The sequence below is a fragment of the Oncorhynchus tshawytscha genome, linkage group LG27 (genome assembly GCF_018296145.1).
Source record: "Oncorhynchus tshawytscha isolate Ot180627B linkage group LG27, Otsh_v2.0, whole genome shotgun sequence".
In the NCBI taxonomy this organism is placed as follows: domain Eukaryota; kingdom Metazoa; phylum Chordata; class Actinopteri; order Salmoniformes; family Salmonidae; genus Oncorhynchus; species Oncorhynchus tshawytscha.
The window spans coordinates 14792695-14864783 of record NC_056455.1 but is presented as its reverse complement, the minus strand read 5'-3'; the positions used below and the strand labels follow the sequence as shown (position 1 = coordinate 14864783).

The window sequence follows — 72089 nt, the reverse complement described above, 5'->3', positions numbered from 1 at the left end:
GGTGGAGACAGAGGCATCCAGGCCCATAGAGAGGCAGTAAACAGTGGTGGAGACAGAGGCCTCCCAGGCCCATAGAGGAGGCAGTAAACAGTGGTGGAGACAGAGGCCTCCAGGCCCAAAGAGGCAGTAAACAGTGGTGGAGACAGAGGCCTCCCAGGCCCATAGAGGCAGTAAACAGTGGTGGAGACAGAGGCCTCCCAGGCCCATAGAGGAGGCAGTAAACAGTGATGGAGACAGAGGCATCCAGGCCCATAGAGGAGGCAGTAAACAGTGGTGGAGACAGAGGCCTCCCAGGCCCATAGAGGGCAGTAAACAGTGTGGTGGAGACAGAGGCCTCCCAGGCCCATAGAGGAGGCAGTAAACAGTGGTGGAGACAGAGGCCTCCAGGCCCATAGAGGAGGCAGTAAACAGTGGTGGAGACAGAGGCCTCCAGGCCCAGGCCCAGGGAGGCAGTAAACAGTGGTGGAGACAGAGGCCTCCCAGGCCCAAAGAGGAGGCAGTAAACAGTGGTGGAGACAGAGGCCTCCCAGGCCCATAGAGGAGGCAGTAAACAGTGGTGGAGACAGAGGCCTCCAGGCCCATAGAGGAGGCAGTAAACAGTGGTGGAGACAGAGGCAGGCCCATAAGGACAGTAAACAGTGGTGGAGACAGAGGCCTCCCAGGCCCATAGAGGAGGCAGTAAACAGTGGTGGAGACAGAGGCCTCCCAGGCCCATAGAGGAGGGAGTAAACAGTGGTGGAGACAGAGGCATCCAGGCCCATAGAGGCAGTAAACAGTGGTGGAGACAGAGGACTCCAGGCCCAAAGAGGAGGCAGTAAACAGTGGTGGAGACAGAGGCCTACAGGCCCATAGAGGCAGTAAACAGTGGTGGAGACAGAGGCCTCCCAGGCCCAAAGAGGAGGCAGTAAACAGTGGGGGAGACAGAGGCCTCCAGGCCCATAGAGGAGGCAGTAAACAGTGGTGGAGACAGAGGCCTCCCAGGCCCATAGAGGCAGTAAACAGTGATGGAGACAGAGGCATCCAGGCCCATAGAGGAGGCAGTAAACAGTGGTGGAGACAGAGGACTCCAGGCCCAAAGAGGAGGGAGTAAACAGTGGTGGAGACAGAGGCCTCCAGGCCCATAGAGACAGTGGTGGAGACAGAGGCCTCCAGGCCCATAGAGGAGGCAGTAAACAGTGGTGGAGACAGAGAGGCCTCCAGGCCCAAAGAGGAGGCAGTAAACAGTGGTGGAGACAGAGGCCTCCCAGGCCCATAGAGGCAGTAAACAGTGGTGGAGACAGAGGCCTCCCAGGCCCATAGAGGAGGCAGTAAACAGTGGTGGAGACAGAGGCATCCAGGCCCATAGAGGAGGCAGTAAACAGTGGTGGAGACAGAGGCAGGCCCAGAGCAGTAAACAGTGGTGGAGACAGAGGCCTCCCAGGCCCATAGAGGCAGTAAACAGTGGTGGAGACAGAGGCCTCCCAGGCCCATAGAGGAGGCAGTAAACAGTGGTGGAGACAGAGGCCTCCCAGGCCCATAGAGGAGGCAGTAAACAGTGGTGGAGACAGAGGCCTCCCAGGCCCATAGAGGCAGTAAACAGTGGTGGAGACAGAGGCCTCCCAGGCCCAAGAGGAGGCAGTAAACAGTGGTGGAGACAGAGGCCTCCCAGGCCCATAGAGGAGGCAGTAAACAGTGGTGGAGACAGAGGCCATCCAGGCCCATAGAGGAGGCAGTAAACAGTGATGGAGACAGAGGCCTCCCAGGCCCATAGAGGAGGCAGTAAACAGTGGTGGAGACAGAGGCCTCCCAGGCCGATAGAGGCAGTAAACAGTGATGGAGACAGAGGCATCCAGGTCCATAGAGGATGCAGTAAACAGTGATGGAGACAGAGGCCTCCCCCAGGCCCAAAGAGGAGACAGTAAACAGTGGTGGAGACAGAGGCCTCCCAGGCCCATAGAGGCAGTAAACAGTGGTGGAGACAGAGGCCTCCCAGGCCCATAGAGGAGGCAGTAAACAGTGGTGGAGACAGAGGCCTCCAGGCCCAAAGAGGAGGCAGTAAACAGTGGTGGAGACAGAGGCCTCCCAGGCCCATAGAGGAGGCAGTAAACAGTGGTGGAGACAGAGGCCTCCCAGGCCCATAGAGGCAGTAAACAGTGGTGGAGACAGAGGCCTCCCAGGCCCAGAGGCCTCCAGAGGAGGCAGTAAACATGGTGGAGACAGAGGCCTCCCAGGCCCATAGAGGAGGCAGTAAACAGTGGTGGAGACAGAGGCCTCCCAGGCCCATAGAGGCAGTAAACAGTGGTGGAGACAGAGGCCTCCAGGCCCATAGAGGAGGCAGTAAACAGTGGTGGAGACAGAGGCCTCCAGGCCCATAGAGGAGGCAGTAAACAGTGGTGGAGACAGAGGCCTCCCAGGCCCATAGAGGAGGTAGTAAACAGTGGTGGAGACAGAGGCATCCAGGCCCATAGAGGCAGTAAACAGTGGTGGAGACAGAGGACTCCAGGCCCAAAGAGGAGGCAGTAAACAGTGGTGGAGACAGAGGCCTCCCAGGCCCATAGAGGAGTAGTAAACAGTGGTGGAGACAGAGGCCTCCCAGGCCCATAGAGGAGGCAGTAAACAGTGGTGGAGACAGAGGCCTACAGGCCCAAAGAGGAGGCAGTAAACAGTGGTGGAGACAGAGGCATCCAGGCCCATAGAGACAGTAAACAGTGGTGGAGACAGAGGCCTCCCAGGCCCATAGAGGAGGCAGTATACAGTGGTGGAGACAGAGGCCTACAGGCCCAAAGAGGAGGCAGTAAACAGTGGTGGAGACAGAGGCCTACAGGCCCATAGAGGCAGTAAACAGTGGTGGAGACAGAGGCCTCCCAGGCCCATAGAGGAGGCAGTAAACAGTGGTGGAGACAGAGGGATCCAGGCCCAAAGAGGAGGCAGTAAACAGTGATGGAGACAGAGGCCTCCCAGGCCGATAGAGGTGTCAGTAAACAGTGGTGGAGACAGAGGCCTCCCAGGCCCATAGAGGCAGTAAACAGTGATGGAGACAGAGGCATCCAGGTCCATAGAGGAGGCAGTAAACAGTGATGGAGACAGAGGCCTCCCAGGCCCAAAGAGGAGGCAGTAAACAGTGGTCAAGACAGAGGCCTCCCAGGCCCATAGAGGAGGTAGTAAACAGTGGTGGAGACAGAGGCATCCAGGCCCATAGAGGAGGCAGTAAACAGTGGTGGAGACAGAGGCATCCAGGCCCATAGAGGCAGTAAACAGTGGTGGAGACAGAGGCCTCCCAGGCCCCAGGCCAGAGGCCTCCCAGGCCCAGGAGGCAGTAGTAAACAGTGGTGGAGACAGAGGCATCCAGGCCCATAGAGGCAGTAAACAGTGGTGGAGACAGAGGCATCCAGGCCCAAAGAGGAGGCAGTAAACAGTGGTGGAGACAGAGGCATCCAGGCCCATAGAGGAGGCAGTAAACAGTGGTGGAGACAGAGGCCTCCCAGGCCCATAGAGGAGGCAGTAAACAGTGGTGGAGACAGAGGCCTCAGGCCCAAAGAGGAGGCAGTAAACAGTGGTGGAGACAGAGGCCTCCAGGCCCATAGAGGCAGTAAACAGTGGTGGAGACAGAGGCCTCCCAGGCCCATAGAGGAGGCAGTAAACAGTGGTGGAGACAGAGGGATCCAGGCCCAAAGAGGAGGCAGTAAACAGTGATGGAGACAGAGGCCTCCCAGGCCCATAGAGGAGGCAGTAAACAGTGGTGGAGACAGAGGCCTCCCAGGCCCATAGAGGCAGTAAACAGTGATGGAGACAGAGGCATCCAGGCCCATAGAGGAGGCAGTAAACGGTGGTGGAGACTGAGGCCTACCAGGCCCATAGAGGAGACAGTAAACAGTGGTGGAGACTGAGGCCTACCAGGCCCATAGAGGAGACAGTAAACAGTGGTGGAGACAGAGGCCTCCCAGGCCCATAGAGGAGGCAGTAAACAGTGGTCAAGACAGAGGCCTCCCAGGCCCATAGAGGAGGTAGTAAACAGTGGTGGAGACAGAGGCCTCCAGGCCCATAGAGGCAGTAAACAGTGGTGGAGACAGAGGCCTCCCAGGCCCAAACAGAGGAGACAGAGGCATCAGTAAACAGTGAGGCAGTAAACAGTGATGGAGACAGAGGCATCCAGGCCCATAGAGGAGGCAGTAAACAGTGGTGGAGACAGAGGCCTCCCAGGCCCATAGAGGCAGTAAACAGTGATGGAGACAGAGGCATCCAGGCCCATAGAGGAGGCAGTAAACAGTGGTGAAGACAGAGGCCTCCAGGCCCATAGAGGAGGCAGTAAACAGTGGTGGAGACAGAGGCCTCCCAGGCCCATAGAGGCAGTAAACAGTGGTGGAGACAGAGGCATCCAGGCCCATAGAGGAGGCAGTAAACAGTGGTGGAGACAGAGGCCTCCAGGCCCATAGAGCAGGCAGTAAACAGTGGTGGAGACAGAGGCCTCCCAGGCCCATAGAGGCAGTAAACAGTGGTGGAGACAGAGGCCTCCCAGGCCCAAAGAGGAGGCAGTAAACAGTGGTGGAGACAGAGGCCTCCAGGCCCAAAGAGGAGGCAGTAAACAGTGGTGGAGACAGAGGCATCCAGGCCATAGAGGAGGCAGTAAACAGTGGTGGAGACAGAGGCCTCCAGGCCCATAGAGGAGGCAGTAAACAGTGGTGGAGACAGAGGCCTCCCAGGCCCATAGAGGAGACAGTAAACAGTGGTGGAGACAGAGGCCTCCCCAGGCCCATAGAGTCAGTAAACAGTAAACAGTGGTGGAGACAGAGGCCTCCAGGCCCATAGAGGAGGCAGTAAACAGTGGTGGAGACAGAGGCCTCCCAGGCCCATAGAGGAGGCAGTAAACAGTGGTGGAGACAGAGGCCTCCAGGCCCATAGAGGAGGCAGTAAACAGTGGTGGAGACAGAGGCCTCCCAGGCCCATAGGTAAACAGTGGTGGAGACAGAGGCCTCCAGGCCCATAGAGGAGGCAGTAAACAGTGGTGGAGACAGAGGCCTCCCAGGCCCATAGAGGAGGCAGTAAACAGTGGTGGAGACAGAGGCCTCCAGGCCCATAGAGGAGGCAGTAAACAGTGGTGGAGACAGAGGCCTCCAGGCCCATAGAGGAGGCAGTAAACAGTGGTGGAGACAGAGGCATCCAGGCCCATAGAGAAACAGTAAACAGTGGTGGAGACAGAGGCCTCCAGGCCCAAAGAGGAGGCAGTAAACAGTGGTGGAGACAGAGCCCAGGCCCATAGAGAGGCAGTAAACAGTGGTGGAGACAGAGGCCTCCCAGGCCCATAGAGGCAGTAAACAGTGATGGAGACAGAGGCATCCAGGCCCATAGAGGAGGCAGTAAACAGTGGTGGAGACAGAGGCCTCCCAGGCCCATAGAGGAGGCAGTAAACAGTGGTGGAGACAGAGGCCTCCCAGGCCCATAGAGGCAGTAAACAGTGGTGGAGACAGAGGCCTCCAGGCCCATAGAGGGAGGCAGTAAACAGTGGTGGAGACAGAGGCCTCCAGGCCCATAGAGGCAGTAAACAGTGGTGGAGACAGAGGCCTCCCAGGCCCAAGAGAGTAAACAGTGGTGGAGACAGAGGCCTCCCAGTAAACAGTGGTGGAGACAGAGGCCTCCAGGCCCATAGAGGCAGTAAACAGTAAACAGTGGTGGAGACAGAGGCCTCCCAGGCCCATAGAGGCAGTAAACAGTGATGGAGACAGAGGCATCCAGGCCCATAGAGGAGGCAGTAAACAGTGGTGGAGACAGAGGACTCCAGGCCCAAAGAGGAGGGAGTAAACAGTGGTGGAGACAGAGGCATCCAGGCCCATAGAGGCAGTAAACAGTGGTGAAGACAGAGGACTCCAGGCCCAAAGAGGAGGCAGTAAACAGTGGTGGAGACAGAGGCCTCCCAGGCCCATAGAGGAGGCAGTAAACAGTGGTGGAGACAGAGGCCTCCCAGGCCCATAGAGGGCAGTAAACAGTGGTGGAGACAGAGGCCTCCCAGGCCCATAGAGGAGGCAGTAAACAGTGGTGGAGACAGAGGCATCCAGGCCCATAGAGGAGGCAGTAAACAGTGGTGGAGACAGAGGCCTCCCAGGCCCAAGAGGAGGCAGTAAACAGTGGTGGAGACAGAGGCCTCCCAGGCCCATAGAGGCCAGTGGTGGAGACAGAGGCCTCCCAGGCCCATAGAGGAGGCAGTAAACAGTGGTGGAGACAGAGGCCTCCAGGCCCATAGAGGAGGCAGTAAACAGTGGTGGAGACAGAGGCCTCCCAGGCCCATAGAGGCAGTAAACAGTGGTGGAGACAGAGGCCTCCAGGCCCAAAGAGGAGGCAGTAAACAGTGGTGGAGACAGAGGCCTCCCAGGCCCATAGAGGAGGCAGTAAACAGTGGTGGAGACAGAGGGATCCAGGCCCAAAGAGGAGGCAGTAAACAGTGATGGAGACAGAGGCCTCCCAGGCCGATAGAGGAGTCAGTAAACAGTGGTGGAGACAGAGGCCTCCCAGGCCCATAGAGGCAGTAAACAGTGATGGAGACAGAGGCATCCAGGTCCATAGAGGAGGCAGTAAACAGTGATGGAGACAGAGGCCTCCCAGGCCCAAAGAGGAGGCAGTAAACAGTGGTCAAGACAGAGGCCTCCCAGGCCCATAGAGGCAGTAAACAGTGGTGGAGACAGTAAAGGCAGTGGTGGTGGAGACAGAGGCCTCCCAGGCCCATAGAGGAGGCAGTAAACAGTGGTGGAGACAGAGGGATCCAGGCCCAAGAGGAGGCAGTAAACAGTGGTGGAGACAGAGGCCTCCCAGGCCCATAGAGGCAGTAAACAGTGGTGGAGACAGAGGCCTCCAGGCCCATAGAGGAGACAGAGGCAGTAAACAGTGATGGAGACAGAGGCCTCCCAGGCCCAAGAGGAGGCAGTAAACAGTGGTGGAGACAGAGGCCTCCCAGGCCCATAGAGGAGGCAGTAAACAGTGGTGGAGACAGAGGCCTCCAGGCCCATAGAGGCAGTAAACAGTGGTGGAGACAGAGGCCTCCAGGCCCAAAGAGGAGGCAGTAAACAGTGGTGGAGACAGAGGCCTCCAGGCCCATAGAGGAGGCAGTAAACAGTGGTGGAGACAGAGGCCTCCAGGCCCATAGAGGAGGCAGTAAACAGTGGTGGAGACAGAGGCATCCAGGCCCATAGAGGCAGTAAACAGTGGTGGAGACAGAGGACTCCAGGCCCAAAGAGGAGGCAGTAAACAGTGGTGGAGACAGAGGCATCCAGGCCCATAGAGACAGTAAACAGTGGTGGAGACAGAGGCCTCCCAGGCCCATAGAGGAGGCAGTATACAGTGGTGGAGACAGAGACCTACAGGCCCAAAGAGGAGTCAGTAAACAGTGGTGGAGACAGAGGCATCCAGGCCCATAGAGACAGTAAACAGTGGTGGAGACAGAGGCCTCCCAGGCCCATAGAGGAGGCAGTATACAGTGGTGGAGACAGAGGCCTACAGGCCCAAAGAGGAGGCAGTAAACAGTGGTGGAGACAGAGGCCTCCAGGCCCATAGAGGCAGTAAACAGTGGTGGAGACAGAGGCCTCCCAGGCCCATAGAGGAGGCAGTAAACAGTGGTGGAGACAGAGGCCTCCCAGGCCCATAGAGGAGGCAGTAAACAGTGGTGGAGACAGAGGCCTCCAGGCCCATAGAGGAGGCAGTAAACAGTGGTGGAGACAGAGGCCTCCCAGGCCCATAGAGGCAGTAAACAGTGGTGGAGACAGAGGCCTCCCAGGCCCATAGAGGCAGTAAACAGTGATGGAGACAGAGGCAGGCCCATAAACAGTAAACAGTGGTGGAGCAGAGGCCTCCCAGGCCCATAGAGGAGGCAGTAAACAGTGGTGGAGACAGAGGCCTCCCAGGCCCATAGAGGAGGCAGTAAACAGTGGTGGAGACAGAGGCCTCCCAGGCCCATAGAGGAGGCAGTAAACAGTGGTGGAGACAGAGGCCTACAGGCCCATAGAGGCAGTAAACAGTGGTGGAGACAGAGGCCTCCCAGGCCCATAGAGGAGGCAGTAAACAGTGGTGGAGACAGAGGCCTCCCAGGCCCATAGAGGCAGTAAACAGTGGTGGAGACAGAGGCCTCCAGGCCCATAGAGGCAGTAAACAGTGGTGGAGACAGAGGCCTCCAGGCCCAAAGAGGAGGCAGTAAACAGTGGTGGAGACAGAGGCCTCCAGGCCCATAGAGAGCAGTAAACAGTGGTGGAGACAGAGGCCTCCCAGGCCCATAGAGGAGGCAGTAAACAGTGGTGGAGACAGAGGCCTCCAGGCCCAAAGAGGAGGCAGTAAACAGTGGTGGAGACAGAGGCCTCCAGGCCCATAGAGGCAGTAAACAGTGGTGGTGAGACAGAGGCCTCCCAGGCCCATAGAGGAGGCAGTAAACAGTGGTGGAGACAGAGGCCTCCAGGCCCAAAGAGGAGGCAGTAAACAGTGGTGGAGACAGAGGCCTCCCAGGCCCATAGAGGAGTAGTAAACAGTGGTGGAGACAGAGGCCTCCCAGGCCCATAGAGGCAGTAAACAGTGATGGAGACAGAGGCATCCAGGCCCATAGAGGAGGCAGTAAACAGTGGTGGAGACAGAGGCCTCCAGGCCCAAGAGGAGGCAGTAAACAGTGGTGGAGACAGAGGCCTCCCAGGCCCATAGAGGAGGCAGTAAACAGTGGTGGAGACAGAGGCCTCCCAGGCCCATAGAGGAGGCAGTAAACAGTGGTGGAGACAGAGGCAGTCCAGGCCCAAGAGGAGGCAGTAAACAGTGGTGGAGACAGAGGCCTCCCAGGCCCATAGAGGCAGTAAACAGTGGTGGAGACAGAGGCATCCAGGCCCAAAGAGGAGGCAGTAAACAGTGATGGAGACAGAGGCATCCAGGCCCATAGAGGAGGCAGTAAACAGTGGTGGAGACAGAGGCCTCCCAGGCCCATAGAGGCAGTAAACAGTGGTGGAGACAGAGGGCCCATCCAGGCCTCCAGGCCCATAGAGGAGGCAGTAAACAGTGGTGGAGACAGAGGCCTCCCAGGCCCATAGAGGAGGCAGTAAACAGTGGTGGAGACAGAGGCCTCCCAGGCCCATAGAGGCAGTAAACAGTGGTGGAGACAGAGGCATCCAGGCCCATAGAGGAGGCAGTAAACAGTGGTGGAGACAGAGGCCTCCAGGCCCATAGAGGAGGCAGTAAACAGTGGTGGAGACAGAGGCCTCCCAGGCCCATAGAGGAGGCAGTAAACAGTGGTGGAGACAGAGGCCTCCAGGCCCAAAGAGGAGGCAGTAAACAGTGGTGGAGACAGAGGCCTCCAGGCCCAAAGAGGAGGCAGTAAACAGTGGTGGAGACAGAGGCCTCCAGGCCCATAGGTGGAGACAGAGGCATCCAGGCCCAGGCAGTAAACAGTGGTGGAGACAGAGGCCTCCAGGCCCATAGAGGAGGCAGTAAACAGTGGTGGAGACAGAGGCCTCCCAGGCCCATAGAGGAGACAGTAAACAGTGGTGGAGACAGAGGCCTCCAGGCCCATAGAGGCAGTAAACAGTGGTGGAGACAGAGGCCTCCAGGCCCATAGAGGAGGCAGTAAACAGTGGTGGAGACAGAGGCCTCCCAGGCCCATAGAGGAGGCAGTAAACAGTGGTGGAGACAGAGGCCTCCCAGGCCCATAGAGGCAGTAAACAGTGGTGGAGACAGAGGCCTCCCAGGCCCATAGAGGAGGCAGTAAACAGTGGGAGACAGAGGCCTCCAGGCCCAGACAGAGGCCTCCAGGCCCAGGCCCAGAGGAGGCAGTAAACAGTGGTGGAGACAGAGGGCCCATCAGAGGCAGGCCCAAAGAGGAGGCAGTAAACAGTGGTGGAGACAGAGGCCTCCCAGGCCCATAGAGGCAGTAAACAGTGGTGGAGACAGAGGCCTCCAGGCCCAAAGAGGAGGCAGTAAACAGTGGTGGAGACAGAGGCATCCAGGCCCATAGAGGAGGCAGTAAACAGTGGTGGAGACAGAGGCCTCCAGGCCCATAGAGGAGACAGTAAACAGTGGTGGAGACACAGGCCTCCAGGCCCATAGAGGAGGCAGTAAACAGTGGTGGAGACAGAGGCCTCCCAGGCCGATAGAGGCAGTAAACAGTGATGGAGACAGAGGCATCCAGGCCCATAGAGGAGGCAGTAAACAGTGGTGGAGACAGAGGCCTCCAGGCCCAAAGAGGAGGCCAGTGGTGGAGACAGAGGCCTCCAGGCCCATAGAGGCAGTAAACAGTGGTGGAGACAGAGGCCTCCCAGGCCCATAGAGGAGGCAGTAAACAGTGGTGGAGACAGAGGCCTCCAGGCCCATAGAGGAGGCAGTAAACAGTGGTGGAGACAGAGGCCTCCCAGGCCCATAGAGGCAGTAAACAGTGGTGGAGACAGAGGCCTCCAGGCCCAAAGTGGTGGAGACAGAGGCCTCCAGGCCCAAAGAGAGGCAGTAAACAGTGGTGGAGACAGAGGCCTCCAGGCCCATAGAGGAGGCAGTAAACAGTGGTGGAGACAGAGGCCTCCAGGCCCATAGTGGTGGTGGAGACAGAGGCCTCCCAGGCCCATAGAGGCAGTAAACAGTGGTGGAGACAGAGGCCTCCAGGCCCATAGAGGAGGCAGTAAACAGTGGTGGAGACAGAGGCCTCCAGGCCCATAGAGCAGGCAGTAAACAGTGGTGGAGACAGAGGCCTCCCAGGCCCATAGAGGCAGTAAACAGTGGTGGAGACAGAGGCCTCCAGGCCCAAGAGGAGGCAGTAAACAGTGGTGGAGACAGAGGCCTCCAGGCCCAAGAGGAGGCAGTAAACAGTGGTGGAGACAGAGGCCTCCAGGCCCATAGAGGAGGCAGTAAACAGTGGTGGAGACAGAGGCCTCCCAGGCCCATAGAGGAGGCAGTAAACAGTGGTGGAGACAGAGGCCTCCAGGCCCATAGAGGAGGCAGTAAACAGTGGTGGAGACAGAGGCCTCCCAGGCCCATAGAGGAGGCAGTAAACAGTGGTGGAGACAGAGGCCTCCCAGGCCCATAGAGGAGGCAGTAAACAGTGGTGGAGACAGAGGCCTCCCAGGCCCATAGAGGCAGTAAACAGTGGTGGAGACAGAGGCCTCCAGGCCCATAGAGCAGGCAGTAAACAGTGGTGGAGACAGAGGCCTCCCAGGCCCATAGAGGAGGCAGTAAACAGTGGTGGAGACAGAGGCCTCCCAGGCCCATAGAGGAGTTAGTAAACAGTGGTGGAGACAGAGGCCTACAGGCCCATAGAGGCAGTAAACAGTGGTGGAGACAGAGGCCTCCCAGGCCCATAGAGGAGGTAGTAAACAGTGGTCAAGACAGAGGCCTCCCAGGCCCATAGAGGAGTCAGTAAACAGTGGTGGAGACAGAGGCCTACAGGCCCATATAGGCAGTAAACAGTGGTGGAGACAGAGGCCTCCCAGGCCCATAGAGGAGGTAGTAAACAGTGGTCAAGACAGAGGCCTCCCAGGCCCATAGAGGCAGTAAACAGTGATGGAGACAGAGGCCTCCAGGATTTTCAGATGTATTCATTGGTTGATTGGCTGATTGATTGATTGGTTGGTTGGTTGGTTGATTGGTTGGTTGATTTCTGAATGACTGTGTGTTTTGATTTCAAGAGCATACCACCTGGTTCTGGCCACCCTAACCCATACCACCTGGTTCTGGCCACCCTAACCCATACCACCTCACTCACTTACTGTTCTTCTCCTTCTATTCCAATTTGGCCTTTGTGGAGAGAGATCTTCTCGTTGGTGTGCATGTGTGCGTGTGCGTGTGTGTGTGTGGGGTGTCCACAGTGTGGCAAGTAGAGTGGTTGGGGTTGGGTTTGATATGTGGACGAGATAGACACCAGTGAGGCAGAGTGAGTCTGGTACCAAAATAATAAAATAATGGTTACCAACTGATATAAATCCAGTGTGTGAGAGAGAGAGTAAATACACACACACACAACCCTCCAGTCCAGTGGAGAGCCCATTGCGTGAGAGCCCGTTTCATTACATTTCAGATTAGGTCAAGCTGCTGTTACCTGCTAAGGCTTCTTGGGAAATGAGGCTGGCTGCATTCTCCCTGCTTCTCGTGACCTTGGAGGTCATTTGGAGGAAGGACGCATTCATCACTGTGACACATGTATGCTGTGGTAGAGAGGAGGGAGAGAGAGGAGGGAGAGAGGAGGAAGCGAGAAGGGGAGGAGAGAGAGGCTGATAGCCACAACACTCATGCTAGACCGTTATCCCCACCACAACACCCATGCTAGACTGTTATCCCCACCACAACACCCATGCTAGACTGTTATCCCCACCACAACACCCATGCTAGACCGTTATCCCCACCACAACACCCATGCTAGACCGTTATCCCCACCACAACACCCATGCTAGACTGTTATCCCCACCACAACACCCATGCTAGACTGTTATCCCCACCACAACACCCATGCTAGACTGTTATCCCCACCACAACACCCACTAGACCGTTATCCCCACCACAACACCCATGCTAGACTGTTATCCCCACCACAACACCCATGCTAGACTGTTATCCCCACCAAACACCCATGCTAGACTGTTATCCCCACCACAACACCCATGCTAGACTGTTATCCCCACCACAACACCCATGCTAGACTGTTATCCCCACCACAACACCCATGCTAGACTGTTATCCCCACCACACCCATGCTAGACTGTTATCCCCACCACAACACCCATGCTAGACTGTTATCCCCACCACAACACCCATGCTAGACTGTTATCCCCACCACAACACCCATGCTAGACTGTTATCCCCACCACAACACCCATGCTAGACTGTTATCCCCACCACAACACCCATGCTAGACTGTTATCCCCACCACAAACCCATGCTAGACCGTTATCCCCACCGCAACACCCATGCTAGACTGTTATCCCCACCACAACACCCATGCTAGACTGTTATCCCCACCACAACACCCATGCTAGACTGTTATCCCCACCACAACACCCATGCTAGACTGTTATCCCCACCACAACACCCATGCTAGACTGTTATCCCCACCACAACACCCATGCTAGACTGTTATCCCCACCACAACACCCATGCTAGACTGTTATCCCCACCACAACACCCATGCTAGACTGTTATCCCCACCACAACACCCATGCTAGACTGTTATCCCCACCACAACACCCATGCTAGACTGTTATCCCCACCACAACACCCATGCTAGACTGTTATCCCCACCACAACACCCATGCTAGACCGTTATCCCCACCACAACACCCATGCTAGACTGTTATCCCCACCACAACACCCATGCTAGACTGTTATCCCCACCACAACACCCATGCTAGACTGTTATCCCCACCACAACACCCATGCTAGACTGTTATCCCCACCACAACACCCATGCTAGACTGTTATCCCCACCACAACACCCATGCTAGACTGTTATCCCCACCACAACACACTCCAGAAACCCTTTGAGAATACAGTGTTATTCCCCCTGATTGCAGATTGAAAACACAGCCTCATTTCCCCTCTATAACACTAAATGAAGAGTTTACTTTACGTTATGGCAATACTTTTGTTTGCCTCATAATAGCTTAGAATATGCATCATAGAATATTCATGCCGTGACCTCTTCTTCTTGCTTTGTCTTTAGTATTTTTAATAGGCATACTAGGTTAAAGGATAACAACTGGCAATGGGAATCAAGTTTAGCTGTTTGTCTTCCTAGTCCAGTTCCTATTCACATTCATTAACTCATCCACATCTCCTTTTGGTCCATGGCTTCAACTGCACTCATGTCCTGCTCATCAATATGACACACACACACACGCACACAGGGAGCGTCTCAGGGGACAAGAGTATTGATCAGAGGGAAGTCAAGATCAGCCTCTATTGTGTCTGACTCCCCAGCCCAGAATGACAGACAGATGATGGGTGGCAACATTCGGCCAGCGGGCCAAAACCGTCCTGCAAGGGATTTTTTGCCCCCCAAAGTTTTTAGCAAAAAATCTAATCACCAGGAATTCAGCTAAAAATAAGTTTAATTCAGGAAGTCTGTTCACCAAGTATTACCACAAATAAAATAGACAATGTTATCAAGGTATGAAATGATAGTATTTGAAAACAACAATCTCTTTTTGGGGCTTAGTTGTGGTCAATTTGCAGTGTACAGAATATTATAATTATGTTCTGGCCCCCCATGCCAACAAGAATTGGCCTGCTGCTGAATCTAGTTGCCTAAAAATGCAATTTCAAAATGTAGGGGGTACATGCCCCCGTCCTCAGCTGGGCCCCTGCACACACATACATGAAGAGATGTTCTCTCTTTCTAATGACAATGCCTGACACATATCGGCAGAGACAGTGATCAAGTGGGTATTTGCCCTATAGAAACAGATCACTATGTTATCCATGACTGATATATCTCCCTGTCCCTCCCATCCCCCCACAATCTTCAATCTCATCTCGAGTCCACAAAGAAATCTGGTGCTGCGCTAGCAGACGTTAGCACTTAGCGCTGCTAGCACACCTCCTCCGAAACAACCGTGAGTGAACATGTCAGGTGCGTGGGGCTGCTGAGGCGCCAGCAGGTTTTGAAGGATAACAGTGTGAAGAGGCTTTGATGTCTGCGCTGCTCTTCACTTCCAGCCCCTCAGAAAGACATGCTCATCACAAGTGTAGATAAACAGAGTGTGTGCGTGTTTGTTAGTGGTGCGTGTGTGCGTGTTTGTTAGTGGTGCGTGCGTGCGTGTTTGTTAGTGGTGCGTGTGTGCGTGTTTGTTAGTGGTGCGTGCGTGCGTGTTTGTTAGTGGTGCGTGTGTGCGTGTTTGTTAGTGGTGTGCAGGTCAGCTGTTTCTTCACGCTACCCGCCAATTAAATATAACCCATCCACAACCGCCCAACTACATGTGATAAAGTACAAATCTGATGCCCCCCATGTCGCTTCTCTCTTGTCATTATATGTTGCCCAAGAAGAATAAATAAATACTTGCTCAACAGAATAATGATCGATAGAATGAATGCTTCAATCTAGTCTCTGTCATCTTTGTTCAGGGAGCAAAGACCTCCCCAGGGACTGGGGAGAAAATGCAATATCACCAAAAAAATGAAAAGATTTTCTGTGTAAAGGGAGGCTGCATGGCCTCCCTGACAAAGGCCATGCAGCCGAAACACTTCAGAGTTATTACACTTTGTTCCCATTGAACATGCCATACAAATAAAGGCCTTTTAATGAATTCTATGAAGAGCCTCTGTCCTCCTTTCTTTTTGATGACATCAGTTAGACCGGTTGTAAGAAAAAAGAAAGCTGTGAAAACGACCCAATGTTTTTCTGATGAGGTTTCAGTTTGGCTTCGATGCATATTTGATGTGGTTGAAATAGCCTACTATCAGCTTTTATGATGAAGACAGCACCTCTACAGGTCTGGAGGGACACAGAAATGGAGCGATAGAGAAAGAGAGCAATCACAAGCCAATGTTTGCCGGTAGTTAATTGTTCATTTGTATCCCATAAAGGTAGCCAATTATGTTTGTGTATAATAAATCTGATAAACAGTGTGGTTGTGACTCTCTATCTTACAATTGAGCCACAATAGACTTTCTAATGCCCACGAGGCTAGCATCGGTAGCATGTTTCTACTTGAGTGAAATTGAGTAAAGTAACAGTACTTTTACTTGAGTAAAATGTCATTCAAGTAACAGTACATCTACTTGAGTAAAATGTCAATAAAAAGTAACAGTACTCCTACTTGAGAAAAATGTCATTGAAGTAACATATACTGCTACTTGAGTAAAATGTAATTAAAGTAACAGTACTTCTACTTGAGTATGATATTCCAGTACCTTTTCCATCCCTGTTAGTGAGGGAAAAAGTGGGAGAGAGGAAAAGACGGAGGGAGTGAGTGAGTGACCAAGTGTGAATAGGTGAGTGAGTGAATGTCAGCTGGTCCCATGAACAAGTAACAGATGAGGGATTGAATGGGTGAAAGAATTAGACGTGGCTACCACGTTGCAAGAGCGTGAAGCAAACCTGTGCCCATGCACAGATATGAAGAGTGCCTTGGTCCTCCTTTATTTTGATGACATCAGTTAGACCGGTTGTAAGAAAAAAGTCTGTGTGACTGTGTAAGAATGAAGTCTTGCTTCTCACTCATCGCAATGTTGCTAGTGCAACATCATTTTGCTGACTCCACCTTAAATATATGCTAGTGCAACATCATTTTGCTGACTCCACCTTAAATATATGCTAGTGCAACATCATTTTGCTGACTCCACCTTAAATATATGCTAGTGCAACATCATTTTGCTGACTCCACCTTAAATATATGCTAGTGCAACATCATTTTGCTGACTCCACCTTAAATATATGCTAGTGCAACATCATTTTGCTGACTCCACCTTAAATATATGCTAGTGCAACATCATTTTGCTGACTCCACCTTAAATATATGCTAGTGCAACATCATTTTGCTGACTCCACCTTAAATATATGCTAGTGCAACATCATTTTGCTGACTCCAAAATATATGCTAGTGCAACATCATTTTGCTGACTCCACCTTAAATATATGCTAGTGCAACATCATTTTGCTGACTCCACCTTAAATATATGCTAGTGCAACATCATTTTGCTGACTCCACCTTAAATATATGCTAGTGCAACATCATTTTGCTGACTCCACCTTAAATATATGGAAAAGGTCATTTGTAACAACGTTCAGGTAACCTTAGCAAAATGATCTAATTATCAAGGTCAATGTACCATACTACTATGGCTTACCCTGTAAAACAACACATTTCACTGCACCTATCTGGTGTATGTGACAGAAAAAATATTTGTATTTGATTTACTTAAAAAAAAAATTTGGTGAGTCTGCGTTCCAGCGTGCATCTGTGTGTATCCGTCTGCCCCTGGGTTTATGGCTGTCCCTGTGTTAATGGCTGTCCCTGTGTTAATGGCTGTCCCTGTGTTAATGGTTGTCCCTGTGTTAATGGGTGTCCCTGTGTTAATGGCTGTCCCTGTGTTAATGGCTGTCCGTTAATGGTTGTCTCTGTGTTAATGGATGTCCCTGTGTTAATGGCTGTCCCTGTGTTAATGGCTGTCCCTGTGTTAATGGTTGTCCCTGTGTTAATGGCTGTCCCTGTGTTAATGGCTGTCCCTGTGTTAATGGCTGTCCCTGTGTTAATGGTCCCTGTGTTTATGGATGTCCCTGTGTTAATGGCTGTCCCTGTGTTAATGGTTGTCCCTGTGTTAATGGTTGTCCCTGTGTTTAATGGTTGTCCCTGTGTTAATGGTTGTCTCTGTGTTAATGGTTGTCCCTGTGTTAATGGTTGTCCCTGTGTTAATGGTTGTCCCTGTGTTAATGGTTGTCCCTGTGTTAATGGCTGTCCCTGTGTTAATGGTTGTCCCTGTGTTAATGGTTGTCCCTGTGTTAATGGTTGTCCCTGTGTTAATGGCTGTCCCTGTGTTAATGGCCCTGTGTTAATGGTTGTCCCTGTGTTAATGGCTGTCCCTGTGTTAATGGTTGTCCCTGTGTTAATGGCTGTCCCTGTGTTTATGGATGTCTCTGTGTTTATGGATGTCCCTGTGTTTATGGATGTCTCTGTGTTAATGGCTGTCCCTGTGTTAATGGTTGTCCCTGTGTTAATGGTTGTCCTGTGTTAATGGTTGTCCCTGTGTTAATGGTTGTCCCTGTGTTAATGGTTGTCCCTGTGTTAATGGTTGTCCCTGTGTTAATGGTTGTCTCTGTGTTAATGGTTGTCTCTGTGTTTATGGCTGTCCCTGTGTTAATGGTGTCTCTGTGTTAATGGATGTCCCTGTGTTAATGGTTGTCCCTGTGTTAATGGTTGTCTCTGTGTTAATGGTTGTCCCTGTGTTAATGGTTGTCCCTGTGTTAATGGTTGTCCCTGTGTTAATGGTTTCCCTGTGTTATGGCCCTGTGTTAATGGTTGTCCCTGTGTTAATGGCTGTCCCTGTGTTAATGGTTGTCCCTGTGTTAATGGTTGTCCCTGTAATGGTTGTCCCTGTGTTTATGGCTGTCTCTGTGTTTATGGTCCCTGTCTCTGTGTTTTAATGGCTGTCCCTGTGTTAATGGTTGTCCCTGTGTTAATGGTTGTCTGTGTTTATGGATGTCCCTGTGTTCTGTGTTAATGGATGTCTCTGTGTTAATGGCTGTCCCTGTGTTTATGGCTGTCCCTGTGTTAATGGCTGTCCCTGTGTTAATGGATGTCCCTGTGTTTATGGCTGTCCCTGTGTTAATGGCTGTCCCTGTGTTAATGGCTGTGTTTATGGATGTCCCTGTGTTAATGGCTGTCCCTGTGTTAATGGCTGTCCCTGTGTTAATGGTTGTCTCTGTGTTTATGGATGTCCCTGTGTTTATGGCTGTCCCTGTGTTAATGGCTGTCCCTGTGTTAATGGCTGTCCCTGTGTTAATGGTTGTCTCTGTGTTTATGGCTGTCCCTGTGTTAATGGCTGTGTTTAATGGCTGTCTCTGTGTTAATGGATGTCTCTGTGTTAATGGATGTCCCTGTGTTAATGGATGTCTCTGTGTTAATTTCCCTGTGTTATGGATGTCTCTGTGTTAATGGATGTCCTGTGTTTATGGCTGTCCCTGTGTTTATGGCTGTCCCTGTGTTAATGGCTGTCCCTGTGTTATGGCTGTCCCTGTGTTTATGGCTGTCCCTGTGTTAATGGATGTCTCTGTGTTTATGGATGTCTCTGTGTTTATGGCTGTCTCTGTGTTTATGGATGTCCCTGTGTTTATGGCTGTCTCTGTGTTTATGGTTGTCTGTGTTTATGGATGTCTCTGTGTTTATGGATGTCTCTGTGTTTATGGCTGTCTGTGTTTATGGATGTCCCTGTGTTTATGGCTCTGTGTTTATGGCTGTCTCTGTGTTTATGGATGTCCCTGTGTTTATGGCTGTCTCTGTGTTTATGGATGTCCCTGTGTTTATCGCTGTCTCTGTGTTTATGGATGTCCCTGTGTTTATCTGTCTCTGTGTTTATGGCTGTCTCTGTGTTTATGGATGTCCCTGTGTTTATGGCTGTCTCTGTGTTTATGGTTGTCTGTGTTTATGTGTCTCTGTGTTTATGGATGTCCCTGTGTTTATCGCTGTCTCTGTGTTTATGGATGTCCTGTGTTTATGGTTGTCTGTGTTTATCTCCTGTGTTTATGGATGTCCCTGTGTTTATGGTTGTCTCTGTGTTTATGGCTGTCCCTGTGTTTATGGCTTGTCTCTGTGTTTATGGCTGTCCCTGTGTTAATGGATGTCTCTGTGTTTATGGATGTCTCTGTGTTTATGGCTGTCTCTGTGTTTATGGCTGTCTCTGTGTTTATGGCTGTCTCTGTGTTTATGGCTGTCTCTGTGTTTATGGATGTCTCTGTGTTTATGGATGTCTCTGTGTTTATGGCTGTCTCTGTGTTTATGGCTGTCTCTGTGTTTATGGATGTCTCTGTGTTTATGGATGTCTCTGTGTTTATGGCTGTCCCTGTGTTTATGGCTGTCTCTGTGTTTATGGTTGCCTGTGTTTATGGCTGTCTCTGTGTTTATGGATGTCTCTGTGTTTATGGATGTCTCTGTGTTAATGGCTGTCTCTGTGTTTATGGTTGTCTCTGTGTTTATGGCTGTCTCTGTGTTTATGGTTGTCTCTGTGTTTATGGCTGTCTCTGTGTTTATGGCTGTCTCTGTGTTTATGGCTGTCTCTGTGTTTATGGTTGTCTCTGTGTTTATGGATGTCTCTGTGTTTATGGCTGTCTCTGTGTTTATGAATGTCTCTGTGTTTATGGCTGTCTCTGTGTTTATGGATGTCTCTGTGTTAATGGCTGTCTCTGTGTTTATGGTTGTCTCTGTGTTTATGGATGTCTCTGTGTTTATGGCTGTCTCTGTGTTTATCGCTGTCTGTGTTTGTCTGTATCTGTATATTAAACCGATTATACCCTTAACTGAATCTATAAAGCAGTTCTCCTATCCGAGACTCTTCTTTCCTCCACCCCTCCTCTCCCCAGTGATAATTCCTCCTTTAATTTACCTCCTGTGTATGCCACGGGGCCAAGTTGGACACGTTAACGCCTGACAGACAGACAGACAGACAGACAGACAGACAGACAGACAGACAGACAGACAGACAGGATCCGACAGACAGACAGACAGACAGACAGACAGACAGACAGACGGACGGACGGACGGACGGACGGACGGACGGACGGACAGAGAGAGAGAGAGAGCCTGGTAGCTACCAGGGGACATTGAATTATGAACGTCTGTAGAGGCCATGACACCCCCAGGAGTATTTTCCATAAGCCATGCTTAGTGTCTCTCTCTCCCCCTCCCTCTCTTCCTCCACTCCTCACCATGTACTTCATCATGATGTAGGCTGAGTCATTGTGCTTTGCTACTGTCGCCGTAAGGCATATCTCTGCCATGATCCATGTGGGTGACATGAGTCCAGATGGTTATTTCATTGTGTGTACTCATGGGGGGCTGTCATCCCATTTATTATCAGAGTCATAGTTTTATGGTCATGTATATGATGTCTTCTGATAGACACATATTCATCTAAGCCTCTAAGCAACAGTATCAGATGGGGTTTGCTTAGCCTGGGTGTGAATGGTAGATCAGAGCTAACGAGAGAGAGAGATATGGGTCCTTAGTGAGATCCAGATTTGGCTCGTTGCACAGTGAAATATTTGTCCGGCACTCTGATCGTATTTGTTTGTCTCTTGAGAGAAGGATGACAGAGATAAACTGGAAGTGGGGGATAGAGAAGTTTATCGTTCTCATTCCAGCATGACTAAAATATTGACTTGTGGAGGTAATTGTGTTTTCCTACCCTACCAGATAGTAGATAGCATACAAGCCTCCAATCTTCCATGCTGAGTCTCATTTTGTAGATTTGAATTGGCCCAGTTGGAATCATCACCTTAAGCTGCTAGAGAACCCTGTGGAATCTATTTCATTCTTTGTTTGCAACAACAACAAGAAATAATATAGAAAAAGAAGGCATGGTGTGGAGTACTGCTGGTGTGTATGTGTGTGTTATGCAAATAGGAATGGAATGCTGGGCTGGCACAGAGAGCACTAACATGTTTGTAAGTGCTGGTGTATGATCAACATAAGATGTGTTGAAATTGTGCCCTCTGTAGGTGAAAAGTACATAACCAGCGAAGCATAAACATTGCACTTGCTCACATAACACATTAGGAACTAAACATTCTAAATCTTCAAAAGCTACAGAACTGCGAGCTCAAACACTGTATAGCTATTGCATTGCATTGCTTTCTTAGTAAGCAAGTCAGAAAGGGAGAGGAAGGAAGGCAAGGAAACAAGGAGGTAGAGAGAGGTTGGCCACTGTAGTTGTCATGGAAACGGCGAGGCGGAGCATGTGGCGCCTCTTTGAGTGGGACCAGTTTGTTATTGGAGGTCACGTGGCCAGTCGCTAGGGACAGATGCACGTCCTGTACCTCGGATTGAAGCGTCGCGAGCTGCTGCTATCGCTAGTTTGAACAAAATGGCTGCAGAGGCACCACTAACGAAAGCCCGCTGAACGGTAGGAATTATCATCGACGATGTTTTAATGGATATCTTGGAAATACCCCCTCTCCAAATATTGGATTTTGCAAGAATTTGCTCTCTTGGATTCCTCTATTTGCGAACATTTCACAGTCGCGTGCTGTAAAACATATATTTTTTTGCACTTTAAAAATGTCAGCTTATCAAAGACAAGGTAGGTTACTGAAAATGCATATGGTGTTCGTTTTTATATTTAGCAGAAAAAGTACACAAGTTGCACCGATATACTTTATCTTGCTTGACATTAGCTAGCTTGTTTGCTTAAATATCGCACTCTGCTGCCATTTCTTCCTTTCTCTGACACTTGCTCTATTTCACTGATTATTCCTGAGATAATTAACATTTGCTTTGGTTGTTTGCAATTAAATTCGAGACTAGAGAACACGTTTTGAACCTAAAACTTCGCCAAATGTTTAGGACTACAGAGAGCTAACGGTAGCTCTATTGCTTTGCTACTGTAGCTTCTTGCTGCGACCGAAATATTGGTCTGTGATAAGGGTATCAAGGACAGAACATCGATTATTGTCATGCAAATTACACCTCAAATTGAATTCAAATTCACTAAAGCCCACAGTAGGAAATGAGGTAAGACGTATTGTATTTTCTAATCTTTTAACATGATTTATTTAGATAAATATTTAAAGAGGGGCGGGGATTCGCATCCAAGCAAAGCGCCCCTGATATGCGGCTGCAGCTTCCGATTGATAAACAACATCAATTTATCAAAACAGTGCCTAATGCCTTCATTGTTTGAGTATTGCAACATTGTTGGCAATTTTCAAAATTTGACCACCAAGGTCTTGTTTTTATTAAATCACTTCATTGTAATAACCATCTTTAAAATGTATTAATAAAAGGAAACAAAACTGATCTGAAATGCAAACATAATGCACACTGGGAGGAAAATGATCAGTATAGCTAGAAAGAAGCAACTTTGACCGTGACATTTGCATTAACCAATGACATTTAATAATGGGCTTCAACAACATCCCACATGCACATGCCGACTGGCATATGTGTTTGAAATGCTAAGCACATAGATCTATTCTAGAGTAAGCAGGTAGGCATTCGGTACTGCTGTGGTGATAAAATAGACAATGTAGTCAAATACAGATACAACATGAGCTGGTTGGGGTCACAAGCAGGACTACTATCCAATGGGTTAGGGTTATGGGGGTAGTAATGGGGTGGTTAAACAAATTAGCCAAGGAATTGCGGGCTCTATCTGAGGTTATACACATTTGAGATTAGAGTGGTTTGGAAGTCCATCTTGGATCCTTTCCAATTCTCATGGCACTTCTGGTTAATTGCTTTGGCCCTGGTCTTGTCTAGAAGCGATACAGTATTTGTCCAAATGGACTTTTCGTTGCAGGTTAGAAGAATTGGGTTAGGGAAACAACTTTTGGCGTCAAATTTGACAAGCTGCATCCCATCTAGACATAACCTTTGGCCCTTGTGTGGTCGGAATACAGCCAATCAAATCTCTCTAGTCTAACCAAACAGACATGGCTGAAGCTGGGTCCACAGTTCCAAGCTTGGTTCTCTGCTTAAGCCTGCCATGTTTCTGTTGGTTGCTGATTTTTAAAAGGTAGCGACTAGCAAGCGATTTCCTCCTCTTGCTTTCTCTGACATGAATACACATTTATTGTTGATGGCAACTGCCTCCTGCTCTGGGCATGCAGTCATAATGGCTGGGCTGCCCTGGCATGAGTCTCCCAGAGAGGAAGGGGCTTGCCAGGCTGAAAGATGGGCCATGTTGCCAGAGTTGGAATGCGCTCCAGAGGAAGGTTGCTTTATTGTTCACGAGGCTTTGTTTATTTGAATAGAGACATGAAAGCACATGGTTATTTGTGAAAATGGATAGACCCATCAGATGTTGCAGCAGTTTAGCTTATGCTAGTCAACACCCGTCCCTAGATGTGTTTATAGGAAGATGTCCTGTACCATTATTTTAGCGAGAGGGACTCCATGGCACAATGAGTTGTTCTTCTACAGTTGGAATCCTTTGAACTGTCAAGATGTCATCATCTCTTTTTAATTGAAACACATTTTCTCTTCCTGTATCCCCTTATCCCTGTGACATCTGTCATTACACTGTCTTCACAGTCAGTTGACATCGACCACCCCACACACACTCTTAATGCTCTGATTACTATACAGATCAGGTCTTAGGCCTGCACTCAGTTCCTCTCCTCAGCTCAGCATACACACAGTGGCCTGATGGTTAAGTTTCTGTGGCAGCTCTGGCAGTTTGGCTTACAGGGTAGTTGTTTGCCTTTGAAATGACTAACCTTGCTCTTTGTGAAATGCTCTGATGTCAAACTGTTTCTTAGAGATAGGTTTACATGTTTTGACTTTGCATGCCACACTATTGGCTAACCAGGACAGGATCTCTGAGGTAATGGTTTTGATTGGCTCTATTTCTTACAAGTTAGCATTGTTGATAGTCCCAAATGATTCCCTGATCTACCCCTCAGATTTGCCAGGCAAGGCCTAGAAGAAGAACACACACATATCAACAATTCAAGAACTGTCAGAAGAATCCATGTTCTTATTAATCAGGTCTGAATAAGTACAAAGCGATCGAAGCACAGATCAGCATAACTAAAGCATATCACTCTCCTAGTCCCAACTCAGCAGTTTGGTCCTCAGGCGTTCTCTAAGCAGCCAGAAAGGCAAATTCATTCTTGATAATTGAGTGCCATACAAGTGGATGTACTAGGCTGAATATGAAGTATAGTGTACGCCTAAGTGAGGAAAAGCCTTGATCCACAGCCTCTTCACATGAATCACTTAATCTGATTCTGAATACCGCCAACACCCAGCAGGTTCTGTCGCTAACTAGACATTAGCTCAACTCTATTAAACATCTTTTTGTTGATGATCTAAAGAGTGGACCTTTTCATTCTTTGTTGTGGGTTTCATATGTTAGTGTAACTAAGCAGTCAACAGCCAGTCTGTTTGATTTGACAGATAGCCTTGCAATAGATTGTCGTTTGCGTTCAGCTCACACACTGAATTCGTAAAGTTGTGCAGACTTTACGGGAAATATCAGTTTGGGAAGGAACCACACTTGAAGATTTTCTCCCCACTACCCACTATTAGAATCTCTCTGTTCTAGATTAAACATCGATCTCAGTGGGAGATCCTGGTGATTTTATAACTGCAAATTCAAAGAGATGTGCAAGCTGGCAATGGAAATATCACAGTCTGAAAACCCCACTTTGAGATATTCTCCAAGATATCCTAGTGAATTCATGAATGGATATGGACGTCCATCCTCCCAACTAGGCTACCAGACCTGAAACGGAATGGACGCCATATCTTTTGATAAGATGTAGACTAGACCTCTGAAGCACAATCCTTCTGTTTCCTTATACACAACTCATTCCCTTTATAATGTCATCGTTGTCTTTTGCCCTATTACGGGCAGCAGTCATTCAATGGCACCATGTTGGTAAACGTTAGGCCAGGTTTAACGAGCCATGAAGCTGGCGCTGGGGCCTTTCTCTCTGCTAACGCATGTTCACTCCCAGAGGGCCTGAGCTCTGGGGCAGAACACTTGTCATTCTCCAAGTAGACCTAAATGAGGCAAAGGGGAGATTATTGAAAGGCCCTTGAAGTGAACAGTAGGGTTTGTCCCCCTGAGGTCTGACTGAAGGCTTGGCTTTCTGGTTTCCTAGACTTCTGAAGAGAGGCCCACTTGAGGTGACCAATTTGAGTCATCCACTGATTCCACTCTCTAACGGCCTCTCAAGCCCAGTGTCAATACTTCAATATACTTTATATCCTTTAGCCTTGTATGTAAAAATATTTAGTATAATATATATATTTTTTAATTACACTAAGAAATGCAGACTAGGCTACTTGGCCAAAGTGGGCCATTGAACATGTTAATGGCAGTTAGCTCATCAGTTGGACCTTCAGCAAGTCTAGCAAGTTGTTTTATTGAATTTACACAACGTTCTGGAGTTCTTCTTCACCTGCTTCAGTAAAAATAGTTCCTGACTGCCCAGCCCTGCACAAAGACAGCATTTATTACGTTGATCGGTCTTAATTTAGTCTTCTTTCTACGCGAGTTTCCCTTCATATACAGCCCTTTCACCTGCTGGATAATGGCTTTTTATGAAGATGAATGTGTAAACAAAGCAAGTGCCACGTGATTGGAGTCTAATAAGTTATTTTGTTGGGGACGTTCTGTGATCTATTGGAGCAATAAGTTGTTTGACCGGGCTCGTGAAACGGCTGCTCCGGTTACTGACGGAGAGGATGAAAGTCAACTTCAACTGCTGGAGCCGATCCATAGCTTTTATTTCTGGGGGCCTGCTAAGAGTGTAGCATCTGAAAAATCTCCTGGCCAGAGCATGTGTTATTTCATAGTTTTTATGTCTTCACTATTATTCTACAATGTAGAAAATAGTAAAAATAAAGAAAAACCCTAATGAGTAGGTGTGTCCATACTTTTGACTGGTACTGAGTGTGTGTGTGTGTGTGTAGATAATTCTCTCTCACACACATACGTGTTTGTTTCATGAGCTAAAATTAAAGATCCCGGAAATGTTCCATACGCACAAAAAGCGTATTTCTCCAATTTTGTGAACAAAAATGATTACATCCCTATTAGTGAGCATTTCTCCTTTGCCATGATAATCCATCCACTTGACGTGTGTGGCATATCAAGAAACTGATTAAACAGCATGATCATTACATAGGTGTACCTTGTGCGGGCTACAATAAGGCCTCTCTAAAAAGTGCAATTTTGACACACAACAATGCCACAGATGTCTCAAGTTTAGGGAGCGTGCAATTGGCTAACTCTTGTGAATGTCCACAAGAGTTGTTGCCTCCAAATTCGTTTTAGATAATTTGTCAGTAGGTCCAACCGGCCTCACAACCGCAGACCATGTGTAACCGCCCAGGACCTCCACACCTGGCTTCTTCACCTGTGGGATGGTCTGAGAACACCCACATTTAGTCATTTTAAGTCCCACCCTTCAGCTACCATCAACCCCTGCCATCTATCTCTGAACACCATCCAGTTTTGATTTCTATTTGCCATATATTTTTCAGATGTGATGTTTCACAAATGTTCTGAACCTTTTCTCATAGTTTCTACAGATTGTAAATTAAAGAAACATTTTTGTTCAGATTATTATTATGTTATTGGTGAATTGACTATGACTTTTCAAATCATCCAGCAGTCCTATTTGCAGAGTTGGCTCCAGGTAAATTCTTCAGCTATTCCTGAACCTGCGACCAAAAACAAGCTACATATTTGACAGTACCAAAACAAGTGCTCTAATGATTCTCTCTCTTCGCAGCAAAGTCTGCAGTGCTGGGATGGTTGTATCACCCTTTAATGTAACATTTAATTGGTAATTGACATTTAACATTTCATTGGCAAGAATTTTGTATAATTTAAATTGAAAAACAAAGTTTTGCGTATCAGTTCATAAACCATGTGCCATGGAATCGGTACATTGAGAATCTCCTCTCAACTATCTTGCAATCTATATGGCACAGCGGTCACTTTGTTGTTGTCCTGAAATGAAACTGCTATACTTTTTATCACCATTTAAAAACAAAACAAATTTAGGTATTTAATGCAGGGCCGACAGACAAGTTCCTTACTTTCTCTCCTTCCAAGTGCTTTTTCCATTTTTGTGGTAATGCTGCAATTAGTTGGTTTTAATTTTAGATTGAGAAGACATTTGTGTTAGCTGCATGTGTGACAAGTCAACCAGTCCTATATTTTATCATTTATTTTCAAATTATATATATTTTTGATCAATTAGTATATTTGAGTTTAACCATAGTATTTGTTGGAATATTTGTTCTGTCTTTTCTGGTGGATTAAACTGAAATTGCAACCAGCTTTCTATTGCTTGTTTTAAAAATAGCCATATTTTGGAGATTATTTCATTTTCAAATAACAGGAAGAGAGAGGTTGTAATTGGGGGAAAAAGGCCATTCTTGAACATGGGGTGAGCCATTCTTACTAAGCTGCTAGAGAACCAGTTTGAATTTAAGTGTAGTTGTTGTAAGATTGAAGCCTTTTGTGAGATGATTTATTATTGAATCGTTTATGCTCTCCAAATTAATATTCATTATAATTTTGTCTGGCTTGCCATTCCAAATAAAATATAATGAACCCATTTGTATAAGAGATTCTCCAAAATGGAAATATTCCAGGCCTTTATGTATAAATTCCAGTCATGCTTTATCAAAAGCCTTTTTCAAATTCCACTGTGAATACCAGCCTGGTTTCCCAGATTTCTTTAATTGAACTGTCCTTTTTTGGCAGATGGATGGATCATTTGAAGCAGTGTTTTGGGATAGCCGAAGGGCTCCAATGTGGCACATCAGATCTCGTTTTCCAGAGCGTTTTGGGAAGTGCGGTCTGTCTTCCTAATGTACGATCGTGCCAAGCAGAGGGGCTGCAGTCTGATTCCGCCATTGCGGCTGCTGCGGTTGCTAGCGAGCAAGCAACCCTTCTCCCAGGGGCTCAGCAGCCTCGCTCTTATTTGTCTTGCAGTGCTGGCATTCCTGGCTCTGTGCCCAGTGACTATCGTCTCTCGCAAGCCCCCATCCCTCCACCGAGCGCACACCCACCACCTCCCCCCTTCCTTGTATGTGTTCTCCAACCCACCACCTCCCCCCTTCCTTGTATGTGTTCTCACATACACCAGAGTGTCTGGATATCAAAAGCAACCTGCACACCCACCTTCCCACCCCATCATACCATTACCCTCTTTATTGTACGGTCCTTCCTCTACCCTCTCTCTGATTGCCTTTTGTCCACCTTTGTTCCCAGAAGCAGTCTGGTTTAATAGACATCACCTCTCTAATCCTCTTGTTGTGTTTTAGTGGTTCTATCCTCCAGCACCTCAAGAAGCAGCATCAAGCTCAAGGCTGTACGTTTAGCTTATCAATCACGGTCTTCCTGCTCCAAACTGACTGCTGGCTGGCACTGCCTCAATGTCCATGTCAGTCATTCAACCCTCTGACAGTCAAAACAACTCATTTTTTCAACGTCTCTCTCATTTAGGTACCTTATTTTGGAATTTCTTGGGGATCCACCTCCCTAGACCATGCACGCTCTCTCACACGCACACACACACACACACACTAGGGCTGCACAATTAATCGGATTCACATTGAAATTGCAATATGGATAAGATCCATGTCAGGTGATATTTTGAAAGGCATCTCAGCCCAGTGTAACGGACGTTTTTATAGTTGTTTTCCTCTTGCAGTGGCTTCCCCCACACACCACGCAGCACCGTTCCTCCTCCTCGCTGTTAATTACTAGATGTTTGCATGCTGTTCTGTTGGGTCAAATGCAGTCAACCGATTGTTCCAAACAAGAACTATGCTGCTTTCAACTTCCCTTCTTAAATAAGTCATTCTCTTTCTATGATTCCGGCAGTTCATCCAAGTGATTTGATCTTTGTTCCACGTCAAATTGCAATCGTAATATTTGGTTAAAAAAATGAAAGTCCTTGTTTCACAGTCCTTTTACCAGAGTTGTCTTGCACAAGGACCAACTGATCCTGGATGTGTAGCCTAGGTCTATGTTTTCTGGCTCAGCCTGTGCCTAGACAGACAGCAGTTTAGCTCAGCTGGGCCATCACTCCATTCCTCTGATACTATGTGACACTAGCACAGTGCATCAATGTTGAATGGAGACCGTGGCTATATTTATCCAGCAGCTGTAGCTAGGCTTAATAGCTGGGCTGTGGGCCCCACAAAAATAAATATTTATGGATCTAATGGGTTAGCCGTGGTATAGAAGCACATCGGAGTTCTGAGGCAAATTTCCATCCACATAATCTCAGGTCTTCAACCCTAAAAACAGCCAGACAGTAGGAGTTGCCTATTAATAGCTCTGTTCTTTCCTGCTGCTGCTCTTTGGAACCAAATAGGCCAACATGGAGAACGCTGCAGCGGCTTATGGCTAGTCAACAGTTTTCCACTTAACACATGGAGCTACATGGAGCACTCAGCTCTGTTCCAAGCTAGTCTGTGGCCCATGCTGTGAGGTAACTCCCGGTGAAGTGTTAAGAGGACCAAAGCCAAGATTAGCCCCCGAGATTGGCTGATTAGCCCGTCGGCTGGCCAATCAGTGCATGGCTACGTGGATATGTGAGAGACAGCGTTTTTTGTGTGCGATTTCTTTGAGACATTCGCCAGCCTACACACGTTACTATTATCAGGTCAGTTGTTTTAGCTTAGTTGCTAATTGCCTGCGTGAGCAACTGCACCTCCTTATGTTGTATTGAAGTCTGTGGTAGACTTGCCTTATTGTGCTTCAGCCTGCTTCTTTGCCTTCTGTTTATATTGTATCCTAATGGAAGAAGGGGAGCAGACTGTGTTGGTTATGGTAGTTGTGTTTTATAGGCTAGGCATTTTTCTCAAACCTTCTCCCTCAGACATGTTGAATTCCAACAAAAACACACCTGATTTGGGCTCCCGAGTGGGGCGGTGGTCTAAGGCACTGCATCTCAGTGCTAGACGCGTCACTACAGACACTGGTTCGATTCCAGGCTGTATCACAACCGTCCGTGATTGGGAGTCCCATAGGGCGGCGCACAATTGTCCCAGCGTCATCCGGGGTTGGCCGTCATTGTAAATAAGAATTTGTTCTTAACTGACTTGCCTAGTTTAAATTTAAAAAAATAACTAAATAAATTTGGTCTTTCTAGAGACTGTGTCAACCCTGATGCCCCGAAGACCGGTGACTAATATGCAGTGCACTGTGCAGCGGCCTAAAGACCTAACTGACTCTGGATCAGTGCTTAAGGGCCAACATCCACCACTTCTCCACCTGGCTGCACACTCATCAGGCCTCGGGAGCTCTTGTTGCCAGGCGATGGCACGGCATTGCAGCACATGCTTGGCTTACATTTTTAGATGCAATTTCTCATCTCCGGTTCATGGAAACCGGATTCCAATTTATGTATATTTCCATGCAGTTATTATTCCCCCATCTCTGTCCTTAATGCTGGAGCTTTTTAAGTGAAAAGAGAAAAGGCCTAGGCTTATTAAGGCTAAATATAGGATCGGGACGCATCCCAAATGGCACCATATTCCCTAATATAGTGCTCTGGTCAAAAGTAGTGGACAATGTAGGGAATAGTGTGCCATTTGGGACGCTGAATACCCAACTCTCCTCTGGAACAGCTTGCTGCTCGTGAAAGGATGTGGAAATGTCAGGTCGTTTTTGTGTGTGTTTTTTAATGGCTTTGGAGCATGTGTGTGGAGTGGAGGCTTGGCAGGCCTTTGTGTCTGAGAGCTGGGTCCCTACCAGGTAAGGTGCAGTACTCTGAGGGATCTGGGGAGTGGCAGTTAGTACTGAGTGTGGCTGTGCCTCACTTTACCTGGGTCATTCAATACTGGTCATAGAGATGTCAGGCAGCCGGTCAAAAGCAGTGCACTGTATTGTGAATAACAGGGTGAGATGCAGCCTTACTCAGCCTACTGAGTCTGGGTTGTCTTGGAGTTGGCGGTAGGTACTGGCTGGATGTCTGGGGATTGAAGAATGGGGCCTCATATCAAGGGTTTCAGTAACACTAAGAGGACCACAGCTCTGGCCTCCACCAGCACCACAATGCCTCCTAATAATTTCCAGACCACACAAGTCATCCACACAAGTCAACCCGAGCCAATACAACCCAAGCCACACACACACACGCAGGTCAATCTGTTAATGGTGTTTCTATCGTCTGTTCATTCCCTCAGTAAAGAGCTGCAGTGAGTAGTTATAACTCTCTGCTTCAGAATGGAATTCATGGGAGGATTCCAGGTGTTCACATGCAGACAGTCCTCACCTCGCCAGCAACCGCGTTGTAAAACATGTCTGTCTTTTGATCCTCTGTTCCAGCCGAGAGAAGAAGCAGGGAACACGAGACCAGAACCATTTGATGGAAGAAAAGAAAAAGAGAAAGCAAGAAGAAAAGAAAAAGAAGGAAGCTGCTCAGAAAAAGGTGACGTCATATGGTTCTTGTTGTTTGGACACACTTCTATCATACTACCTTATACAGCACCAACCCCTGTTTTTATCATACTACCTTATACAGCACCAACCCCTGTTTTTATCATACTACCTTATACAGCACCAACCCCTGTTTTTATCATACTACCTCATACAGCACCAACCCCTGTTTTTATCATACTACCTTATACAGCACCAACCCCTGTTTTTATCATACTACCTTATACAGCACCAACCCCTGTTTTTATCATACTACCTTATACACCAACCCCTATCATACTACCTTATACAGCACCAACCCCTGTTTTTATCATACTACCAACCCCTGTTTTTATCATACAGCACCAACCCCTGTTTTTATCATACTACCTTATACAGCACCAACCCCTGTTTTTATCATACTACCTCATACAGCACCAACCCCTGTTTTTATCATTTTTATCATACTACCTTATACAGCACCAACCCCTGTTTTTATCATACTACCTTATACAGCACCAACCCCTGTTTTTATCATACTACCTTATACAGCACCAACCCCTGTTTTTATCATACTACCTTATACAGCACCAACCCCTGTTTTTATCATACTACTATACAGCTTTTTTATCATACAGCACCAACCCCTGTTTTTTTATCATACTACCTTATACAGCGTTTTTATCCAACCCCTGTTTTTATCATACTACCTCATACAGCGCCAACCCCTGCGCCAACCCCTTTTTATCATACTACCTCATACAGCGCCAACCCCTGTTTTTATCATACTACCTCATACAGTTTTTATCATACTACCTTATACAGCGCCAACCCCATACTACCTCATACAGCACCAACCCCTTTTTATCATACTACCTTATACAGCGCCAACCCCTGTTTTTATCATACTACCTCATACAGCACCAACCCCTGTTTTTATCAACCCCTGTTTTTATCATACTACCTCATACAGCGCCAACCCCTGTTTTTACAGCTTATACAGCCCAACCCCTGTTTTTATCATACTAACTTATACAGCACCAACCCCTGTTTTTATCATACTACCTTATACAGCACCAACCCCTGTTTTTATACTACCTCATACAGCGCCAACCCCTGTTTTTATCATACTACCTCATACAGCACCAACCCCATACTACCTTATACAGCACCAACCCCTTTTTATCATACTAACTTATACAGCACCAACCCCTGTTTTTATCATACTACCTTATACAGCACCAACCCCTGTTTTTATCATACTACCTCATACAGCGCCAACCCCTGTTTTTATCATACTACCTCATACAGCACCAACCCCTGTTTTTATCATACTAACTTATACAGCACCAACCCCTGTTTTTATCATACTACCTCATACAGCACCAACCCCTGTTTTTATCATACTACCTCATACAGCACCAACCCCTGTTTTTATCATACTACCTCATACAGCACCAACCCCTGTTTTTATCATACTACCTCATACAGCACCAACCCCTGTTTTTATCATACTACCTCATACAGCACCAACCCCTGTTTTTATCATACTACCTCATACAGCACCAACCCCTGTTTTTATCATACTACCTCATACAGCACCAACCCCTGTTTTTACATAATCATTAGTTAACTACACATGGTTGATGATATTACTAGTTTAACTAGCTTGTCCTGCGTTGCATATAATCGATGTGGTGCCTGTTATTATATCATCGAGTCATAGCCTACTTCGCCAAACGGGTGTTTTAACAAGCGCATTCGCGAAAAAAGCACTGTCGTTGCACCAATGTGTACCGAACCATAAACATCAATGCCTTTATTAAAATCAATACAAGTATATATTTTTAAACCTGCATATATAGTTAATATTGCCTGCTAACATGAATTTCTTTTAACTAGGGAAATTGTCACTTCTCTTGCGTTCTGTTCTGTGCAACAGAGTCAGGGTATATGCAGAAGTTTGACCTGCCTGGCTCATTGCGAACTGTGTGAAGACCATTTCTTGCAAACAAAGACCGTGATTAATTTGCCAGAATTGTACATAATTATAACATTGAAGGTTGTGCAATGTAGCAGCAATATTTAGACTTAGGGTTGCCACTCGTTCTATAAAATACGGAACAGTTCCGTATTTCAAAATGATAGTTTCCGGATTTGACCATATTAATGACCTAAGGCTTGTATTTCTGTGTGGTATTATATTATAATTAAGTCTCTGATTTGATAGAGCAGTCTGTCTGAGCGGTGGTAGGCAGCAGCAGGCTCGTATGCATTCATTCAAACAGCACTTTCCTGCATTTGCCAGCAGCTATTTGACTTAAAGCCTATCAAGTCCAGAGATTAGGCTGGAAATACTAAAGTGCCTATTAGAACATCCACTAGTCAATGAAAGGAAATACAAATGGTATAGAGAGAAATAGTCCTATAATAACTACAACAAAAAACTTCTTACCTGGGAATATTGAAGGCTCATGTTAAAAGGAACCACCAGCTTTCATATGTTCTGAGCAAGGAACTTAAACGTTAGCTTTTTTACATGGCCCATATTGCACTTTTACTTCTCCAACACTTTGTTTTTGCATTATTTAAACCAAATTGAATATGTTTCATTATTTATTTGAGACTAAATTTATTTTGATGTATTATATTAAGTGTTCATTCAGTATTGTTGTAATTGTCATTATTATAAATACATATAAATAAAAATCGCCCGATTTAATCGGCAGCGGCATTTTTTGTCCCTCCAATAATCGGTATCGGCATGAAAAATCATAATCGGTCGACCTCTAGCACCAACCCGCGTTTTTATGGTACTACCTCATACAAGCACCAACCCCTGTTTTTAATGGTGTAGCTTTACACAAAGCAAGATGATGATATCAGCCTCTACCCTGTGCCCTGCTCTCTTCCTCTCCTCTTTCACCCTCCCTCGCGCCCTCTGCTCTGAACCGTGTCAGTAAGTGATCCCTTTCCACTCCGTTGGCTAAACAGGCTAACATGTCATGCTGCTTCTCTTTATCACATGCAGCCTCCTGTGAGGCTGAGGAAAGCAGAGCTGAAGGGGGGAGCTGGCCAGCGTGTGTGTGTGTGTGTTCCTGCATACGCCACTGTACCTGTGTGTGTGTGTTGTCTGCCTCTTATTTCACTTTCTGGCTAACTAATCCACATGACCCACCAGGCAAAAGCCCTTAAGCTCAGCCGGTGGAGGGATGAACATAAAACATGTAGCATTATAATAGGCTAATAAGAACATTTCCCTGAACATTCTGTTCCAATGGAATGGGCTGGCTTTCAGTCAGAGCAAGGCTGAAGTGCAGGCAGCCAACCCAGTAGCATGCTAATGCTAGCAGGCTAACTCCGAGAGAGAGGACCTATTGATTGTCTGTGTTGCTTTAAATATTGACATAAAACACATACTTCAGTTAGGACTCCTTTCTTTATCATGTGTATTTGACAGGGACAATAGGCCTACACATCAACATTTCAATAAATGTGGCAGTTTTATCCAGCCAGCTCATTTTCATTTTTTACGTGAACTCTTTAAAAAAAAAAAAATCTGTTGCTAATATGTTCTTCCTCTTTCTTTCCAGGTCACTGAACAGAAAACCAAAGGTGCGTTGTTCTCATCTTTTCCAACATTCTGCAACCACTCCTACCTCCTATTCCCTTAGACTGACTGACTGACTGAAAAGAGAGGGGGATGGAGGGAGAATGACAGTCGGAGTGAGAGTATGCACAGTGTGCACTTAGCTGGCAGGATTTTGAAGTGAATTGAACCCAGAGCACTGTAGATAGAACACATCCTCTCACTTCCCTCTGTGCCAAAGCTCTTAATGAGTGTGAGAGAAGGACTGGCGAGAGGGAGAGGACCTGTTATGTGGTGTGACTGGCCAGATGGGGCCGGGAGGGGCTTATGTTTTGAGAGAAAGTCTCTAGGAAAGCTCATTAGGGCATCCGTTAATGGTCCTGTAACGGTCTTCTAGCACTTAACAGGAGGTTGGGGAAGTGGGGGGTTTAAAGGTCAAGATGTAGAAGGGACATCTTAATGTAATAACCCTACAGGGTATAGTAGGCTGCAGGACTGCATCTACTGGAGCCTGTCTGTGCTGCTGAGCTGCAATAATGAGCAGTAATCTGGGTTAGTTAGCTTTGTTAGCCTGTTTCCATCCAGTTAGCAGTAATCTGGGTTAGTTTTCTTGGTTAGCATGTTTCCACCAAGCCATGTATGGCTGAAAAGTCCCCTGAAAGCTGGCTGTGACACATTAGAATGTGGTGTTGACTGTTGAGGAGAGCAGGGTCAGTGTGAAAGTGCAGGATAGGGGTAACAACAGGCAGGGAGAGGCCACCAGTGTAATACTGCACTTTTCTACTGTGGTTGGAATGGGAGGCCCAACCTGGGTCTGGTGGAGGGAGGATGAGAATATATATGGGGGTGGATGGAGGAATAGAGAGAGTGGGGTGAAAAAGGCAGAAGGAAATTCACCTGGCTTGTCACAAACATATTCCTGAGAAGGAAATGACAAAAGTGAAAGTAAGGGTCTGAAGGAAAGAGACTGCAGGAACAAAGAACATGAAAGAAACTGAGAGAGTATTGTGTGAAAGTGAGTGAGAACACACTAGTTTCCTGTCTACAGTTTACACATACAGTAAGCAGTGTGCATCTAGATCAACATAAAAGGCACATGTGTACCCACATGGCTAAGGTATACAGTACATTCATATAAATAAGTTCCCTCTGCCTCATGTAGTATAGGCACTCATACAAACACAATTATATCAATGCATAGGTCAACAGACTTTTATGAATACATTAATACAATCACATGTGCATCTGTATAAACCAGGGATATTCAACTCTTACCCTACGAGGTCTGTCGCCTGCTGGTTTCCTGTTCTACCTGATCATTAATTGCTCACACCTGGTGTCCTGGGTCTAAATCGGTCCCTGATTAGAGGGAAACAATGAAAAAACACAGTGGAACTGTCTTTGAAGTCCAGAGGTTAGTTTGAAGGGGTCTAGATTGTCACATAAGGACATGTGTGTCAACTTTTTTATGTTTACAATTGGCTCATTCACCCCCTCTCCCCTGTAACTATTCCCCAGGTCGTTGCTGTAAATGAGAACGTGTTCTCAGTCAACGTGCCTGGTAAAATAACAGATAAATGTATGGTTTCCATCAGCCAGTCCCTAGTGTGAAAGCAGCACGTATTGCCTTTGGTGATAGTCTCCTACCTCTACAGTGTCTTCCTGGCTGTGGCCACCACTACCATCTAGTGTTACAACCTTGCCTTAGTTTCTACCACCACTACCATCTAGTGTTACAACACAGCCATGCCTTAGTTTCTACCACCACTACCATCTAGTGTTACAACACAACTATTCCTTAGTTTCTACCACCACTACCATCTAGTGTTACAACACAACTATTCCTTAGTTTCTACCACCACTACCATCTAGTGTTACAACACAACTATTCCTTAGTTTCTACCACCACTACCATCTAGTGTTACAACACAGCTATTCCTTAGTTTCTACCACCACTACCATCTAGTGTTACAACACAGCTGTGCCTTAGTTTCTACCACCACTACCATCTAGTGTTACAACACAGCTATGCCTTAGTTTCTACCACCACTACCATCTAGTGTTACAACACAGCTGTGCCTTAGTTTCTACCACCACTACCATCTAGTGTTACAACATAGCCGTGCCTTAGTTTCTACCACCACTACCATCTTGTTACAACACAGCTGTGCCTTAGTTTCTACCACCACTACCATCTAGTGTTACAACACAGCCGTGCCTTAGTTTCTACCACCACTACCATCTAGTGTTACAACACAACTATTCCTTAGTTTCTACCACCACTACCGTCTAGTGTTACAACACAACTATTCCTTAGTTTCTACCACCACTACCGTCTAGTGTTACAACACAACTATTCCTTAGTTTCTACCACCACTACCATCTAGTGTTACAACACAGCCGTGCCTTAGTTTCTACCACCACTACCATCTAGTGTTACAACACAGCCGTGCCTTAGTTTCTACCACCACTACCATCTAGTGTTACAACACAGCCGTGCCTTAGTTTCTACCACCACTACCATCTAGTGTTACAACACAGCTGTGCCTTAGTTTCTACCACCACTACCATCTAGTGTTACAACACAGCCGTGCCTTAGTTTCTACCACCACTACCATCTAGTGTTACAACACAGCCGTGCCTTAGTTTCTACCACCACTACCATCTAGTGTTACAACACAGCCGTGCCTTAGTTTCTACCACCACTACCATCTAGTGTTACAACACAGCTGTGCCTTAGTTTCTACCACCACTACCATCTAGTGTTACAACACAGCCGTGCCTTAGTTTCTACCACCACTACCATCTAGTGTTACAACACAACTATTCCTTAGTTTCTACCACCACTACCGTCTAGTGTTACAACACAACTATTCCTTAGTTTCTACCACCACTACCGTCTAGTGTTACAACACAACTATTCCTTAGTTTCTACCACCACTACCATCTAGTGTTACAACACAGCCGTGCCTTAGTTTCTACCACCACTACCATCTAGTGTTACAACACAGCCGTGCCTTAGTTTCTACCACCACTACCATTTACAACACAGCCGTGCCTTAGTTTCTACCACCACTACCATCTAGTGTTACAACACAGCCGTACCTTAGTTTCTACCACCACTACCATCTAGTGTTACAACACAGCCGTACCTTAGTTTCTACCACCACTACCATCTAGTGTTACAACACAGCCGTGCCTGAATCTCTCCTGTCTATGGCAGGTAGCATGCCCCCACCCCATCAGACACCAGTCCTCCCTGTCTACTGGACCATCACCCATGTGGAGGCATTTTCTCCCTGGCGCTGCATGATGAGGGGATAGTGTAACATAGGGATACATACCCGGTAACTCTGTTAGCATGGATAGGTCTGTGGTAGACCTTGATGGATGGATGGATTAAGGAGGAGTAGGAGGGAACATACTCACAGCATCCATTCCAGATGGAGCTGCAGCCACCACATTTACATAGCGCCATAAGATCACATTGTTATTCCAAATCTGCGGCGACACAACGCTGTCATTTCATAAGATTAATTTGCCGTTTCACATTGACTTAATTACACCCAGCGCTTTGTGTCGCAGCAGAGCCATAAATGGCAGTGTATTCCGGAGGGAATTTATTTATTCCACACGCTGCCGTCGCTGTCATGTTGTCTCTTCAGCGGCTAAACGCTATGAGAATGAATACAGTGGAGATGGATATTAGCCAATCACTGAACAGAGGCAAGGGGGGCATTCATTCAGTTGTTTATGCTGTATTGTCTAGGAGTATGTTTAGGTTAGAGCTGATATGTCTTGTTGTGATTGTGTATAGCAGAGGAGGCTGGTGGGAGGAGCTGTAGGAGGATGGGCTCATTGTAATGGCTGGAATGGAATAATGGAACGGTATCAAACATGGAAACCACGTGTTTGATTCATTCCATTCCAACCATTACAATGAACCCGTCCTCCTATAGCTCCTCCCACCAGCCTCCTCTGGTAAGTAGCTGTATCAGATCAACGTTTATTGGCCGCGTACACAGATTAGCAGGTGCATCTAAATGCTTATGTTACTAGCTCCAACAGTGAAGCAGAATGGCTCGCAAATCACATATGTGATGTGAATTATACAAATGACTGAGATAGGACAGTGGCTGTATATGAGAGCTGTCATTAGGCATCACATAATAATGCCTGTTTATTTTTCACTCACTCACTCGTAAGGATTCATATTTTCCTGAAAATATGCCAAGTTTCAATACCAGTAATAACTCCAGTGCCCACTTTAAAGCGTTTAAAACCAAGATATGGTCACTATGCCAGGATTCTCCCCCAAAAAGAGGGGAGCTGTGCCACCTTGTCGGCTTGGCTGCGCCACTATGTAAAGATTTCAGCGCAAATGAAACTTATTATGTTTATTGATGATAGTTACTCGATCTTTGATCGCCAATGACATTGTTGTGAATTGCGGAACAAGTTGTTCATAAATTCTGACCTTTATCATGTTCCTCAATTATTTGAGTGCATTTCAGCACATCTTGACACAAAGCACACCCGGAGAATAGTGTTGTCCAATCATAGACTTTGTAACGGCAGTCGAACAAGTAAAAATACCAAAGTTGTTAAGCTTGCTAGATAACCTCCTTCAACGAATGACAGAATATCTCCTATATTTGCCTAAATGGAGTTGATGATTATACAGACAGCAGATCAGCTCATCAGTAACTGGGAGATGAAGAGTGGAACTTGATATTTAATCTATTTATCTTAACGGGGACAAACTCTATTTTAAAAATATCCGTATCTACGTTTGTTGATTCTCTACAGAAGCTCTCGTATGGGCAGCAAGTACGAGACAGCGCGGAGGAGATGTGCTAGCAGTATTTTCACATGCATAGGCCAGAGACAAGATTTGATCATGTAACCTATGGATTACAGAATGAAGTTAGGAATTTTCATGCTCGACTAGAGTTAGGATTGTAGGTTTCAGTGTGATTGGGACTGGATAGGAAAATGGGCTGGGCTCTAGGACAGGAGAAGATATACTTTTCTCTCATGCCTCTGAATTGGTAACAGAATTAATTTCTGTGACAGAGATGCCTATTTAGTGAATTGTGCATAGGCCTGTGAAATGTGTGACTGTCGAAATGAGAGCGCGAAGAGGCCCATGTTATTTTGTAGGCCTGCTGTAGATGTTTCCTGTAGGGTTTATTAACTGTGTGTGGGCAGCGTGTGCAGTCCCCCAGGGTCAATTATGTGTATGCTGCACATGTTGTGTATTTTGTGGAATTGCATTAATGTGGCGTTGGGGGGGAAATGTTGTCGGCTAATTTCAGGGGTCTTGTCATTTTGTTTTTGGGGAAACTGTGACCAGTTATCCATGTTAATACCTACTCCTGGGTTGTCCAAGCCAAAGCCGACATTTCCAGCGACCACTCCATAACCCACACTAGCTTCAGGAAGACATTAATCTATAGCTGTGTACGTTGAGGCGAGCAGGCCGAGTGTAAGGCTTGCGCTGGCTGCTGAGGGAGTTGTGGTGGGATGATGTATGGGGTGGACAGGCAGGGTTGAGTGGGCAGGTGAAGTAGCAGTAGAGTGTAGGAAACTGGGCAGTCAGGTAGAGGAGTTGGACTTAATGGGTTACTGGAATAGGGGACGCAGTGGGCCAGTTGGATCTCTCATTAGGTCAGTTGTATAACATTGACACTTTGTCACACACACTCCTACGTGTGTGTGTGTGTGTGACTGAGAGTTCCACCTCTGAACAGGTCTCTCTCTCTCTCCCAGCCACCAGCTGCAGCTACTCCCCAGCACATTCCACCAATGTTTTATGATGGGGAAATGGTGTGTGTGAAAGAAAAGTCTCCTGTCCTGCTAACCTGAACCAGCTCCAGTCCCTGTGCCTTCATCCTGTCTGTCTGGCCTCCATCTTGGGTGCACACAAACATTCAAAGCCTTAAAGCTGCAATATGTAACGTTTTGGGCAACCTGACCAAATCTACATAGACGTGTGTTATAGATCAGTCATTCTCATTTAAATCAAGTCTAAGAAGCGGTATACTGTATCTGGTCTATGTGTGCTATTTCTATGGTTCCCGTTCTTAAGTGTCGTTTTTGCATATTTTACTTTCGGTTTTGTACACCAGCTGTAAAAACAATATTTTGGGTTATGGAAAATATATTTCATAGCGGTTGAAATGGTACAATGATTCTCTACATTATACTTGCTTGTTTTGTCACAAACTGAAATTAGGCAAACTATTAGACTTTTAGAAACCAGGAAATGGTGGGGTGATATCTGCATAGTGCATCTTTAAAATGTTTTAAATTGTTGAATAAAAGTATAGTGCCATTTCAATATACAGTAGTCAGACCCAGGTGTTTTGAGTCCTCCTGCCTTTTAGAACTCTATATGAGTTATCAGGAGCCCTCAGAGAGCTGTTCCTCTAAACTACAGCCCTCCTGCCTTTTAGAACTCTATATGAGTTATCAGGAGCCCTCAGAGAGCTGTTCCTCTAAACTACAGCCCTCCTGCCTTTTAGAACTCTATATGAGTTATCAGGAGCCCTCAGAGAGCTGTTCCTCTAAACTACAGTCCTCCTGCCACTCAGACCTCTGAGGGATCAGGAGCCCTGGGAGAGAGCTGTTCCTCTAAACTACAGCCATCCTGCCTCTCAGACCTCTGAGGGATCAGGACACCTGGGAGAGAGCTGTTCCTCTAAACTACAGCCATCCTGCCTCTCAGACCTCTGAGGGATCAGGACACCTGGGAGAGAGCTGTTCCTCTAAACTACAGCCATCCTGCCTCTCAGACCTCTGAGGGATCAGGAGACCTGGGAGAGAGCTGTTCCTCTAAACTACAGCCATCCTGCCTCTCAGACCTCCAGGAGCCCTGGGAGAGAGCTGTTCCTCTAAACTACAGACCTCTGAGGGATCAGGAGCCCTGGGAGAGAGCTGTTCCTCTAAACTACAGTCCTCCTGCCTCTCTGACCTCTGAGGGATCAGGAGACCTGGGAGAGAGCTGTTCCTCTAAACTACAGTCCTCCTGCCTCTCTGACCTCTGAGGGATCAGGAGACCTGGGAGAGAGCTGTTCCTTGAAATTACAGCCCCATATTTAATCAGGATTAATTAAGCCCTATCATCTCCACCTCCCCTCTGAGGCCCTCTGCTCAGTATGGCAGCTCAGCTCAACACGCTGAGGAGAGGAGGGGGAGACGGATGAGCCCTTCAGAGACCCTAAGGGAGAGACACACTCCACACACAAACATGGACGGATACATGCGTGTAAATGCACACACACTCTCGTTCTTATATGATTGTTACATTAACCTCCGTCTCTCTTATCTTATTTTCAGATCAGTATCTTTATACAGTGTTCTTCTGTGATGAATCGACTTGCTCATCTGGTTCTGATTAGGCCTGGTATCTATATGACTGACGTTACCTGTAAGCAACAGATGTTGTTTTTTTTTGCCAACAGTGACTGTCATTCATTGGTCTGCATTGTGAAGATATTCAATAATGTGTTCAGCTCTATTGCACACTGCCCTCTTGGTAAGGCCATGACACATCCCATCCTTTTCTTGGCTGCATTCTATTATTACCTCCATAGCTTCCCTGAACCCAATATGCCACAGTATTAAAGTCAACCCTTGTAGTGACTTGCTTTCCAAGACCCGCCACTGCTGTGAAATGGAGTTGAACACTTTTTCTCCTGAACGCAGCCCATTATAACAGAGAAGACCTTGCAATTAATCTCTCCGATCTACCCATGTGTTTCCCCCCCAATCATTGGGCAATAGTAGCCTGTTTAGAGCAGTGTGAGCTGTTGTCGAGGCCTCGGGTATGAAAGCTCTCCATTCAGTTCCTCTCTCTGGACGATTTTAAAGACGTAAGCTATGGAAAAGCCTATAATTGTGTGTGTGGCCCGATTTGATGAGTGGAGAGCAGTCTGCATGGTGCGAACACACACAGACACTGAGACAGACAGATTAAGGGCACCTCAAACTTCAGACATTTGGCCTCCTTTTTTTACTTGTGTGGCTACGAGCCAAATAGCTTTGCACTTCTGTCATCTGATGAAAATGAAGCTACTTTCTGCTGAATGTGTTTCACTAATGTCTTTTCTGTGAAGGAAAACTATAGTTGCACCCCGATCACTATTGAAGCTAAAAACACTGACTTTCAAAATAAAACGCAGGTGAAAATGGTTTGAAACACAGAATGTTTATTTATATTTTTTTGATTGTGTTTTGAAAATGCAGATTTTTGAACTCTAACGTGACCCCTGGTGTGTGTGAGATCGTCAGAAAATGAAGGGCTCTTTTAAAGTGTAAAATGGGATCCCATTCCCTTCCTTTGCGTGAGGCTGTAGGGTCTCAGGGCCGTAGTTTGATGTGCATCTTTGATGAACTGGGAATCCACACAACTCTCTCCAGCTGACGACTGTGTATCTTACCAAACAGGCTCATCGCACAGCTTAGAACTGTAATCTCTTTTTCTCGCTTTCCATCTCCTACTTTTTTCCACCTCTTTCACTGTATTCATCACACCTCATGGACTCTGTTTTTAGAGGAAGAATAGGGGTGCAGAGGAAGAATAGAGGTGCAGAGGAAGAATAGGGGTGCAGAGGAAGAATAGGGGTGCAGAGGAAGAATAGGGGTGCAGAGGAAGAATAGGGGTGCAGAGGAAGAATAGGGGTGCAGAGGAAGAATAGGGGTGCAGAGGAAGAATAGGGGTGCAGAGGAAGAATAGGGGTGCAGAGGAAGAATAGGGGTGCAGAGGAAGAATAGGGGTGCAGAGGAAGAATAGGGGTGCAGAGGAAGAATAGGGGTGCAGAGGAAGAATAGGGGTGCAGAGGAAGAATAGTGCTCTAATTGTAAGTGGATTAGAGGGAGGGCTGGATTCAGAGAGAGACAGACAGACACAGGGGTGGTGGGACTGTGACACACACTATTCTCTGCACCATGTTGTGATTGGTGTAGCCAGAGAACAGACCGCTAGCCCCGCCTCTTTGCTCCCTCCATCCGTCCCCAGTACTTCTAGAAGCATCTACGTCAGAGAGACCACCATCACTCTAATACTGTTCTATTTAAAGGCGGGATGTAGAATACTCTCCATTTTAACAGGAAAATCCCCTCTGAATCAGCAGCAGGGAGAATTAGCCAGCGTAATGTATATGCCTTCCATCTGCTTGGCCTAATGTAGCCATCTTTGGTTATAAACAATGAGGAATGGATGAACGAGGAGGGAGGTAGGGAGTAGAGGAGAGGTAGAGAGAGAGAAGTCTAATGCGAAGCACACTCTAGCTCGAGCTTTCCTGCCTGGTTCCTATGCTGCAGGCAGGCTGAGGTAGAGCTGGAGCTGGTCAGGGGGCTGGTGGCAACAGCTGTAGCCCACAATGATGTTCTGCTGCGGGGGCAGAGTGAGAACCAGGGAGGAAATCACATAAAAATCAAATCAAACGTTATTAGTCACATGCGTCGAATACAACGGGTGTAAACCTTACAGTGAAATACTCTCTTACGAGCCCCGAAACAACAATGCAGTACAAATATGAATAAGAAATAAAGGTAACAAGTAATTAAAGAGTAGCAGTAAAATAACAATAGCGAGACTATATACAAGGGGTAACGGACAGAGTCAATGTGCAGGGGCACCGGGGGTAATATGTACATGTAGGCAGAGTTATTAAAGTGACTATGCATAGATAATAACAGAGAATAGCAGCGGTGTAAAAGAGGGGGTGGGGCAACACAAATAGTCTGTGAAGCCATTTGATTAGATGTTCAGGGGTCTTATGGCTTGGGGGGTAGAAGCTGTTTTAGTAGCCTTTTGGACTGAGACTTGGTCCTCCGGTACCGCTTTCTGTGCGGTAGCAGAGAGAACAGTCTATGACTAGGGTGGCTGGAGTCTTTGACAATTTTTAGGGCCTTCCTCTGACACAGCCTGGATGTCAGGAAGCTTTGCCCCAGTGATGTACTGGGCCGTACGCACTACCCTCTGTAGTGTCTTGCTGTAGGAGGCCGAGCAGTTGCCATACCAGGCAGTGACGCAATCAGTCAGGAATTCTCTCGATGGTGCAGCTGTAGAACCTTTTGAGGATCTGAGGACCCATGCCAAATCTTTTAAGTCTCCTGAGAGGGAATGGGTTTTGTCATGACTGTCTTGGTGTGCTTGGACCATATTAGTTTGTTGGTGATGTGGACACCAAGGAACTTGAAGCTCTCAACCTGCTCCACTCCAGCCCCGTCGATGAGAATGGGGGCGTGCTCTGTCCTCTTTTTCCTTTAATCCACAATCATCTCCTTTTGTCTTGATCATGTTGAGGGAGAGATTGTTGTCCTGGCCACACACGGCCAGGTCTCTGACCTCTTCCCTATAGGCTGTCTCATCGTTGTTGGTGATCAGGCCTACCACTGTTGTCATCGGAAAACTTAATGATGGTGTTGGAGTCGTGCCTGGCCGTGCAGTCATGAGTGAACAGGGAGTACAGGAGTGGACTGAGCACGCACCCCTGAGGGGCCCCTGTGTTGAGGGCGTGGCAGATGTGTTGCTACATGCCCTTACCACCTGGGGGTGGCCCGTCAGGAAGTCCAGGATCCAGTTGCAGAGGGATGTGTTTAGTCCCAGGGTCCTTAGCTTATTGATGCATTCTCAAATAGGTGTTCCTTTTGTCCAGGGGGGGAAAGGGCTGTGTGGAGTGCAATAGAGATTGCATCTTCTGTGGATCTGTTAGGGCGGTATGCAAATTGGAGTTGGTCTAGGGTTTCTGGGATATTGGTGTTGATATGAGCCATGGCCAGCCTTTCGAAGCACTTCATGGCTACAGACATGAGTGCTACGGGTTGGTAGTCCTTTAGGCAGGTTACCTTAGTTCCTGTGCCCACTATGGTGGTCTGCTTGAAACATGTTGGTATTACAGACTCTGACAAGGAGACATTGAAAATGTCAGTGAAGACACTTGCCAGTTGGTCAGTGCATGCTCGCAGTAAACATCCTGGTAATCCGTTTAGCTAAGCGGCCTTGTGAATGTTGACCTGTTTAAAAGGTCTTACTCACATCGACTGCGGAGAGCATGATCACACAGTCTTCCGGAACAGCTGGTGCTCTCATCCATGTTTCAGTGTTATTTGCCTCGACGCAAGCATAGAAGTAATTTGGCTCATCTGGTAGGCTTGTGTAACTGGGCAGCTCTCGGCTGTGCTTCGCTTTGTGGTCTGTAATGGTTTGTCAGCCCTGCCACATCTGTTGATGTTCGGAGGCTGTGTAGTACGATTCGATCTTAGTCCTGTATTTACCCTTTGCCTGTTTGATGGTTCGTCGGAGGGTATAGCGGGATTTCTTAAAAGCCTCCTGGTTAGAGTCCCACTCCTTGAAAGCGGCAGCTCTAGCCTTTAGCTCAGGGAGGAGGTTGCCTGTAATCCATGGCTTCTGGTTGAGGTATGTACGTTACGTACGGTCACTGTGGAGACGACGTCATCGATGCACTTATTGATGAAGCCTGTTATTGCCTATAGCCTATTATTGAACATGCAAGTCCTACAATGAAGCACCTAATAAAACTTGATTTTCAAAGATTTACCCAAATGCAATTAGCGGGAAACACCGTTCTCAACAGAGCACCTAATGTCAGCAGTTCCATATGTGACAGAGATGAACATCTCTTTTAGAAACGTAGAAAGAGGGGGAATCTAATAGCAGCTACTATGATGGGTTGCTAATATGACTAGGATCATGCATTTGGCTTCTGGACAACAAAAGAATGTTGATATGAAAACCAATAAAAGAATTGCCTCCCTGTTTCTATGGATGGGTTTTTGCAAGGCTACTTTGAAGCAAGGGAAGACTGATTTATTTGACGTAAAGTGAAAACGTTCAGGTTTCAACCTCACACTGCAAAGTGGTGGCTGATGTGCTGATAGTCAATGGTAGACAGGCCTATGCTGCTGAATTCACTCCAGTAGCCTACGCAGGCTTTTTGCGGAGCTACTCTTGTGCTGTCTGACAGATGGTAGGCTATTCCGCTCCTCAAACTAGGCTGTGTATGCTGTGCACGTGTGATAAATTAAAATGCATGACGACTAACAAATACAGATGAACCAATTTTTAATTCCACAAAATTATGCAAATTTACTCTAGACCGATAAGCAAGACCGGTCAAATGTGTTTTTGGGGGCTAACCGATTAACCGGTAACATCCCTAATGCAAACGTATTTGAGAAAGTATTTTTCTAATAATCTATCATTGAGTAAAGGTATTTATTGGTGCTTTGATAAGATATTTGAATTGAAGGTTATTTGTGGATGTGAATCTAAATTTACTTTTTTATTTTAAGGTTGTTTCGATTTGGGGTGGGGTGGGGTCGCCAGAAATTCTGGCCCAAAAAATGGGGTTACCCCAGTCTCAGGGATGGCTAACTCTGGAAATTCCTTTGTCTCTACACAGTTAGGTAAATCTGCTGTTAGTTTCTTTGCACCCGGTTACATAACTGTATGTGTGAGCTGTTCACCGTTCTGTCCTCTTCCCCCTTACTGTGGGCCTCCCTGTTACATAACTGTATGTGTGAGCTGTTCACCGTTCTGTGCTCTTCCCCCTTACTGTGGGCCTCCCGGTTACATAACTGTGTGTGAGCTGTTCACCGTTCTGTCCTCTTCCCCCTTACTGTGGGCCTCCCGGTTACATAACTGTGTGTGTGAGCTGTTCACCGTTCTGTCCTCTTCCCCCTTACTGTGGGCCTCCCGGTTACATAACTGTATGTGTGAGCTGTTCACCGTTCTGTGCTTTTCCCCCTTACTGTGGGCCTCCCGGTTACATAACTGTGTGTGTGAGCTGTTCACCGTTCTGTCCTCTTCCCCCTGTGGGCCTTACTGTGGGCCTCCCTTCCCCCTTACTGGTTACATAACTGTGTGTGTGAGCTGTTCACCGTTCTGTCCTCTTCCCCTTACTGTGGGCCTCCCGGTTACATAACTGTGTGTGAGCTGTTCACCGTTCTGTCCTCTTCCCCCTTACTGTGGGCCTCCCTGTTACATAACTGTATGTGTGAGCTGTTCACCGTTCTGTGCTTTTCCCCCTTACTGTGGGCCTCCCGGTTACATAACTGTGTGTGAGCTGTTCACCGTTCTGTCCTCTTCCCCCTTACTGTGGGCCTCCCGGTTACATAACTGTGTGTGTGAGCTGTTCACCGTTCTGTCCTCTTCCCCCTTACTGTGGGCCTCCCGGTTACATAACTGTGTGTGTGAGCTGTTCACCGTTCTGTGCTCTTCCCCTTACTGTGGGCCTCCCGGTTACATAACTGTGTGTGTGAGCTGTTCACCGTTCTGTCCTCTTCCCCCTTACTGTGGGCCTCCCGGTTACATAACTGTGTGTGTGAGCTGTTCACCGTTCTGTCCTCTTCCCCCTTACTGTGGGCCTCCCTGTTACATAACTGTATGTGTGAGCTGTTCACCGTTCTGTGCTTTTCCCCCTTACTGTGGGCCTCCCGGTTACATAACTGTGTGTGTGAGCTGTTCACCGTTCTGTCCTCTTCCCCCTTACTGTGGGCCTCCCGGTTACATAACTGTGTGTGTGAGCTGTTCACCGTTCTGTCCTCTTCCCCCTTACTGTGGGCCTCCCGGTTACATAACTGTGTGTGAGCTGTTCACCGTTCTGTCTCTTCCCCCTTACTGTGGGCCTCCCGGTTACATAACTGTGTGTGTGAGCTGTTCACCGTTCTGTCCTCTTCCCCTTACTGTGGGCCTCCCGGTTACATAACTGTGTGTGTGAGCTGTTCACCGTTCTGTGCTCTTCCCCCTTGCTGTGGGCCTCCCGGTTACATAACTGTGTGTGTGAGCTGTTCACCGTTCTGTGCTCTTCCCCCTTGCTGTGGGCCTCCCGGTTACATAACTGTGTGTGTGAGCTGTTCACCGTTCACTGCACAAACATTGGGCTGTGGTCAATGGAGCAGAACCGTTCCCATACAGCGTCGTACGCAGAACCCACACATGATTTTCTGTGGGTTACTTCATCAATAAGGCCTGGGGGTGTGTGGTATATGGGCAATATACCACTGCCAAGGGCTGTTCTTGGGCACAACGCAATACCACAACCCCCCCGAGGTGCCTTATTGCTATTATAAACTGGTTACCAATGTAATTAGAGCAGTAAAAAAAAAATGTCATACCCGTGGTATATGGTCTGATATACCACAGCTGTCCGTCAGTCAGCATTGAGGGCTCAAACCACCCAGTTTATAATGAGCTTTTTACTTTGAGAATATTTAGCCACAGGATTGTTTCCTGTCTCACACATTGATTCTCTCGTACTGTAAAACAGATCACAATCTCATGCTGGTTTGTTTGGCTTCTGGTCTGTGTTGCTGGATCCTGCTGATGTTTTTACTAGTGTTGCCATGCCAGATCTTTCTCTCTTGCTCCCTCTGGCTGTGTGATTTAACAGGCATGTCTTTGTTTAGACTGCATCCCACTACTGTCAATGTGTGTCTGTGATCATTCCTCTATTCCCAAGTTATTTCAATCACAATTTTGGTGAATTATTTTTTGGGGAAGCGTAACAAAACAGTGGAACATAAAACAATTACAAACAGCTTATTGATTAAGGAATTTGTCAGCTTCTTTTGCTGTGTTTTTAACCCTTTGTCTTTTACCCTCACCATGTTTTCTACTCAATACACATACATTAACATATTGGTAATTGAGCAGATGTTCTTATCCAGAGCGACTTACAAGCATCTCTTTTACTTGGTATAATAGGTTAGCGCTCTGCCCCATGCTTGTGTCCATTTCAGGAGGACCTTTCTAGTGCCCGAAAATAAAACGATGATAATTTACTAGCATGGTAAAAATGATCATGCATTTAATGAATTAAATGGCAGAGCGGCAGTAGGCTCTTTGCTGACTATCACATTTATTATGTAAGCACCAGTACAGAGATTATGACCAGAATACATCTCGTTTCAATAATGCACCTGATGCCTGTCATTCCAAATCTGATCCTCTTGCTACTTGGCCTCTCCTGATACGGATTGAGCCCTGACCTTTTTGAGCACTTCCCCTCTGTTGCTAATACTTAAGGTGCTAGCCTACAAAACTGCTAATATTGAGCCCGGAAATTAATGAGTACAGTACTTAGCATGCTAGGCTGCTAAGAAGCTAAAACAGTTGAGGCAATACATGAAAATAGTACTTAGCTAGCATGCTTAATGGTGCTTGCTAACTATTGCTGAGGAAATTAATGAGTTGAGTAATTAGCTAGCATACCATGCTAAACAGTGCTAGCTGGCTTATGTTAATGCTAGACTGAGGAAGTGGGTGAGTGGAGTTTGTCATAGGGGCTGGAAGCGTAGACATAATAGACGGTCAGGGTGGAATGTAAATGTGAGGAGAAGTCACGGCTAGGTCAGTAGGATGGGTGGGGGGGTTACAGAGGGAAGAGTAGCTCTAAAACTGCCCTCTTTTTCCAGGGTTAGGATGTGATTGTCCTTATAAACACTGATCTAAGATCAGTTAGTGGGCTTTGCCTTAAGCCTACTAATGCTTAAGATGGAGGGATGGTGAGCTGATGATGCCTCGGTATCATCAGACTGCTAAGCATGTGGATGTGTGAATGTGTGTGTGTGTTGAATAAATCAAAATCAGCTTCTGCCTGGTGCCTTAACTTCCTGCCTCCTCTCTCTTCCCTCCACAGTGCCAGACTCAGCCAAGCCCGGCCCCACCCCTCCTCCCCCCGCCAACCCCAGTGCCACCCCATCTGTGCCCCCACCAGCAGCAGTGGCAGTAATGGCAAGCGCGCCCCCTCCAGTGCCCAGCAGCAGTCCCAGCCCTCGCCCGCCCAACAGCGTTACCCGCCAAGAGAGATCCCTCCGCGCTTCCGCCAGCAGGAGCACAAGCAGCTGCTGAAGAGGGGTCAGCCGCTGCCCCCTGGGACCCTTCCAACTGTACCAGGACGCCCCGAACCTGACTCGAGTCAGAAATCCTCTGGTGCATCGCACACAGGTTAGCACTTTACTTTGAGCTTTTTCCTTTGTGACCTTTTGACCTCTGGGAATGTTCCACAACCCTGAACTTGACCACATTTGACTGTCCAACTTATTTTCTCTGATTATGTGTTGTACATTTTATTTAGTGGAGCTTTTCCGGGAATCATATCTTATATTGATGATATTTCAAGTGTTTTCCCCGTATTTTGTTTAGTTTGCCACTTTGCATTCTCCTTTTAGATATGTATAGTGTATGCCATTGTTGTTTCCTGGCCTGTTTCCTTGGGTCTGCTGTGTATCACACTGTGCTTCAGACTGCTGTCTAGTTCACCTGCAGGGCTGTGTGCACCGCTGTGTGGGAGGATCTGTTGTTGTGTTCGTTGTTTGTTTTGAATGTGCTCTACCTGGCCTGGGATTCTAAATATAGAGAGTAAATTACAGCAGGGGGCCACTGTGAAGGGGCAGAGAGTAAACACAGCTGGCGTGTGTGAGAGATTTGATCTGATTTAAACAACCTGAAGACCAGTCTAAAGATTTCAACTCAGTCATACTTAGTTACTATAAGTAAAGTTTGTGTGTGCAGGGTTTTTTTCTGCATAGAAAAGTATTGGGCGGGCCGCCTAATAGTGTTGCATGGTTTACCGAACATTCTGTACTTTTTCAATACTAGAACATGAAAAATGGTTCGGGACTAGAATTTATTTTATTTCCGGTACTTCTGTCAAATGTGTCTCATTGATCAAGTCTGTCTATCAGCGCAGCCAATGTCCACCTTATAGTGCGAGTGCACCGTGCCTGCTACACTTAGCCTGTACTGGGAGTCTGGGCTGCATCATGTTAGCTCCACTTAGCCTGTACTGGGAGTCTGGGCTGCATCATGTTAGCTCCACTTAGCCTGTACTGGGAGTCTGGGCTGCATCATGTTAGCTCCACTTAGCCTGTACTGGGAGTCTGGGCTGCATCATGTTAGCTCCACTTAGCCTGTACTGGGAGTCTGGGCTGCATCATGTTAGCTCCACTTAGCCTGTACTGGGAGTCTGGGCTGCATCATGTTAGCTACACACTCATGCTGTACTGGGAGTCTGGGCTGCATCATGTTAGCTCCACTTAGCCTGTACTGGGAGTCTGGGCTGCATCATGTTAGCTCCTGTACTGGGAGTCTGGGCTGCATCATGCCTGTACTGGGAGTCTGGGCTGCATCATGTTAGCTCCACTGTACTGGGAGTCTGGGCTGCATCATGTTAGCTGCCTGTACTGGGAGTCTGGGCTGCATCATGTTAGCTCCACTTAGCCTGTACTGGGAGTCTGGGCTGCATCATGTTAGCTCCACTTAGCCTGTACTGGGAGTCTGGGCTGCATCATGTTAGCTCCACTTAGCCTGTACTGGGAGTCTGGGCTGCATCATGTTAGCTCCACTTAGCCTGTACTGGGAGTCTGGGCTGCATCATGTTAGCTCCACTTAGCCTGTACTGGGAGTCTGGGCTGCATCATGTTAGCTCCACACTCAGCTGTACTGGGAGTCTGGGCTGCATCATGTTAGCTCCACTTAGCCTGTACTGGGAGTCTGGGCTGCATCATGTTAGCTCCACTCAGCCTGTACTGGGAGTCTGGGCTGCATCATGTTAGCTCCACTTAGCCTGTACTGGGAGTCTGGGCTGCATCATGTTAGCTCCACACCTGTACTGGGAGTCTGGGCTGCATCATGTTAGCTCCACACTCATACTGTACTGGGAGTCTGGGCTGCATCATGTTAGCTCCACACTCATGCTGTACTGGGAGTCTGGGCTGCATCATGTTAGCTCATCTGGGCTTCATGTTAGCTCCACACTCATAGCCTGTACTGGGAGTCTGGGCTGCATCATGTTAGCTCCACACTAGCTGTACTGGGAGTCTGGGCTGCATCATGTTAGTTCCACTGCTGTACTGGGAGTCTGGGCTGCATCATGTTAGCTCCACTTAGCCTGTACTGGGAGTCTGGGCTGCATCATGTTAGTTCCACTTAGCTGTACTGGGAGTCTGGGCTGCATCATGTTAGCTCCACTCATGCTGTACTGGGAGTCTGGGCTGCATCATGTTAGCTCCACACTTTATGCCTGTACTGGGAGTCTGGGCTGCATCATGTTAGCTACACACTCATGCTGTACTGGGAGTCTGGGCTGCATCATGTTAGCTCCACTCATAGCTGTACTGGGAGTCTGGGCTGCATCATGTTAGCTCCACACTCATGCTGTACTGGGAGTCTGGGCTGCATCATGTTAGCTCCACACTCATGCTGTACTGGGAGTCTGGGCTGCATCATGTTAGCTCCACTTAGCCTGTACTGGGAGTCTGGGCTGCATCATGTTAGCTCCACTTAGCCTGTACTGGGAGTCTGGGCTGCATCATGTTAGCTCACACTCATGCTGTACTGGGAGTCTGGGCTGCATCATGTTAGTTCCACTTAGCCTGTACTGGGAGTCTGGGCTGCATCATGTTAGCTCCACTTAGCCTGTACTGGGAGTCTGGGCTGCATCATGTTAGCTCCACTTAGCTGTACTGGGAGTCTGGGCTGCATCATGTTAGTTCCATGCCTGTACTGGGAGTCTGGGCTGCATCATGTTAGCTCCACTTAGCCTGTACTGGGAGTCTGGGCTGCATCATGTTAGCTCCACTTACCTGTACTGGGAGTCTGGGCTGCATCATGTTAGTTCCACTGCCTGTACTGGGAGTCTGGGCTGCATCATGTTAGTTCCACTGCCTGTACTGGGAGTCTGGGCTGCATCATGTTAGCTCCACTTAGCCTGTACTGGGAGTCTGGGCTGCATCATGTTAGCTCCACTTAGCCTGTACTGGGAGTCTGGGCTGCATCATGTTAGTTCCACTTAGCCTGTACTGGGAGTCTGGGCTGCATCATGTTAGTTCCACTTAGCCTGTACTGGGAGTCTGGGCTGCATCATGTTAGTTCCACTTAGCCTGTACTGGGAGTCTGGGCTGCATCATGTTAGTTCCACTTAGCCTGTACTGGGAGTCTGGGCTGCATCATGTTAGCTCCACTTAGCCTGTACTGGGAGTCTGGGCTGCATCATGTTAGCTGCCTGTACTGGGAGTCTGGGCTGCATCATGTTAGTTCCACTTAGCCTGTACTGGGAGTCTGGGCTGCATCATGTTAGCTACACACTCATGCTGTACTGGGAGTCTGGGCTGCATCATGTTAGTTCCACACTCATGCTGTACTGGGAGTCTGGGCTGCATCATGTTAGCTACACACTCATGCTGTACTGGGAGTCTGGGCTGCATCATGTTAGCTCCACTTAGCCTGTACTGGGAGTCTGGGCTGCATCATGTTAGCTCCACACTCATGCTGTACTGGGAGTCTGGGCTGCATCATGTTAGTTCCACAGCCTGTACTGGGAGTCTGGGCTGCATCATGTTAGTTCCACTTAGCTGTACTGGGAGTCTGGGCTGCATCATGTTAGCTCCACTTAGCCTGTACTGGGAGTCTGGGCTGCATCATGTTAGCTCCACTTAGCCTGTACTGGGAGTCTGGGCTGCATCATGTTAGTTCCACTTGTACTGGGAGTCTGGGCTGCATCATGTTAGTTCCACTGCCTGTACTGGGAGTCTGGGCTGCATCATGTTAGTTCCACTTAGCCTGTACTGGGAGTCTGGGCTGCATCATGTTAGTTCCACTTAGCTGTACTGGGAGTCTGGGCTGCATCATGTTAGTTCCATCCTGTATGTCTGGGCTGCATCATGTTAGCTACACTCATGCTGTACTGGGAGTCTGGGCTGCATCATGTTAGCTTAGCCTGTACTGGGAGTCTGGGCTGCATCATGTTAGCTACACACTCATGCTGTACTGGGAGTCTGGGCTGCATCATGTTAGTTCCACTTAGCCTGTACTGGGAGTCTGGGCTGCATCATGTTAGTTCCACTTAGCCTGTACTGGGAGTCTGGGCTGCATCATGTTAGTTCCACTTAGCCTGTACTGGGAGTCTGGGCTGCATCATGTTAGTTCCACTTAGCCTGTACTGGGAGTCTGGGCTGCATCATGTTAGCTCCACTTAGCCTGTACTGGGAGTCTGGGCTGCATCACCACTGGGGGAGTCTGGGCTGCATCATGTTAGCTCCACACTCATGCTGTACTGGGAGTCTGGGCTGCATCATGTTAGTTCCACTTAGCCTGTACTGGGAGTCTGGGCTGCATCATGTTAGTTCCACACTCAGCCTGTACTGGGAGTCTGGGCTGCATCATGTTAGCACACTCATGTACTGGGAGTCTGGGCTGCATCATGTTAGCTACACACTCATGCTGTACTGGGAGTCTGGGCTACATCATGTTAGCTCCACACTCATACTGTACTGGGAGTCTGGGCTGCATCATGTTAGCTCCACACTCATACTGTACTGGGAGTCTGGGCTACATCATGTTAGCTCCACACTCATGCTGTACTGGGAGTCTGGGCTGTATCATGTTAGCTCCACACTCATGCTGTACTGGGAGTCTGGGCTGTATCATGTTAGTTCCACACTCATACTGTACTGGGAGTCTGGGCTGTATCATGTTAGCTCCACACTCATACTGTACTGGGAGTCTGGGCTGCATCATGTTAGCTCCACACTCATGCTGTACTGGGAGTCTGGGCTGCATCATGTTAGTTCCACTTAGCCTGTACTGGGAGTCTGGGCTGCATCATGTTAGCTCCACTTAGCCTGTACTGGGAGTCTGGGCTGCATCATGTTAGCTCCACTTAGCCTGTACTGGGAGTCTGGGCTGCATCATGTTAGCTCACACTCATGCTGTACTGGGAGTCTGGGCTGCATCATGTTAGTTCCACTTAGCCTGTACTGGGAGTCTGGGCTGCATCATGTTAGCTCCACTTAGCCTGTACTGGGAGTCTGGGCTGCATCATGTTAGCTCCACTCATGCCTGTACTGGGAGTCTGGGCTGCATCATGTTAGTTCCACACTAGCCTGTACTGGGAGTCTGGGCTGCATCATGTTAGCTCCACTTAGCCTGTACTGGGAGTCTGGGCTGCATCATGTTAGCTCCACTTAGCCTGTACTGGGAGTCTGGGCTGCATCATGTTAGTTCCACTTAGCCTGTACTGGGAGTCTGGGCTGCATCATGTTAGCTCCACACTCATGCCTGTACTGGGAGTCTGGGCTGCATCATGTTAGCTCCACTTAGCCTGTACTGGGAGTCTGGGCTGCATCATGTTAGCTCCACTGCCTGTACTGGGAGTCTGGGCTGCATCATGTTAGTTCCACTCAGCCTGTACTGGGAGTCTGGGCTGCATCATGTTAGTTCCACTTATGCTGTACTGGGAGTCTGGGCTGCATCATGTTAGTTCCACTTAGCCTGTACTGGGAGTTGGGCTGCATCATGTTAGTTCCACTTAGCCTGTACTGGGAGTCTGGGCTGCATCATGTTAGCTCCACACTCATGCTGTACTGGGAGTCTGGGCTGCATCATGTTAGCTCCACACTCATGCCTGTACTGGGAGTCTGGGCTGCATCATGTTAGTTCCACACTCAGCCTGTACTGGGAGTCTGGGCTGCATCATGTTAGCTCCACACTCATGCTGTACTGGGAGTCTGGGCTGCATCATGTTAGCTCCACACTCATGCTGTACTGGGAGTCTGGGCTGCATCATGTTAGCTCCACACTCATGCTGTACTGGGAGTCTGGGCTGCATCATGTTAGTCCACACTCATGCTGTACTGGGAGTCTGGGCTGCATCATGTTAGCTCCACACTCATGCTGTACTGGGAGTCTGGGCTGCATCATGTTAGCTCCCACTCATGCTGTACTGGGAGTCTGGGCTGCATCATGTTAGCTCCACACTCATGCTGTACTGGGAGTCTGGGCTGCATCATGTTAGCTCCACACTCATGCTGTACTGGGAGTCTGGGCTGCATCATGTTAGCTCCACACTGTACTGGGATCTGGGCTGTCATGTTAGGCCTGTAGTCTGGGCTGCATCATGTTAGCTCCACTCATACTGTACAGTCTGGGCTGTCATGTTAGTTGCTGTACTGGGAGTCTGGGCTGCATCATGTTAGTTCCACTACTGGGAGTCTGGGCTGCATCATGTTAGTCCATGCTGTACTGGGAGTCTGGGCTGCATCATGTTAGCTACACACTCATGCTGTACTGGGAGTCTGGGCTGCATCATGTTAGCTCATGCTGTACTGGGAGTCTGGGCTGCATCATGTTAGCTCCACACTCATGCTGTACTGGGAGTCTGGGCTGCATCATGTTAGCTCCACACTCATGCTGTACTGGGAGTCTGGGCTGCATCATGTTAGCTCCCACTCATGCCTGTACTGGGAGTCTGGGCTGCATCATGTTAGCTCCACACTCATGCTGTACTGGGAGTCTGGGCTGCATCATGTTAGCTCCACTCATGCTGTACTGGGAGTCTGCCATGTACTGGGAGTCTGGGCTGCATCATGTTAGCTCCACACTCATGCTGTACTGGGAGTCTGGGCTGCATCATGTTAGCTCCACTCATGCTGTACTGGGAGTCTGGGCTGCATCATGTTAGCTCCACACTCATGCTGTACTGGGAGTCTGGGCTGCATCATGTTAGCTCCACACTCATGCTGTACTGGGAGTCTGGGCTGCATCATGTTAGTTCCACACTCATGCTGTACTGGGAGTCTGGGCTACATCATGTTAGCTCCACACTCATGCTGTACTGGGAGTCTGGGCTGCATCATGTTAGCTCCACACTCATGCTGTACTGGGAGTCTGGGCTACATCATGTTAGCTCCACACTCATGCTGTACTGGGAGTCTGGGCTACATCATGTTAGCTCACACTCATGCTGTACTGGGAGTCTGGGCTACATCATGTTAGCTCCACACTCATACTGTACTGGGAGTCTGGGCTGCATCATGTTAGCTCCACACTCATGCTGTACTGGGAGTCTGGGCTGTTATCATGTTAGCTCCACACTCATGCTGTACTGGGAGTCTGGGCTACATCATGTTAGCTCCACACTCATGCTGTACTGGGAGTCTGGGCTGCATCATGTTAGCTACACACTCATGCTGTACTGGGAGTCTGGGCTGCATCATGTTAGCTCCACACTCATGCTGTACTGGGAGTCTGGGCTGCATCATGTTAGCTCCACACTCATGCTGTACTGGGAGTCTGGGCTGCATCATGTTAGCTCCCCACTCATGCTGTACTGGGAGTCTGGGCTACATCATGTTAGCTCCACACTCATGCTGTACTGGGAGTCTGGGCTGCATCATGTTAGCTCCACACTCATGCTGTACTGGGAGTCTGGGCTACATCATGTTAGCTCCACACTCATGCTGTACTGGGAGTCTGGGCTGCATCATGTTAGCTCCACACTCATGCTGTACTGGGAGTCTGGGCTACATCATGTTAGCTCCACACTCATGCTGTACTGGGAGTCTGGGCTACATCATGTTAGCTCCACACTCATGCTGTACTGGGAGTCTGGGCTACATCATGTTAGCTCCACACTCATGCTGTACTGGGAGTCTGGGCTGCATCATGTTAGCTACACACTCATGCTGTACTGGGAGTCTGGGCTGCATCATGTTAGCTCCACACTCATGCTGTACTGGGAGTCTGGGCTGCATCATGTTAGCTCCACACTCATGCTGTACTGGGAGTCTGGGCTACATCATGTTAGCTCCACACTCATGCTGTACTGGGAGTCTGGGCTGCATCATGTTAGCTCCACACTCATGCTGTACTGGGAGTCTGGGCTACATCATGTTAGCTCCACACTCATGCTGTACTGGGAGTCTGGGCTGCATCATGTTAGCTCCCCACTCATGCTGTACTGGGAGTCTGGGCTGCATCATGTTAGCTCCACAGAAGTTAACACACTTGAATGATGCAGCACTTTACAATGCAAGAAGATACCAGTCGCTTTGTAGGCTAACGTTTCAACAGTTAAAACTGTCTCCAGCAGGAACACTATGAACAGTTTTTTTTTTTTTACCTTTATTTAACTAGGCAAGTCAGTTAAGAACAAATTCTTATTTTCAATGACGGCCTAGGAACAGTGGGTTAACTGCCTGTTCAGGGGCAGAACGACAGATTCGTACCTTGTCAGCTCGGGGGTTTGAACTTGCAACCGGTTACTAGTCCAATGCTCTAACCACTAGGCTACCCTGCTAGCTTACAGCTGAAGCTACAGTGGTTCCTCCTTTAAAAGTTGCGTCATACTGCAGCATACCTTGCAAGCTGATGCAGAATTCTGTGCTACGTTATTTAATTGTCAGCCAGTTTTACCATTAATGCAAGTTAGTGTTAGTTTGACCACCAGAGGGCATCTTTGAGAAGCATTTGATAGTCTTCAATATTGGCATTACTAGAGAATTTAAAATCTTTTCTGTAAGAGCATAGTATATGGGATTGTTTTTAAGAAATGTAGCGTAATTAATTTGATTAATATTATGGTGTTTCTATTCCAAGAAAAATGAAACCCTCAGGGTTTCTGTTAGGATGGAACGGAAAATATGTCGCTGTACAGTGTGACAGTCAGGAGTAGGCTACAGTACTAAGAGCATAAGAGGATTGGAGGATTCTAAATGAATATCTAAGGGGCATAACATTTCCTCACCCTAATTGTAGTGTAACCAATACCCAAACGGAGATTCAGTGAAAATAAAAATCTGTCAAGACCAGTCCCCGTGTTGTTTCATAGCAACGCGAAAGGATGCTGAAATAGCTATTGCTTCAAATCCTATTGCTTCTATCTTCAATATACTTTTTAAATAAATAACGATGGAACAGAAAATATGGCGCTGTACAACGTGACAGTCAGGAGTAGGCTACAGTACTAGGCTATTCAACTAAAGAATCCCTGTGTCGTGCTGGCACACGGGAGTCCGGGGTTCAATTCCCTGACGGGGAGGAAGGAGTAGGCTGTCCTTGTAAATAAGAATTTGTTCTTAACTGACTTGCCTAGTTAAATAAAGGTTACACTAAAAGCACAACATTTCTACACCCTAATTCTATAATTGTAGTCTTCTAACCAGTACCGAAACTAAATTTATCAAGACCGGTGCCTATGCTTGTCTTAGAGCAGCGCAAAAATGGTGCTAAAATAGTTGGAGGCTATTGCTTCAAATCCTATTGCTTCTAACTTCAATATGCTCTTTAAATAAATAAGACCTACACTACTTTTAACAGCACATTACTCAACACTAGTGAGACTCATGTCGCCTATGGTAGGTCTACAGTATATTGAAAAATATGACGTGACTCTCCGCCAATAATTACATATTGGGGGATTCTAAATGAATGAATGAATGAATTAAAACCAAAAGCCGCCTCATGAATCTCCCGGTGGCGGCCGGCACGGGTATCAAACCTGCATCTGTAGCAATGCATTTTGCACTGCGATGCAGTGTCTTAGACAGCTGCACCACTCGGTAGGCCCAAACGAAAGTGAGCCATTTGTTATCTGAATTAAGGCCCTCCAAATTTTTCGTGCCATTATTAGTTACGTTGTTTTAGTTTGAACGTGCAGAATGACACTAAGAAGAGCGGGATTGTTTCCCTCGTCAGCGCCATTATTATTGCAATGCCGCTTAAAGTGTTGCTCTGTGCTACCCAGTGGGGCGGGGTGGGGGTCCACCCTTCCTCCTCCTCCCTTCCACATGGGCTAGGTCCGTCTTCTGTGCGTGGCTCTACGGCCCATCCTGTGCCCCATGCCCTCGTGCCATGAACCTTGCGCGCCCACCGCTATTTCAGTGGATACAGCTGGAGAACTGCAAGGCAATCCCATTGTGCGCCACTCGGGAGCCATGACCAATATAAACTCAGCAAAAAAAGAAACGTCCATTTTATTTTCAGCAAACTTAACATTTGTAAAGATCAAACAGTAAAAAAAAATATATATATATATTTTTGCAAATAATGTTCGGAATGGAAAAACTAAAACAAAATGGGAGGTATACCCAAAAGATAATGGACCTATGGAACAAAATAAAAGCTAGACAGTCAGGGAGAATCTAAAATGTAAAAATGATGCCTTCAGGAGTATGTTTGTTATGGCATGAGGCCCCCGTTGAGTCACTCCGATTAGCGTAAACCATGGCAAAATGTGCAGAATTGCAGGAAATGTGCTTTAAAATTGAATTTTTGTCTCTAAGCGTCATGGCTAAATGTGTAGAATTGCAGGAGATTGGCATTAAAACAGTTACATTTTGTCACTGCGGCCAACAGGAGGGCGTCTAAATGTTTTGTTTGGCCACGCCCACCACCTAAGCCCCGTTTTGATCCGGAAAAAACTGTGTGTCGTGTTTCAAACGTTCAGTGATTCAGCAGGTCAGATATTTGATAGTTTGTAGTCTAGATACATTTCCTGTTAAGATTTCATGTTTGTCCTTCATTTCCTTTTCCTGAAAATGTAACATTTTTGGCACTTGTTTTTCTTGTTTGCTGGTTAGAGGGAGTCTCTGAAAGAGTTCTGTTGTGTGTTAGTACTGTCTGAAGAGCTTTGAGTTGTGCTGACCAGCGCTATTTCCTGTAATGGTGGAGCGATGAAGACCTGGCATGGCCTGAGTGGGACTGATCTGGCACAGATAAAGACGGGGAGCAGGGTAGAGAAGGAAAGAGGGAGAGAAGGAGAAATAATTGGTGAGAGGGGAGAGTGCGCAGGTCAGAGAGGTAGACTGAGAGGTGTTTTTATTTATTTTTAGTGGTATTGTGTGTTGTCCTGTAAACTCTTGCAATGTTATGCCTCTTGGCCAGGTTGTTATTGTAAATGACAATTGTTTCTCAATTGACTTATCTGGTTAAATAAAGAAGTTATAGAGAGTTGAAGAGAGCGAAGTGGGGGGGTGGGGGGTGGAGAGCAAGGAAATCTGAGTGAAATGAGAGAGCGAGAGGCCTAGGTCTGTGGGCTGGGTGACTCATGCCTTACGGTAAAAGCTCATGATTCACTTCACTCCTTTGGCAGACTTCTCTGCTCACTCGCGCGCTCTCTGTCTCTCTTTCTCTGGGCTGCTGGGATAGGCCAGGGAGACACTGTAGGCCGCAAGATGGTGCTGGACCAGCATACAGCTCTATCTCCTCTGACACGCTACACTACAGTACAGGCACGTAGCATACAGAGTCGTACAGCTCATATGCATGCTCCCTCCCACCCGCTCTCTCTTTAATCTTTCTGGCGCAGGCGTTCTACTAGCGACCCACATCGACAAAATCGGTGAAATTGCAGAGCGCCAAATTCAAAATACAGATGTAGTCATAATAAACATTCATAAAAAATACAAGTGTTATACATCGGCTTGAAGATTAACTCTTGTTAATCTCTCTGGGATATGTGGGATGCTAGTGTCCCACCTGGCCAAAAGCCAGAGAAAATGCAGAGCACCAAATTCAAATAAATTACTATAAAAATCAAACTTTCATTAAATCACACATGCAAGATACCAAATTAGAGCTACACGTGTTGTGAATCCAGCCAACATGACAGATTTCAAAAAGGCTTTTCGGCAAAAGCAAACGATGCTATTATGTGAGTATAGCACCTCCATACTAACATTTTACAACCAAGTAAAGGAATTACAAAAGTCAGAAATAGCGAAAAAATGAATCACTTACCTTTGAAGGTCTTCATATGGTTGCAGTCACAAGAGTCCCAGCTACACAATTCATTTTCGTTTTGTTCGATAAAGTCCCTCTTTATATCCCAAAAACTCTGTTTTGTTGGCTCGTTTTGTTCAGTAATCCACTGGCTCCGAGGCGGTCAAAACATGCAGACGAATACATCCTAATAGTACCGGTAAAGTTCCCCAACATGTCAAACGATGTTCATAATTTATCCTCATGTTGTCAATTGTCTAAATAATCGATAATATTTCAACCTTTACCTTTATTGAACTATGCAAGTCCGTTAAGAACAAATTCTTATTTTCAATGACGGCCTAGGAACAGTGGGTTAACTGCCTGTTCAGGGGCAGAACGACAGATTTGTACCTTGTCAGCTCGGGGGTTTGAACTTGCAACCTTCCGGTTACTAGTCCAATGCTCTAACCACTAGGCTACCCTGCCGAAGGGCGCACACTTGGTCACGCTCGCAAACCAGCTCTGCATTCTTCCTCAGACCACTGACAAAAATGTCTCCTTCTTCATTTTTCAGAAAATAAGCCTGAAACAATGTCTAGACTGTTGGCATCTAGTGGAAGCCATAGGAACTGCAATCTGGGTCCTAATCCATTAGCCACTGAATATGCAATAAAATGCAAATTAATGACTTAAAAATCATACAATGTGATTTTCTGGATTTTTGTTTTAGATTCTGTTTCTCACAGTTGAAGTGTACCTATGATAAAAATTACAGACCTCTACATGCTTTGTAAGTAGGAAACACTGCCGATTTTGCAGGTTATCAAATACTTGTTCTCCCCACTGTACATACATATAGCCATGCATATTGTCACATGTTGCATGTGTTTATTTTATTTTTTTATTTCACCTTTATTTAACCAGGTAGGCCAGTTGAGAACAAGTTCTCATTTGCAACTGCGACCTGGCCAAGATAAAGCATAGCAGTGTGAGCAGACAACACAGAGTTACACATGGAATAAACAATTAACAAGTCAATAACACAGTAGAAAACAAAGGGGGGAGTCTATATACAATGTGTGCAAAAGGCATGAGGAGGTAGGTGAATAATTACAATTTTGCAGATTAACACTGGAGTGATAAATGATCAGATGGTCATGTACAGGTAGAGATATTGGTGTGCAAAAGAGCAAGTAAATAAATAAAAACAGTATGGGGATGAGGTAGGTGAAAATGGGTGGGCTATTTACCAATAGACTATGTACAGCAGCAGCGATCGGTTAGCTGCTCAGATAGCTGATGTTTGAAGTTGGTGAGGGAGATAAAAGTCTCCAACTTCAGCGATTTTTGCAATTCGTTCCAGTCACAGGCAGCAGAGTACTGGAACGAAAGGCGGCCAAATGAGGTGTTGGCTTTAGGGATGATCAGTGAGATACACCTGCTGGAGCGCGTGCTACGGATGGGTGTTGCCATCGTGACCAGTGAACTGAGATAAGGCGGAGCTTTACCTAGCATGGACTTGTAGATGACCTGGAGCCAGTGGGTCTGGTGACGAATATGTAATGAGGGCCAGCCGACTAGAGCATACAGGTCGCAGTGGTGGGTGGTATAAGGTGCTTTAGTGACAAAACGGATGGCACTGTGATAAACTGCATCCAGTTTGCTGAGTAGAGTGTTGGAAGCCATTTTGTAGATGACATCGCCGAAGTCGAGGATCGGAAGGATAGTCAGTTTACTAGGGTAAGCTTCCGGCGTGAGTGAAGGAGGCTTTGTTGCGGAATAGAAAGCCGACTCTTGATTTGATTTTCGATTGGAGATGTTTGATATGAGTCTGGAAGGAGAGTTTGCAGTCTAGCCAGACACCTAGGTACTTATAGATGTCCACATATTCAAGGTCGGAACCATCCAGGGTGGTGATGCTAGTCGGGCATGCGGGTGCAGGCAGCGATCGGTTGAAAAGCATGCATTTGGTTTTACTAGCGTTTAAGAGCAGTTGGAGGCCACGGAAGGAGTGTTGTATGGCATTGAAGCTTGTTTGGAGGTTAGATAGCACAGTGTCCAATGACGGGCCGAAAGTATATAGAATGGTGTCGTCTGCGTAGAGGTGGATCAGGGAATCGCCCGCAGCAAGAGCAACATCATTGATATACACAGAGAAAAGAGTCGGCCCGAGAATTGAACCCTGTGGCACCCCCATAGACACTGCCAGAGGACCGGACTGCATGCCCTCCGATTTGACACACTGAACTCTGTCTGCAAAGTAGGATGATGGTACTGAGGATGACCACTGGCTACTGGCCTTCTACAGACACATCAGGCTCCATTAGTTCAGCCCTGAGCCCCCACTACAGGTTCTGAGAGAGGTCCCCTATTTCCCATCTCTGTCTGCCACAGCCCTTTACACTCATAGACATTGGAATGCAGTGGCATGTACAGTAACATGCTATACATGACGTCAGACCTCAGGTCTCCATTTCACAGCTCTGTAGGGGTTTTGACTGACAGACGTTCTGAACTAGAGCACAACGCGCACAACAAGAAGTTTCCCCCATCCCTCCCACATTGTTTTGTTGTCTGAGTAAATTAAGAGGACTCGATGTACAGTATTTTTGAAAGATGAGACATTAAGGATTATAATAATTACCACTGATGTCATACAAGCTAGCCAAACATCCGGGAGTCCAAATGTGCACTTCACACTTCCATATCATAAAACGAATGGAATATACAGTGTCAACACATTTCCATGTCAGTGTCAACATTTATGATCGCTGTATTTGATGTACAGTTACAAGATGACCTGGTGTTTTACCCTGGGTTATCCTGAACACAATGAGCCTGTGTTTGTTGTATTGTGGACAACATTTGCCACAGACCACGCATCTGAATGCACTTATGTTCACCAACATTATGAACTGCCTTGGATCACGTAAACAACAACTGTAATTGTTTGATGGCGGGGATGCAGGCCTGTATTCCAAACAAAACACCAAGTGTGCTTGCAGAGCGCCCTAGTTCCTCAACAGCACAGCTAGGAGAGCTAAAAAGAAAATGCACCTTTTTGTTGAAGACTTTTCTTTCAGTCATGAAAGTGCATTGAAATGACTGACTGTGCAGAGTTTAGAGAGGTGTGGGCTCTTGGAGACACTAGTTAGACCTCTCACTCAAACCTTGTCATTTTTTTGTCTTATGTTGCACCTACCCCAAATTATTCCAAATTTATTTTAATTTAATTTTACCTTTATTAAACCAGGCAAGTCAGTTTAAAACAAATTCTTATTTTCAATGACGGCCTAGGAACAGTGGCGTAACTGCCTGCCCCAAATGCATCAGAAAGAACAGTCACTGTAAAATGCACATACATACGGCTGTGACGGTAATTGAATAACCCTGTAACTGACAGTTATGGATGAAATATGAAAATTAAAATAAAATGAATAACGGTCAACCATTTAAATAGGCATACAATCATTTTGGGGGGAAATATTTAAGATGAACTTTAAGGTAGATCAACTTGGCTTAATAGCGGGAATATTTACTAATGACTATAAGCAGTTGTTTTGCTGACTTAGTCTATTAAACTGTCTACGTCTCCTCTTTCCAACGGTTGTTTGATACTCCAGCAGCTCAGCCTCTCGATGCACAGGGTGTAGAAGCACTAGTGTTCTTCTAGCCTACACTGAACCTTATCATTCCCTGCTAGTAGATGAATAACTCTGTTATTTTTTGGACTTCCGGCGCCGACAGAGATGCCGCCTCGCTTCGCGTTCCTAGGAAACTATGCAGTTTTTTGTTATTTTACGTGTTATGTCTTACATTAGTACCCCAGGTCATCTTAGGTTTCATTACATACAGTCGAGAAGAACTACTGAATATAAGATCAGTGTCAACTCACCATCAGTACGACCAAGAATATGTTTTTCGCGACGCGGATCCTGTGTTCTGCCTTACAAACAGGACAACGGAGTCTTCTGGTCAGACTCCGGAGACGGGCACACCGTGCACCACTCCCTAGCATTCTTCTTGCCAATGTCCAGTCTCTTGACAACAAGGTTGATGAAATCTGAGCAAGGGTAGCATTCCAGAGGGACATCAGAGACTGTAACGTTCTCTGCTTCACGGAAACATGGCTCACTGGAGAGACGCTATCCGAGGTGGTGCAGCCACGCATCGCGCGGACAGAAACAAGCATCTTTCTGGTAAGAAGAGGGGCGGGGGCATATGCCTTATGACTAACGTGACATGGTGTGATGAAAGAAACATACAGGAACTCAATTCCTTCTGTTCACCTGATTTAGAATTCCTCACAATCAAATGTAGACCGCATTATCTACCAAGAGAATTCTCTTCGATTATAATCACAGCCGTATATATCCCCCCCCCAAGCAGACACATCGATGGCTCTGAACGAACTTTATTTAAGTCTCTGCAAACTGGAAACGATTTATCCGGAGGCTGCATTCATTGTAGCTGGGGATTTTAACAAGGCTAATCTGAAAACAAGACTCCCTAAATTTTATCAGCATATCGATTGCGCAACCAGGGGTGGAAAGACCTTGGATCATTGTTACTCTAACTTCCGCGACGCATATAAGGCCCTGCCCCGCCCCCCTTTCGGAAAAGCTGACCACGACTCCATTTTGCTGATCCCTGCCTACAGACAGAAACTAAAACAAGAAGCTCCCACGCTGAGGTCTGTCCAACGCTGGTCTGACCAAGCTGACTCCACACTCCAAGACTGCTTCCATCACGTGGACTGGGAGATGTTTCGTATTGCGTCAGATAACAACATTGACGAATACGCTGATTCGGTGTGCGAGTTCATTAGAACGTGCGTTGAAGATGTCGTTCCCATAGCAACGATTAAAACATTCCCTAACCAGAAACCGTGGATTGATGGCAGCATTCGTGTGAAACTGAAAGCGCGAACCACTGCTTTTAATCAGGGCAAGGTGTCTGGTAACATGACTGAATACAAACAGTGCAGCTATTCCCTCCGCAAGGCTATCAAACAAGCTAAGCGTCAGTACAGAGACAAAGTAGAATCTCAATTCAACGGCTCAGACACGAGGCATGTGGCAGGGTCTACAGTCAATCACGGACTACAGGAAGAAATCCAGCCCAGTCACGGACCAGGATGTCTTGCTCCCAGGCAGACTAAATAACTTTTTTGCCCGCTTTGAGGACAATACAGTGCCACTGACACGGCCTGCAATGAAAACATGCGGTCTCTCCTTCACTGCAGCCGAGGTGAGTAAGACATTTAAACGTGTTAACCCTCGCAAGGCTGCAGGCCCAGACGGCATCCCCAGCCGCGCCCTCAGAGCATGCGCAGACCAGCTGGCCGGTGTGTTTACGGACATATTCAATCAATCCCTATACCAGTCTGCTGTTCCCACATGCTTCAAGAGGGCCACCATTGTTCCTGTTCCCAAGAAAACTAAGGTAACTGAGCTAAACGACTACCGCCCCGTAGCACTCACATCCGTCTTCATGAAGTGCTTTGAGAGACTAGTCAAGGACCATATCACCTCCACCCTACCTGACACCCTAGACCCACTCCAATTTGCTTACCGCCCAAATAGGTCCACAGATGATGCAATCTCAACCACACTGCACACTGCCCTAACCCATCTGGACAAGAGGAATACCTATGTGAGAATGCTGTTCATCGACTACAGCTCGGCATTCAACACCATAGTACCCTCCAAGCTCGTCATCAAGCTCGAGACCCTGGGTCTCGACCCCGCCCTGTGCAACTGGGTACTGGACTTCCTGACGGGCCACCCCCAGGTGGTGAGGGTAAGCAACAACATCTCCTCCCCGCTGATCCTCAACACTGGGGCCCCACAAGGGTGCGTTCTGAGCCCTCTCCTGTACTCCCTGTTCACCCACGACTGCGTGGCCACGCACGCCTCCAACTCAATCATCAAGTTTGCGGACGACACAACAGTGGTAGGCTTGATTACCAACAACGACGAGACGGCCTACAGGGAGGAGGTGAGGGCCCTCGGAGTGTGGTGTCAGGAAAATAACCTCACACTCAACGTCAACAAAACTAAGGAGATGATTGTGGACTTCAGGAAACAGCAGAGGGAACACCCCCTATCCACATCGATGGAACAGTAGTGGAGAGGGTAGCAAGTTTTAAGTTCCTCGGCATACACATCACAGACAAACTGAATTGGTCCACTCACACAGACAGCATCGTGAAGAAGGCGCAGCAGCGCCTCTTCAACCTCAGGAGGCTGAAGAAATTCGGCTTGTCACCAAAAGCACTCACAAACTTCTACAGATGCACAATCGAGAGCATCCTGGCGGGCTGTATCACCGCCTGGTACGGCAACTGCTCCGCCCTCAACCGTAAGGCTCTCTAGAGGGTAGTGAGGTCTGCACAACGCATCACCGGGGGCAAACTACCTGCCCTCCAGGACACCTACACCACCCGATTTTACAGGAAGGCCATAAAGATCATCAAGGACATCAACCACCCGAGCCACTGCCTGTTCAACCCGCTATCATCCAGAAGGTGAGGTCAGTACAGGTGCATCAAAGCTGGGACCGAGAGACTGAAAAACAGCTTCTATCTCAAGGCCATCAGACTGTTAAACAGCCACCACTAACATTGAGTGGCTGCTGCCAACACACTGACAATGACACTGACTCAACTCCAGCCACTTTAATAATGGGAATTGATGGGAAATGATGTAAATATATAAACAATGCTACCTTATATAATGTTACTTACCCTACATTATTCATCTCATATGCATACGTATATACTGTACTCTATATCATCGACTGCATCCTTATGTAATACATGTATCACTAGCCACTTTAACTATGCCACTTTGTTTACATACTCATCTCATATGTATATACTGTACTCGATATCAGCTACTGTATCTTGCCTATGCTGCTCTGTACCATCACTCATTCATATATCCTTATGTACATATTCTTTATCCCCTTACACTGTGTATAAGACGGTAGTTTTGGAATTGTTAGTTAGATTACTTGTTGGTTATTACTGCATTGTCGGAACTAGAAGCACAAGCATTTCGCTACACTCGCATTAACATCTGCTAACCATGTGTATGTGACAAATAAAATTTGATTTGATTTATCTTTTTAAAAGGTTGGATGTGTCTTTTTATTCATTATTCAACAGCAGTCGACAGGGTTGTTCTGGCTCTGAGGCCTATAATGCGCCAATGTTGTGTCAAATGGACAATGTGCCGGTCCTCTCCAATCTGGCATGGTATAATTTGATACAGAATCGTTTCTTAATTTTATAGACTAATCAACGCTGATAAATAGGCTATGGACATTTAGCCTTTTTATTTGCTGCTCTTTTAATGATAGTATCACAATCACATCTGTTTCTCCTCTTCATACTTTCCTTGCCAAATCATTATCTTATAGCCTACTTTCAGAAAGCCTCTGGTAGGCCTAGGTTTTTTAATATGTTTTAAGGAAGGGAGAAATTTTTGCTCTTGGTGGCTTTGATTGACGGGTCCTTTTACAGTGGTGTGTGTGAGTTCGCTGATTTTCTCTCTCGACTGGCCTATATGTCCACTCAGAAAGTTTGCTGAAGTAGCCTGTCTGGAATCCATCTAATAAGAATCAAATGCTCCTGTCATGATTTAATCTTGTAAAAGGCCTCTCTCTACCTACAGTGCATTCGGAAAGTATTCATACTCCTTGATTTTTTTCCACATTTTGTTACGTTACAACCTTATTCTAAAATTGATTAAATCAAAAAAATCATCAATTTACACACAATACCCCCCAATGACAAAACTAAAACAGGTTTCAAAGAAATTTCTGAAAATGTATTAAAAATAAATAGATACCTTATTTACATAAGTACAGTGCATATCAGAGAAAACAAGGTTGAAGGAATTGTCTGTAGAGCTCCGAGACAGGATTGTGTCGAGGCACGGATCTGGGGAAGGGTACCAAAACATTTCTTTAGCATTTGAAGTTCCCCAAGAACACAGTGGCCTCCTCATTATTAAATTGAAGAAGTTTGGAACCACCAATACTATTCCTAGAGCTGGCCGCCCGGCCAAACTGAGCAATCGGAGGAGAAGGGCCTTTGTCAGGGAAATGACAAGAACCAGATGGTCACTCTGACAGAGCTCCAGAGATCCTCTGTGGAAATGGGAGAACCTTCCAGAAGGACAACCATCTCTGCAGCACTCCACCAATCAGGCCTTTATGATAGAGGGGCCAGACGCAAGCCACTCAGTAAAAGGCACATGCCAGCACGCTTGGAGTTTGCCAAAAGGCGCCTAAAGGACTCTCAGACCATGAGAAACTAGACTCTCTGGTCTGATGAAACCAAGATTGAACTCTTTTTGGTCTGAATGCAAAGCGTCACGTCTGGAGGACACCTGGCACCATCCCTACGGTGAAGCATGGTGGTGGCAGAATCATCTGGTGGGGATGTTTTTCAGCGGCAAGGAAAAATATGAATGGAGGAAAGTACAAAGATCCTTGACGAAAACCTGTTCCAGAGCGCTCAGGACCTCCGACTGGTTCACCTTCCAACAGGACAACAACCCTAAGCACACAACCAAGACAATACAGGAGTGGCTTCGGGACAAGTCTCTGAATGTCCTTGAGTGGCCCAGCCACAGCCTGGACTTGAACCCGATTGAACATTTCTGGAGTAGAGGTCGACCGATTATGATTTTTCAACGCCGATACCGATTATTGGAGGACCAAAATTACAACGAGACTGAATGAGCACTTATTTTAACTTATTTATTTTAACTTATTTAAACATGTTCAATTTGGTTTAAATAATGTCAGTCTAAATATTCCTGTTACATTGCACAACCTTCAATCGTATGTCATAATTACATAAAATTCTGGCAAATTAGGCGGCCCAAACTGTTGCAAAAACCCTGACTCTGCGTGCAATGAACGCGAGAGAAGTGACACAATTTCACCTGGTTAATATTGCCTGCTAACCTGGACTTCTTTTAGCTAAATATGCAGGTTTAATAATATATACTTCTGTGTATTGATTTTAAGAAAGTCATTGATGTTTATGCTTAGGTACACATTGGAGCAGGGACAGTCCTTTTTCGCGAATACGCACCGCATCGATTATATGCAATGCAGGACAAGCTAGATAAACTAGTAATATCAACCATGTGTAGTTAACTAGTGATTATGATTGATTGATTTTGTTTTTTATAAGATAAGTTTAATGCTAGCTAGCAACTTACCTTGGCTTACTGCATTCGCATAACAGGCAGGCTCCTTGTGGAATGCAATCAGAGGCAGGTGGTTGGAGCGTTGGACTAGTTAACTGTAAGGTTGCAAGATTGAATCCCCGAGCTGACAAGGTAAAAATCTATCCTTCTGCCCCTGAACAAGGCAGTTAACCCACCGTTCCTAGGCCGTCATTGAAAGTAAGAATGTGTTCTTAACTGACTTGCCTAGTTAAATAAAGAT

At 47.1% G+C, this 72089-nt stretch overlaps 1 long non-coding RNA gene across 2 annotated transcripts; it reads left to right on the top strand.

Moving 5' to 3' along the window:
* Positions 1–21398: 21398 nt before the first annotated feature.
* LOC112239330 lies at positions 21399–50906 on the top strand. 2 transcript variants are annotated; one of them, XR_006080117.1, is made up of 4 exons: positions 21399–21696; positions 31426–31528; positions 35109–35130; positions 50776–50906. It is a non-coding gene; the product is annotated as an uncharacterized LOC112239330 (long non-coding RNA). The 2 variants fall into 2 exon arrangements; XR_002951808.2 differs by lacking the exon at positions 50776–50906 and adding an exon at positions 40877–41449.
* The last annotated feature ends 21183 nt before the right edge of the window (positions 50907–72089 follow it).